The 51,075-nt window shown below is 42.6% G+C and overlaps 1 protein-coding gene across 1 annotated transcript; it reads left to right on the plus strand.

Moving 5' to 3' along the window:
- Positions 1 to 205: 205 nt before the first annotated feature.
- Positions 206 to 11,419, plus strand: PTGS2 (prostaglandin-endoperoxide synthase 2). The gene is made up of 10 exons (XM_048482519.1): positions 206 to 405; positions 2,160 to 2,276; positions 2,388 to 2,531; positions 3,020 to 3,163; positions 3,965 to 4,146; positions 5,784 to 5,867; positions 8,059 to 8,305; positions 8,612 to 8,898; positions 9,487 to 9,634; positions 10,115 to 11,419. Exons 1-10 carry the CDS (start codon positions 354 to 356, stop codon positions 10,516 to 10,518), a joined length of 1,809 nt encoding a protein of 602 aa, XP_048338476.1. The 5' UTR covers positions 206 to 353; the 3' UTR covers positions 10,519 to 11,419.
- The last annotated feature ends 39,656 nt before the right edge of the window (positions 11,420 to 51,075 follow it).

Raw genomic sequence — 51,075 nt, forward strand, 5'->3', positions numbered from 1 at the left:
AGAAAAGAGATTCAGTAAGGAATCTCTGAAAGCCACCTAATTCGGAAAGATCGTGAAACAATATTGGCGGGAAAGCAGTTGATCTCTCTCCCCATCCCCCGTTTCCTCTAGATTTACGTTGGTGGAAGGCGGATCTGGGCACTTCCGCGGGGCCGGGGTAGAGGTGAGTCACCCGGACCAGGGCTTAAAAGGCGGCGCTCGCCTGGCTCGGACTCCAGAGTCAGGTTGACAGCGAGACGCCGGAGACTGCTGTTGGCGCTTCTCCCGAGCAATTTAGCACTGCGCTTCGGTTTTAAAGCAACAGGCGATTACCCACCAAGCAGATCCTGCGACTTTTGGCCCGCGTGGAGAAAATGAAGGTGCCCTGCGTCGTCCTCTTGGCTCTCTTGGCTGTCAGTCAAGCAGGTGAGTTGCACTGCTACCCCCCTCTCGTCCCCCCCTCTCCTTTTGCTTTCGTCTATAGTCCTCCGCATTTATCAACTTGACTTCATTAGGGACACTTTTCTGAGTGTGTCTGCTGCCTTCTCCGCAATGATCCTTGGGGTTTTTTTTCTCCATGCAAAAAAATTGTTCTCATTTGTAGATAAGAGAGCCTAAAAATTAAGGGATGCACTGAGTTGGAAATTATAACTGGGATGAAATGCCAAAGGACTTGGGGGAAATTCTCCTTTAGGACTCAACAGTATTGCTTTCTTGTCAGAGTTTGGGGGATTTCAGATCTGCATTTGATTTGGGGGTGGGTAATGAAGCAAGGCAGGAATGGGGGACTCCCATCAAGACTAAACCTCAGGGGCTTAAGAGGGCTGGAGAACTCTGGTCTGGAGGTTTAGACTCAATGGCCATAAGAAATGTTATCAAGTCAAGAAAGGGTATCAGTTCAGATCAGGTGCCACACCTGCACTGTGGTTCCAGGCTGCACACTTCTAAGCCCACTAAGGGTGTAACTCTGTTTATGATAGAACTGCTAGATGTGGTTTGTACACATGTAGATGCTGTTGATACATAGGAACTGGTTTAAATGGAGAAAGTTGTGTCACTCCACTTCAAGTGATGGTTGCTTTTTAAAATTCCTTTTCTATTAAATTCCTTGTCTATTAACTGTAATGTTGGGATGCAATTTTTAAATTGTCTTATATTTGAAACATAAGGTGCATATGCCAAATTCGTTGAAAAATGTCTAGGCTCAGAAAGTTACATGCTCAAGGTTAAATGTTGAATTCTTGCTTTTTATGGGTTCTGCCTAGTTAGCATAAAGGTGCATAACTGATAGCTTAGATTGTGGGCGGAAAGGTACTGGCTGGATGTTAGGATTTTTTTTCTTCACAATAAGAGTAGTTTGGGAGTGGAATCAGTACCTAGGGAGGGGGTGAGCTTCTCTCACTGGTTGTCCAAGCTGGACAAACAATTGTCAGGGATGCTTTAGGCTGAACCTGCAGGGGGTTGAACTAGATGACCCTTATGGCCCCTTCCAGCTCTATGATAACAAACTGCTTGAAAGCTGTATTGCATTTCAGGAGAGCCACATTACATTCATTCACACATGCGATAATATTTCAGCCCATACAATGAATCTCAAATGTGCTCCCTAACAGGGCACTGTGACCTGAAGAGCACAATCAAAGTTTCACTTAAATTGGTGGGAATTAGTTTCAAATACATGGGTGTAGAACAGCAGAGAAAAGATGGATTTAACGTGATTATATCTATCTCACTGTCTTTTTTGACCCTGCCCTTCCTCCAAGGAGTTGAGGGCGGTATACCTGGTCCCGTCAACCCCATGAAGCAAATTAGGCAGAGAGAGAGAGAGAGACTAGCCTATGGTCACACCCAGTAAATTGCACGGCAAATGAAGATGTGAACTTGGGTTTCCATAATCCCTGTACTACACAGGTTCTCTGTATAGCAAGGCAATTAACCTACTGGAAGTTTGGATATTGTGGTGTTTTCTGGGCTGTGTGGCCATGGTCTGGTAGTTTTCACTCCTAACATTTTGTCCATGTTAGAAGCAAAAATTACCAGACCACATCCACACAGCCAGTTGGTTCTGGCTATGAGAGTCTTCAACAATACAGGAATTTTTTTTACACTAGTCAGTTGAATGCCCTACCCATATCCAGACATCATTTTTTATAACTCGGTTATCTCAATTTATTTTTCAGCTAATCCTTGCTGTTCAAATCCATGCCAGAACAGAGGAGTGTGCATGACAACAGGATTTGACCAATATGAATGTGACTGTACGCGGACGGGATACTACGGGGAAAACTGTACTCAACGTATGTGTTGTGTGAAATCTCAAGAAATGTATTATCAGGTTCATAAATGCTTCTTTCTCACTTTTTGCACATGTCCCATCTAACTCTTCAATGTACTTTAATTTCATTCAGCGGAATTTTGGACTTGGCTGAGAGTGATGCTGAAACCCACTCCAACAACTGTTCATTACATCCTCACACACTTCAAAGGGGTCTGGGATATAATCAACAGCATCTCATTTCTTCAGGACACCATCATGAGATACGTGCTGATGTGTAAGTCTCCACTACTAGTACTGCTATTTGGTTTGAAGGCAGAGATATATCCAAGTGCCTTGAAGAGCTCTGTGTGTCAGTTATAGTAGTTTATATTGAGGTAGAAGGTTAATATCTCTAAACACTATCTGGTAAATTGGCTGTATTAAGTGATCCTATGAAGGACAAATCCCTAATAGAAACAGAAGCAAAATAAGATTTTGTTCCAACTATTGTCTCATTGATATTCTCTGTGTTTTATGATAAAGATCCAAGTCTAGTGTTAGATCACCTTGGGAGTAAGTTCCATGTTATTTGATGTTACCTACTTCTAATAAGAGTCCTTGGGATGGCAGTGTGGAATGTATGAATACAGTTAATCTACAAGCCATCCTCTTGAAATCAACCTCTGTATCAAGCCATACTAGAAAAGGTTGTTCACTGTGTAGCTACATTAAATAACTTTAGCATTAATTTTAAATTCTTTTTTCTCCCCTTTTTCTTGTTAGCAAGGTCCCATTTAATTGACAGCCCACCAACCTATAATAGCCATTATGTCTACAAAAGCTGGGAAGCATATTCGAATCTTTCCTACTACACAAGAGCTCTCCCTCCAGTACCCCATGACTGTCCGACACCTATGGGTGTGAAAGGTAAGAAGTGAAGTTCGATTGTGTGTGCATGTTTGTGGGTAGAAAGAAGAAAGGATATATTTTCATTCACTTTAAATGTAGTAATATTTACCTAGACAATACAGAAAAGTCAGGTCCATTTGCAGTTGGCAATACTTCTCCACCAGTCAGTTCCTTGAAAATTAAGATAGTTTCAGAGGGTAATCATGTTGCTTTACACTACACCACAGTAGAATATGTATTACCTTCTGTAGTGTAAAGCAACATGATTACTCTAAGTCCAGTTGTATCTTAAAGACCAATAAAAGTTTCAGGTATAAAGAGTCTGTGTCTGATGAAGGAGCTTTGACTTGAGATCTTATTGTCCTGAACTCTTGATGGTCACTAATGTGCTACTGGACTCAGATCTAAGTGTTGAAAATTAAGGTTCATCTACCCTTGGGATTACAGAGTAAGTGGAATTATCAGAAGTGTATTGTGGATTGACCATGGAATAATAGAAAGTAAACATCTCACCTGCATTTTAATGGGAGAAGCTGAAGCTAAGTGATAGAGCATCTGCTTTGCCTTCAAAAGGTTGCATGTTCATTCCCTGGCATCTTAAATTTTAGAAAAGCAGATGACATAAAAGACTGTGAAGAACTGCTGCCAGTCAAAGACCGAAGTTCTCAGTGTAAAACAACATTATCTGTTGTGGGTTTGTTTCTGAAATAGACAGTTAAGATGCAGTATACTTCAAACCAGGGAAAAGAGTTTGTGATACTTTCTTTGTCAAAAAACCAGACATTTGCTATATATATATTTAATTACTTTAAATTCCAGGCAAGAAGGAACTTCCAGATTCACAAATCATCGTTGACAAATTTCTGTTGAGGAGAAAATTTATTCCTGACCCTCAAGGCACAAATACTATGTTCACATTCTTTGCTCAGCATTTCACGCATCAGTATTTCAAGACAGATCACAAGAAAGGACCGGCCTTCACAAAAGCCCTTGGCCATGGGGTAAGATTGAAGAACTGTGACTAGAACTGAACAAACTGTATTGGTCTTTTGTGGTGAGGAGAATAATAAATAAATATTGGGAAAGATACACTGGAAAGCAAGTCTGTCAGAAAACACCAAATATTTTGGACCTGAGCCTATAACCCTTTGAGGGTGCAATTTCATCCCTGGATATGTAAATATAGCGATTTCACTTATTTTCTACTCACTTTATCTTCCCCATTATCTCCAAATAAGGCCTTTTCTGGACTATGTTCCAATAGTGCATTTTGACACATGGGTGGGTGGAGGAGACTTTAATCCACTGTCATATTGGTTGTCAACAAGGGCGCCAGCTTTTGAATGTCACCAGTGGCTTGGCTTTGTCTTGCACCCCCATCTCTAGTAGATAAAGGCTTCAAAAAGTTTTGATTTCAAAACTACAAGAGAGTTGTGGGGTTTTTTTCCTGAGATGGCAGCCTTCCTCATTTTATAACAGCAAAGAGTATAGAGTAGCCTTTAAAAAAAAAAGTACTTGAGAATGTGACATGATGCAGTTGCGATCAGAATGGAGACTGGATACTCTGGAATGCTGAAGCAGAGGCTAATCCTACTGTTTTCAAAATACATGAGGATTTGGTGCTTCATTCTGGCTGGGCACAAATGTTTTAGTTTGGAGATATGGGTATGTTCATCTCACTGATTTCAGGGGTGGGGAGACTTCCCCTGTTTTCCATGGTTTCCCCTTACTTTATTGTTCTGTGTGCTGAATTAAGGAGAATCATTATATTTGCTCCATTTTCTTTGAGTAATGTCTAGTATGTTAAGGAGAGCTCGTGTCGTAGGCCCTTTCCGCACGGGCGATATACAGCGGCCCTGGGACGGCAAAAACGCAGTGCTGTCCTGGCCACCTGAAAGCAGTGTGAAGCCGTCGCTTTTAACCTCGCAAAACAAGCAAGGTTTTTGCAAAGCAGTGTCTTCCCATCGGCATGGTGCGAACCGCACCGCTGGGAAGACACTACTTCCCCTGTCGCCTCCACTCACCGTGATGTCCAGCATCGCCCTAGAGGGCTGCAGGGACCCGCCCACACTGCCCTCTGACCCCTGGAGGTCAGAGGGCAGCATGGGCGGGTCCCTGTAGCCCTCCAGGGCGACGCTGGACATGACGGTGAGTGGAGGGGGCTGACTGAGAGGCAGCTCCATGCGGAGCTGCCTGTCCAGCTGGGAGGGAGGGGGAGTGGTCCCCAAGCCTCCACCGGCATAAATTATAAATTATCCCGGTGGAGGCTCGTTTCCGCCCGTGTGCGGAAAGGACCATAGAGTGGTTCAAGTGTCGAGTGAGCTCTGGTAAACCCAAGTTCAAATCCCCACTTGCGCGTGGTAGTTTTCTGGGTGTCCTTGGGCCAGTCACACACACTCAGCCTCAACACTGGCAAGTCTTTGGATGGAAGTCCTCCAAGGAATACCAGGATGTGACATGGCAAACCATCTCTGAACTTCTCTTGTCTTAAAAATACCACCAAAGGTCACCATAAATCAGGTGTGACTTATTAAGAGATCTTCAACATGTTTTTCAAAAGCTTCTCCTGATCTCATGGGTTTGATGGGTTTCATCAAATAGTAATTTAATTCTCATATTCCTATTCGTATTTGAACAGGTTGACCTGAGTCACATCTATGGAGAGACTTTGGACAGACAGCTAAAACTGAGATTGCTCAAGGATGGAAAGCTGAAATATCAGGTTGGTGTTTTGAGAGGGAAGGGGAAGAATTGTCTTGCTAACATAATTGTTTTGCCAACATAATTCTGTGGGCAGAGTCTATCTAGCTTCTGTGTCGCACATGGCACCCAATTGGTACTGAATAACTACAGTTTGAAAGTGAACATGGAATTGCACGGGGAGCCATAGTTTGAAAATCCCACCTCACCCCCTAGATCCCTCTTTTCAGAATTCTGTAAGTGAATGGCATCCATAACAGATTGATTTTTCCTTGCTCACCACCCTTTCCCCCCTTAACCCTCATTTGCTTCCAGTATTGCATCCTTTGTGCAGCCTGCTCAGCCTTCATCAAGCTGGGTTGTTTTTGGTTTTGGTTGTTTTTAAAGTATTCCTCCTGCACTTTCTGAAATTCCCAAGTAGATAGTCTTTAACTTTTAGGGCCCAATTAAGACATGATGAAGCCGGAAGCTACATCATTTAGGAAGCCACATGGCATTATACCAAAAATGGTACCATATATACTCGTGTATAAGTCGACCCGCATATAAGTCAAGACATCTAATTTTACCACAAAAAACTGGGGTACTTATTGACTAGCATATAAGTCGAGGGTGGAAAATGCAGCAGCTACTGGTAAATTTTAAAAATAAAAATAGAAGAAGAGTTTGGATTTATATCCCCCCTTTCTCTCCTGCAGGAGACTCAAAGGGGCTTACAATCTCCTTGCCCTTTCCCCCCCTCACAACAAACACCCTGTGAGGTAGGTGGGGCTGAGAGAGCTCCGAGAAGCTGTGACTAGCCCAAGGTCACCCAGCTGGCATGTGTGGGAGTGTACAGGCTAATCTGAATTCCCCAGATAAGCCCCCACAGCTCAGGTGGCAGAGCTGGGAATCAAACCCAGTTCCTCCAGATTAGATGCACGAGCTCTTAACCTCCTACACCACTGCTGCTCCTAAATACAAATAGATACCAATAAAATTACATTAATTGAGGCATCAGTAGGTTAAATGTTTTTGAATATTTATTTCAAAGAAAAACAGTAAACTAGCTCTGTAAGTCCTGATTCTCCCTTTAAATCCACTCAGAAAGGGGGGGGGGTGATTTAAAGGGAGAATCTGAGGGAAATTTGAGGGTGCCTGTCAGGGGAGAAATGTTTATGTTAGCAGTACCAACATTTCAGAGTATCTTTAGGAGACCCTCCTGATGATACCACCCAGGTTTGGTGAAGTTTGGTTCAGGGGGTCCAAAGTTATGGACCCTCAAAAGGGAAGCCCCATCTACTATTAGCTTCCATTGGAAACAATGGGGGACGGGAGCACCCATTTTGGGGATCCATAACTTTGGACCCCCCTGAACCAAACATCACCAAACCTGGCTGGTATCAGCAAGAGATTATCCTGATGATACCACCCAGGTTTAGTAAAGTTTGGTTCAAGGGGTCCAAAGTTATGGACCCCCAAAATGGAGCTCCCATTGGAAACAATGGGGGATGGGAGCACCCCCTTTGTGGGTCCATAATTTTGGACCCCCCTGAACCAAACTTCACCAAACCTGGGTGGTATCATCAGGAGTGTCACTGATGATACCCTGAAATTTTGGTGCCCGGGCAGTGGTGGCGAACCTTTGGCACTCCAGATGTTATGGACTACAATTCCCATCAGCCCCTGCCATCCCATGCTGGCAGGGGCTGATGGGAATTGTAGTCCATAACATCTGGAGTGCCAAAGTTTCACCACCAGGGCGCTAGCCTAAAAACTGCGCCCCCTGGTGGCTGACAAAATAAAAACCCTAAAATATTTTTTAAAATACACCTCACTCGTGTATAAGTTGAGGGGAGCTTTTTCAGCACAAAAAATGTGCTGAAAAATTCAACTTATATGCAAGTATATACGGTAATTTAGTAAATTTTAGTAATCTTTATAGGTTTCTCAATATCTATGACCCTAAGGTATAACTTATTTATCTGACTCTGCCTACTTGGTCTCTGGATGGCCTGGTTTTGCAGCTTTCCCCTTTAACACAGAGGATCCAGGTGGCTTGTGATTAGGTGTTATGATTAAATAGCAGAAAACACATTTAGGTCACATTTGCACATTAATGTCAAAGTCCAACATAAATTTAAATGCACTTAAGTTTGAACTAGGATTCTGTATGGCAGAAGTTTTGCATATGCTGTAGCCAGTGACTCTAACTGGTTCTTTTAAAACCATAGATGATCGATGGAGAGATGTACCCACCTACTGTGAAAGAAACCCAGGCAGAAATGATATATCCACCACACATTCCTGAGCACCTGCAATTTTCTGTAGGTCAGGAGGTCTTCGGTTTGGTTCCAGGATTGATGATGTATGCCACATTATGGCTCCGGGAACACAACCGGGTCTGTGACATACTTAAAAAAGAGCATCCTGAATGGGAGGATGAACAGCTCTTCCAAACTGCGAGGCTTATCTTGACAGGTAATTTTACATTCATTCTGAAGTATAATGTATGTCTAGAAACTGCTACTGTGGAGAATAGGTCTTTTCATGGTGACTAGACACACAAATGAAGTGGAAATCTCCATGTGCAGGAGCATTGTATCTCAGCCCCAGCAGAAACTGGCTGTTTATGACTTTTTTGATATGATCCAGCATGCCTAAAATGCCTCTAGTAATGGGTTTAGCCCACCTATGTGCACTAATTTGATCTGCAGATAGCAGAGTTAAACATTGCGTGTCGTTTAGAAAGCAAAACTGAGATCTCTTTTTTAAAAACAAAAATAGGAGAGACCATCAAGATAGTGATTGAAGACTATGTGCAGCATTTAAGCGGCTACCACTTCAAGCTGAAGTTTGACCCAGAACTGCTCTTCAACCAACGATTCCAGTATCAAAACAGAATAGCTGCTGAGTTCAACACTCTTTACCACTGGCACCCCCTTCTGCCTGACACTTTTCAAATCCAGGACCAAGAATACACTTACCAACAGTTTGTCTATAACAACTCCATCATGTTGGAGCATGGCCTTTCTAAGATGGTGACCTCTTTCTCCAAACAAAGGGCTGGAAGGGTAAGCGTTCTCTCCCTCAACATTTTGACTTGCTTGAGCCGGCTATCATGTTGTTTTTCTTGAAGGGACTTGCACAACTGTCCTTATGTAAGTCACTCCTACATCTGGCAATGTTGTAAAATAAGAAGAAAAAATCGTCATTTCAGAATGTGGAACCATGCTTTATTTTAAGTACAGCTGCTTCATGAAACCTTGATTCACCTCAGACTGTCAGTCATATCCTGGTTTCTCCCAAGAAATGCAGGTTTCATTGCTGTTTTTCTTTTACCAGCCTTCCCTGTTGTTCTTCCCTGTTATTCTTTTACTTGCTTCCAGCCTGAATTCTATTGAGCGTAGCACCAGGAAGTAAAACAGGATTAAGCTAGGATATCTGTGTATGTCATGCAAAACCTTAGTTAAGATCGTTCCACGTCCCATAGTTAATGGACCATGTTTGCACATTAACATAGTCATAATTTGTTTAATGAAACTATGGTTTCTTTGGGACCAATGCAGCAATGGCTATATTAAATGAGATGTGTGAACACAAGCTGAAAGACATTCCGTTTTGTTTTTCATGCTACTCCATTTGTTATCCTTTGTAAACAGGTGGCTGGAGGTAGGAACGTTCCTGCTGCTGTACAGAAAGTAGCTAAAGCCTCCATTGATCAAAGCAGGCAGATGAGATACCAGTCCTTGAATGCATACCGGAAACACTTTCTGTTGAAACCTTTTAAGTCATTCGAAGAACTCACAGGTAAGACTCTTATACAGATACTTTTCTCCACAATGGGGACCTAAACTAGCTTCCATTGTTCTTTCCTTCTCCATTTTATCCATATCACTGTGAGGTAGGTCAGGCTGAGTGTGTGACAGGCCCAAGGTCACCTCAGAAGTTTTCATGGCAGAGTGGGGAGTTGTGTGTGAGCCTCCCAGATCCTAGTCTGACACTCTTAGCCACTTCACCACTCTGGTTCTCAATAAGAAGCCATGGTTAAATGGCATTAATAAAACACATGGCATAAATTCCCTGGTTTGACCTCAGTCATAATACACTGCAGTACGTTAGGTGATCCAGTGCTCTAATTCTGCATAGGGCAGCTCGTGATCACAGCATATAATGGTTTCACCAAGAATGTATTTGAGGGCAATGGTAGCAAACGATCTAGGCATCTCTTGGAGATTCCAGTTTCTTGGAGATTCTGGGTTCTTACAGTTCACCTATTGTTTACTGCAGGAGAGAAAGAAATGGCTGCAGAACTTGAAGAACTTTATGGAGATATCGACTCAATGGAGCTTTATCCAGCACTTCTTGTTGAAAAACCTCGTCCAGGGGCCATCTTTGGTGAGACCATGATAGAAATCGGGGCACCATTTTCTTTGAAAGGCCTCATGGGTAATGTCATCTGCTCACCTGAATACTGGAAGCCAAGCACTTTTGGGGGCAAAGTCGGCTTTGACATAGTTAACACAGCATCCCTCCAAAATCTTGTCTGCAACAATGTGAAGGGCTGCCCTTTCACCGCCTTTCATGTCATCAATTCAGAAACTGCAGCAACAACTAACTTCAGCACTTCCAGTGCTGGAATAGAAGATATCAACCCTGCGGTATTATTGAAAGAGCAGTATGCTGAGCTATAGAGAACATCTGGTTGTTTTATTTATTTATTTATATAATTATCTAAATTATTCTATTTATATTTAAGATGCTATGGAGATATACATATAAATATATATAAATGTATATATATATATATAATGCCTTGAAGTCTAAGCCAGGATGTCAGACTGAAAGGGAGTTTTGCTTTAGGATTTGCAAGACAGGATCCCTTGTGTCTTAAACAATACTTTCTGTACCAGAAAGATGTATTCCAAAATGGATCAAGGCATCAGAACTGCTACTTGAAAACTTGATAAAATGATATATTTTTCTTAAACTTGACAAGAAACTTAGCAATGTGGGTGCTAACTTGGCACTTCTCAACCCAATCCCTGTTAAGAAATCAATACTCGTGAAAGTGGTCTGTCAGTGTTATTTGGGGAATTACCCCATATCAAATTAATTAAAAAGAATAGGCATGATTCCATCAAAATAACACACTTAGAAGAACTAAACTACTAAACTATCCCCTTGGACTCAATCAGAAGTATAAGTGCTTAATGCTTATTTGATCAAGATTTGTATATTCTGATTGGTACAAAATTGTGAAATATTTGACTCTCACAGGTGCTTTCTGCACAGCAGTAATAGAACTTCCTGCAGATTTTTTAAAAAGATCCGTTTTGGAATTTTATGTTCCCACAGCACAGAGATCAGAAGTGTTGCCAGACAAAACGGTTCTTTTTTTCCCACCTGCTGGTCAACAGAGCTCTGGTCAGTTTCAGAGTTGCATTTGCCATTTTGTGTGCTACTGCAGATTCTCCTGCCTCCACTTTTTGGTGAAGGTTTTCCATGGAGCTCACCTGCACACAATTTTCATATAAAAAGTAGATTAATAAAGTTTGTTTGGCACGTGTCATTTTTCCTGCTTTGTTTTGAGGGGTGTGCCTGTGAAGCTATGATGACACACATATGCACATATTGCAGCTTCTCTAATTATGATGTCATAGCTTCACAGACATGACTCTCAAAACGAAAAGGAAAAACGACACGTATGTGGGATCACTAGGTAAAACAAACTTTATTCAACTCCTTTTTACATGGAAATCATGTACAAAAGAGCAGCAACCAGAGGAAACCTCCATGGGAAACCTTCACAGACAATCTGCTGCAGCATTCAAAATGGGGGGAGAAAATGAGAGTAAGACTTTGGGGGGGGGGGGGAGAAATAAAGTGTTTCCTGCTTGCTTTTGTTCACTCAACAGGCAGGAAACGTCTTCAACCTGGGTTGGGAGGAAAGATTACTTGTTCAGTGATTTTTGAAAAACCCGGGTTGAGAGAAATAAAACGTTCTGAAAACACTTTGGGGGAGAGAGCTGTGCAAACCTCTTCTCCAAAATGTTTTTAAAATCATCCTCAAAACCTTTTATTTCTGCTGTGCAGAAATGACCACTACCTTTCAGGTGGCACTACAATTATGTTGTGCTTTAAAAGGGACATATCTATATTCTGACTTATGGCGGTTCCCTTTCCCCTATTTTTTAAAAAATTCATTGTTTGGATATCCAACCCACTGAAACCTTTTCCTGTACAAAACCTATTGAAAGGGAATGGTGGTCACCTTGTCAAATCTGAATGCTTTTCAGTGAACATGTCCCTGTAGTTCTTTTTCCCTGTAGAAAGTTGGCTTGGCAAGCCCAGCTGGATCATGGATGATTGCAGCTACCCTTTTAAAAATTATTTTAGAGCTGTATACCAGGTTTTGAGATTATATAGCTCTAAATATTTTTGTTCAAAAAATAACTTGGGAGAAAAGCAAAGATTTGGCAAGCCATCAGATGGTGGAAACTTTTATTTTTAAAAAAAAACACTGGCAACATTCTGCCCCACCTGCTGTAGGTAGTATATTTGCCTAGTTCAGTGAGACGTCTAACGTGCACCATCATTGCATGGAGACTGCAAAAGACTGCTGCAGAATAATAGTACAATAACTGTGTAACACTGTACCACAATCCATTTTATTCACTTTACCAGTCCCTGGACAGCTTAAGCAAGGGTAGACTGGGAGGGGAAAAGGCCTAGCCCAGTCCCCAGGAGAGAGATCAAAGCTGCCTGCCTACTCAGCAGGCCAGACACAGCTTCTCCTTTTCTGGGTGAGACTGGAGCTAGGTGGGTACTGCCCTTTTGCTCCTGGGCATCTGAGGTTACGTTGCCAGGCTGTCCCTGAGCTGACACTTTTGCAGACTGCAAACAGGAAAGGGCAAGCAAGTTCACTTCTTCCTCTTGCACTTTTTGCAGAACGTGCCAATTGGGAACTTGTGTGGTGAGATGTGCAAGTTCTAGCTGCTATTATGCAACTGAGGCCTAAAACAGTTGCTGAACTGAGTGTGATTGACAATCTAGAGTAGCGCAGTAGATGCCAGAATCTCTTAATGCAGCACTTTATGCACAGAAATATCATTTCAATTTAAAGAAACACTACATTTTGTTAACACTGTAGTAGGAATGTAGTTCTGTTAATATTGTAGTCAAAATGTAGGTCACAGGGTCCTTTTTTCAAGTGTTTAACTTGACCAACGTAAATGTTTTCCTACCTTGTAGATGGAACACTTTTTTATATACTTCCAAGTATATGAAGACAAAAATGTATTGGACCAATTACAATACTGCAAGTTCCATATCTTTGTTTCCTAAAGCTAACTGCTGCTGATATTTTGTTGCAAAGATTCTCTGACTTGGAATGAGATGGCTGATAAAGGAGATAGGGATCAAGGGCACAGTCTGCTGGGTCAGTCTCTTGAGCAAGCCCCATGATTTTGTTGCTGGTACCTTGCTCAACAAGCCCCATTCCTAGGGAATTGCATAAAGAGAACTTCACTATTCATTGTGGTCAAAGACTACAAGATGAGGGCTTCCCCTCTGTTCTGAGCTATGTCTGTGGCTTCAAGAACACAAGCCTATAATGCTCTGGAGACAAGCATTTAACCCAAAAACATCATGAATGTGGGAGGCCCCAGTAGAACCTCTTACAGATATTGAAGATGGCTTGAATTTACCTCCAATTTCTAATCCCCTTCTCTTAAGGAATCTGATTTTGGCATGAAATTGGAGTTCTGTTTTGTGTTTCCAAAGAAGAACCCCAGTTTTCAAGTCCTTAAAATCCTATCTTTGGTGGATTCTATACCTCCTCTTTTAGCTTTTACAGTTTTGAATGTGAAAAGGTCTTTCTGTTTCTCTGAGCTTACTTCTATCATAAAGATTCAGAGCTGTAAATAAGCATTTTGAAATGTCTCAAGGGCCACATATCCAGTTGCATCTCTTCAGGGCATTCTTCAAATATATATGTTTACGCATGTTTCGATATCCCGCATTGTCCAGAACCCAGTCTTCTAGATCACCCATGCCTGGAACTTTCAGAGCAGGAACACTAAATATTGGTGGACTAAAGGAACAAATGCTTCTGTAAGCTGCACTTCTAAACTTCATGCCATTTCCTACAAGAACAGCTATAAAGTTGGTAATCACCTGACTCTTCTAGAACTCTTCCACCGTTTCTCCATCACGAATGGAGCTTCACAATCCATCTTGATCCTAAAGTAACAATTGAGGCAACCCTTGGAATCTGATTTTATCAAACCATTTCTTTGAAACTTTGCAAATCTGTCTCCATGATCCCCTTGCGGCCAAGTTCATTGTTCTTTAGACTTAGGACTTATTGCTTCTTGTACTTCAGAAATATTTAAACCTATTCTTTTCTCCAGGGCTTCTCTTCTAGTCAGCTTTTCCTTATATGAATGTTTGTAGCTAGATTTTGACTGTGTGTCCTTTTTTATAAAAAATATTTTTGTACAGTATTTAGTATTTAGTTGTAAAAACTATTTAAATGCCATATTTTTAGTAATAATAATGGTAATGTGCCAATCTAGTGATTCACACCTTCTTCTGTACTATGTTCCATATACCTGTCCCCAGTGGTCTCATAATATTTTTGTTTTGAAGTAACAACATGGAATATTTTCTTTGTTGCATTAACTGGCTAGCCATGGTTGCTTCAGATGTGTTTTCTCTCTATTGTATACTTTTATTTATTAATATATTAAAATAATTGATTGTTGCAGGGTTTTTATATCATGATGTGTTCTACAGTATGATTGTTTCAAAATAAATTATTTGAAGATAAGCTTATTTTGTGAGCTGGATTTTTCTGAACGTTAACATCTAGCATTCACCAGAGGATGGAACAGAAAGCACCATATCGTTATCTGAACCCTGTTTTCCTGAACCTAAAGCAACTAATAATTCATAACAAATACAATCCATGACTATCAATCTTTTTAAAATGCCATAAAACTACAGCCAAGTCACTACAGAAACAATAAAGCATCCAGCAGTTCCAAGACCTTCTAGTGCAAAAATGTCCTCAGAATGTTCTAGAAGGCCTGAGAAGATGGTATTAATCTCGCCTTGTTCTACAACTTGGCAGTGGCATCAAAGAAGACTCTCTTACAAGTCCCTGCCAGAGTTACCATAGATAGTGCAGGTTCCTACAAAATGGCAAAGCCTGGAGAAGGATTTGTTCCCCAGTTATGTACCAAGCAAGAGACTCAAAGTACTTTGTTTGGGAATCTCTAGAAAGCAGGTGTTTGGAATGGTTCTGAGATGATATTGGTGGGAAAGCAGTTGATTCTCCCCCGCCCCCAGTTTCCTCTTGATTTACCTTAGTGGAAGGCAGAGCTGGAAATATACTCACTAAGAAATGATTGCCCATTGACAATACATGATTGACAATACATGATACAATACAATACACGCCCATACAAAATGCATGATTCTTCATAGGAAACAATAGAAAACACAATTACCTAATGAGAATAATAGAAGGCACAATTGCCCATAGGATATAATGGAAAGCATGACTGCAGATAGGGAACAACGGAAAGCACACTTTCCTATAGGAAATAATGGAAGGCACAATTGCCCATAGAGAATATTAGAAGGCACAATTGGTCATAGGAAATAAAGGGAAGCATGATTGCCCATAGGGAATAATGGAATCCACACTTGCCCACAGGGAATAACAGAAAGCACAATTGCCCACAGAGAATAATTGAAGGCATGTTTGTATCAGCAGAGTAGAGCATAGCTACCCATAGTAGACAAGGAGGTCTAGTAGTCCAACTGCATACACTCAGCAGTCTCCCACCTTCTTAGAATAAGACACACTTCACAAGTTGTTCCTTCCACAGGAAGGTTTTACTTGATGCGGGGCATTCTGAGGGTGGGGAATTCCTGGGCGGGGCTGTGACAAGGACGCAGCCGCTGCGCCAGTCCTTGGGTGGGAAACGAATGCACGCAGGCGCAGGCTGCCATGCACGCCGGCAGTGGCGTTCCTGCCTAGGGACAGGGGGTACCCTATGTCCCTGGGCGCCCCCCATTTGGTCACGTGGGGGGCCCCAACATTTCAGGGTCGTTTGTGTGTTTTTACATTTTTTAAGTGTTTTTTCACGTTCCAGCGTGCAGGGGGCGCATTTTTAAAGCTAGCGGCACCAAAATTTCAGGACACCACCCAGAGACTGTCCTGATGATACTACCCAAATTTGGTGATGTTTGGTTCAGAGGCAGCAAAGTTATGGACCCCCAGAGGGGGGCCCCGATCCCCATTGTTTTCAATGGGAGCTAACCTGAGATGAGGGCTGCCCATTTGAGGGACCATAACTTTGGTCCCCCTGAACATAACTCCACCAAACATGGGTGGCATCATAAGAATAGTTAACAGATGATACCCTGAAATTTTGGTATCACTAGCTTTAAAAATACACCCCTTCCAGGCACCCCAAGAAATTTGCCCAAGATTCTTCGTTTTGCAGTGACTTTGCCCCATTGTAACCAATGGGGAATTTCTGAGTGTGTAGGCAGGCTGCACATTTTTGAAGATAGAGGCACTAGACTTTCAGGGTGGCTCCAGGAGGGCCTCCTGGTAATAGCATCCAGATTTGGAGACCTTTGCTTCTGGGGGTTCAATTTTATGGGCCCTCAAAAGGCTTATTTTGTTTCCCTGCTCCTGCACATGAAAGCCTGTGGGCTGAGTTCTCTCAGAACTCTCTCAACTCCCCCTCCCCACTCCAGAAGCAAAGTTCACCAAGCTTGGATGCTATTACACAAGGCCTCTTGGAGCCACCTTGAAAGTCTGGTGCCTCTAGCTTCAAAAATGTGCAGCCAGCACTTACACACTCAGACATTCCCCAGAATCTGCCAGGCTCTTCAGCAAGTTCTGTGGTGGGAAAAATTACTTTTCCCACCATAGACTTCAATGGGGCTTTCTGTTATGCCCAGGTTTCAACAGGAGGCACTGTGGTAGGAATCTTGCTCTGGGTGGGGGCATTTCCTGTAGCTGCTGGTGTGAGTCTCCCTAAAGGAACCAGCCAAATTTGCTAAAATGTGTGTGGAAGAGGAAAATGCTGTGGGCACTGAGCTGAAGGTGAATCTGATGCCCACAGCATTCGGTCATCACAGGCAAACTTTAGCAAAGTTGGCTGGTTCCTTTCAGGAGACTCACACCAGCAGCCCTGCAGGAAATAAGTGCCCCCACCCAGAGAAAGACCACTACCACAGTACTGGGCATAACAGAAAGCCCCATTGAAGTCTATGGTGGGAAAAATAATTTTTCCCACCAAGAACTTGCTGAAAAGCCTGGCAGATTCTGGGGAATTTCTGAGTGTGTAAGCAGTGACCACACATTTTTTAAGATAGAGGCACCAGACTTTCAAGGTGGCTCCAAGAGGCCTTGAGTAAAAGCATCCAAGCTTGGTGAGCTTTGCTTTTGGGGGTGGGTGGGGGTGCTGAGAAGTTCTGAGAGAACTCAGCCAGCAGGCTTCATGTGCAGGAGCAGGGAAACAAAATAAGCCTTTTGGGGGCCCATAAAATTGGATCCTCAGAAGCAAAGGTCTCTAAGCCTGGATGCTATTACCAGGAGGGCTTCCTGGAGCCACCTTGAAAGTCTGGTGCCTCTATCTTCAAAAATGTGCAGCCTGCCTCAGAAATTCCTCATTAGCTACAAAGGAGCAAAGTCACTGCAAAACAAAGAATCTTGGGCAAATTTTAAAGCTAGTGACACCAAATTTTCAGGGTATCATCTGTTAACTATTCTTTTGATGCCACCCAAGTTTGGTAAAGTTAGGTTCAGAAGGACCAAAGTTATGGTCCCTCAAATGGGTAGCCCCCATCTCAGGTTAGCTCCCATTGAAAATAATGGGGATGGGGCACCCCCTTTGGGGGTCCATAACTTTGCTGCCCCTGAACCAAACATCGCCAAACTCGGGTGGTATTATCAGGGCAGTCTCTGGATGATGCTTTAAAAATGCGCTCCCTGCAAGTCGAAAAAACACCAAAAATACCCCCCAAAAGCCCAAATACCTTGCATTCGCATTTGTTCATATTTGGGCAGGACATAATTGGACAATTTTTGTCCAAATTTGCCCAGATTCCAGCCGAATCTGCTATTTGTTTCATCTGAATCTCCAACCCTCAAAAGTGAAGCTGTTTCAAGGTGGGGGAGAATCCACCCCCAAACAGCATCACTTTCAATTTTGTTTTAACCGGGGACCCCAGATTTTCCCTTTAAGGTAGATTTAAAAGAAGAATCTGAGCTCCCTAGTTTAAACACCATTGAAAGTGATACTGTTTGGTGGTGGATTCCACTGGAGGTGTTTTGTGAGAGATGATGCTGACATTTGTTTGGTAAATGTTTTGCTGGGGGTGATTTGTGAGAGATTTACATGCTTAATACCCACTTGCACTGGCTTGGAGTTGTTTCTCAGGCTAGCAACCTACCTCATAGGGTTGTTGTGATTAGGAAATTAGGAAAAGAGTTGGTGGGGAGAGAGCCATGTATGTTTTGATGGGAGCGGGAGGTGTTTTGTGAGCTGGTACAAAAAAATCATTGTTTGGTCATGGTGGGGGAGGGTGGCCGCCCATACGCCGGGCCGGGGGGGGGCGCCAAACTTAGGTTTTGTCCCCGGGCACCAGTTTGCCTAGGTATGCCCCTGCACGCCGGTGCACCTCCTGCTAGACTGCTTCAAGTTCTGCGCATTACTGCTGAGAGGAGGGGTGTAACTAAGGCAAAAATCACGTGGCAAAATCACCAATTAGTATCCCCCTCTCAGCACACACAAATAATTTGTAACCTATTCTCGGGAACCTGTAAGAACCTGCTGGATCTCACCTCTGGTTAAGAGGTGACATGATAGCCATGTTTAGATATTTGACGGGATGTCATGTTGGTGAGGGAGCAAGCTTGTTTTCTGCTGCTCCAGAGACAAGGACCAGGAGTTAGATTCAAGGTGAAGGGAAAGAGATTCCACCTAAACTTCCTAACAGTAAGGGCTGTTCAACAGTGGAATACACTACATTGGGGTGTGGTGGAGTCTCCTTCTTTCAAGGTTTTAAAGAGTGGCTGAATGGCCATCTGTCAGGAGTGCCTTGATTATGTATTCCTGCATTGCAGGAGATTGGACTTGATGGCACTTGGGGTCTCTTCCAACTCTATGATTCTATGAAAGTATAATTGTCTATAGGGAATAATGCAAAGTATGATTGCCCATACAGAATGATGGAAAGCCTGCTTGCCCATAGAAAATTATGGAAAGCATAATTGAGCATACAGAATGATGCAAATAATTGAAGGCATGCATGCCAATAGAAAGGATGATTGCCCTTAGAGAATAATGGAAGTCATGCTTGCCCATAGGAAATAATGGAAATCACAATTGTCCATAGGGAATAGTGGAAAACACCCATAGGTAATAACAAAACCCATGCTTGCCCACAGAGAATAATTGAACCCATGCTTGCTGACAGTAAATAGTGGAAGACATGCTTGTCCATAGAAAATGGAAGGCACAGTTGCCAACAGAAAATAATGGAAATCATGCTTGCCCACAAAAAACCATACTTGCCCACTGAAAGCACAATTGTCCATGGAGAATAATGGAACCCACCCTTGTTCATAGGAAATAATGAAACTCACGCTTGCCTGTAAAGAATAAAGGAAAGCAGCTTACCCGTACAGAATAATTGAACTCATGCTTGCTCATAGGGAATAATGGAAAACACAATTGTACTTAAAGAATAATGGAAGGCACAATTGTACAAAAGGAAAAATGGAAACCATTCTTGCCCATAGGGAATAACAGAAAGCATGATTGCTCCTAAGGAATAATGGAAAGCAGAGGGTCTTCCTACCCTTCCAGTACCTTGCCACTGACATATTCCATGGTGTTATGGGTGAGATCCTCAAGGTCTCCCAGTCTTCTGTCTGTCAGTGCCTCCACTGGTTCTTAGATGCCATACTGGCCAACATCCATACCCATGTGCAGTTCCCCACCGAGGAGTAGCAGCTGGCATGGATGAGGGACAGGTTCCAGTTCATCATGGGCTTCCTCAACATTGGGGCACCATGGGCTGCATGCACATCACTCTGACAGCACCATATGAGGAGGCCTGAATCTACCAGAACCACCATCACTATTACAGCATCAGTGTCCAGGCTGCCTACAGCCTGGACACTGCCTCTTTGTGGATCTCCTTGTCAAGTACCCTGGGAGTGCCCATGATGCTTAGCCATTTGTTGCACCTGACCTCAAGTGACTGCTCCAGCAGTGATCAGTCAGCAAGGGGTGGCTACTGGGTGAGTGCCAGGAGGTGGGGAGAGGGGTGGTAGAGATTCCCATTCCCCCCTGCCTAACCATCACCTCTCCACAAGTAACCCTGGCTGCCCCCTCCTGCCCTCACCTGCTGAGCCTGTAACATCAAGAAGACCTGGAGGATCTATCCATCTACAATTTAACCCACATTGAGTTACATTAACCCACATTGAGTGCACATTTGGCCAGCTGAAGATGCAGTTCTATTGCCTCCACCACACAGGTAGCTTTCGGGCCATGCAGCCTGAACCTGTGGTCAAGCTCTTCACTGTCTGTGTAATGCTGCACAATATTGTGTTTTGCCAGTCCCTTCCATCCATGGAGACAGAATGCTGGGAGGGGCCATGGGTTCCTGGTCAGGATGCCAACGAGGGTCTTGAAATGCCACCTGGGAGCCAGAACTTGGAGGGCCATGTCACATGGGTGAGGGCATCACACTGGAGGGTTCACCTGACTGGACATCGCCAGAGAGCAGGTGCAGGAAGATTAAATGGTGCCCCCCCCCATCCACAGCCTTCCCGGAGAAGGCCCTATGCCTGGCTGCCCCTTTTCCCTCTGGAAGGCTCTGCTTTTGACCAAGTAAGGGTTATCCCTGGATGGAGGGGTGGGCAGCAGTTTCTTCTGAACTTGCAAATAAAACCATGATGATGGGGAGAGAAGAGTGGCCCACCAACCCATTTGGGAAATCAGGGAGGGGAGCCTGCCTTGGCATTGGGCACTGAAACTGCCTTTCTGATCAGATTGCTGTCCTAGTGCCCATGCAAGCCCCACTGAACCTCTCACCAGCAGTGAGAATTCTAAGCAAAGGGAATGTTGAACCCAGAGACGGGGGTCACCCTATGGAGTAGGGACCTTGACCGCAGACACCACCCCTACCTAGAGTGGTCACCAAGTGCCAGCACTTAGGGAGTGGCACTGGTTTTTCCTGTGTTGTGCCATGAAATTTGTCCAACTCCCCCCACCTGCATGTCCCCCGTTGCAATGCCTCACCCCTCTGTTCTAAGTCATAGACAGTATGTAAATTCTGCTAGTGTTTATGAGGCTTGAGGTGCCTGATATGGGCTTGCTGCCAGTGATCAGTTAGTCGACACCCTGACCAGGTTTGACAGTCACTTCCACATTCTGGACGCATAGATTGGGGCAAAACTGGGGCAAATCCAGGGCCAAGCCAAGACCCAGAGACACGATTACATGCCCCTTGGATCTGTCATTCTGTTGTTGTTGTTGTTTATTGTACTGGGTGGGGCACTGGAGGTAGGGTCCCTGGCTGTGCAGCTGAGCTTAGAGTGCCAACTCCAGCAATTCCCAGTTCCTTCAAACATCCAGAGGAACACAAATACCCAATTAGAGACTCTGGGGATGGGCCAGTCCCATCCCGACTCACACTGGACAGTTGTTATGGCAAAAAGGTCCTTGAGTTGGAGACATGGGGATGGCAATTTGGGAATGCTGGCTGCTGCCCACTGGAGTCACATAGGACCTAGCAGAGGGTTGGCAGTGCTGGAGAGTGGGCATCTCAAGGGCATCACCTGTGCAGACCTCTAGACCTCTCCCCAGGGGCAGCCCCAACACCAAATTTTGAAAAGATGGCAAGACCCTTTTGAGCAGCAGCAAGTCTCCCTTGCTGACCTGCCTTTGGGCCACAGTGGTCACTTATGCAGAGATCTTTGCCACTTAGTGGGGAAGGACATTCATAGGGGGGATGGGTGGGCCATTCCTTTGGCCCCAGACCTCTCCACAGGGCAGACTACTAGACAGTGTTCTTTGTGGCCCAATGCAGATTAGATGGATGTGCCCCAGCCAAGGTGTGGATTCTGCATTGGATAGTCTCTGGTGGCAGACCCCTCCCTAGGCTCCTCCCCACTCCACCCCACTCCCAACAGCCCTGCGTTCCCAGGAGTCTGCATGCTGCTGTCTTTGCTTGACATCCCTGGCCACTCCCCTGCGCCCTTTCTTGCTTTCCTTCCTTGAGAGACCCCTCCCCATGTCCCACCCCTCTTGGGACCTTCAAAGAGGCCTGGTGGCTGATCCATAAGTACCCTGTTCCCATTCAACTCACACCCATACCACACGCACCCTGGTGTTCCAGTTACGCTAGCTTATGTTGAGGAGGAAGGTTAATGTCTCCAAACATCATCTGGTAAACTGGCTGTATTAAGTGATCCTATGAAGGACAAAACAATAACAGAAAGAGAAGCAAATTAAGATTTTGTTCCAACTATTGTCTCATTAATATTCTCTGTGTTTTAATGATAAAGATCCCATATCTATCTGACCACAGCCACACAGCCCGGAAAGCCCACAACAACCAGCACAAATGTTATGTTCACATTCACATTTCACACACCAGTATTTCAAGAAGGATCACCACAAAGGACCGGCCTTCTCAAAAGCCCTTGGCCATGGAGTAAGACTGGAGAACTGTGATTAGAACTGAACAAACTATATCAGCCTTTTGTGGTGAGAATAATAAATAAATATTGGGAAAGACACACTGCACAAGAAGTTTGTCAGAAAACACAGCATTTTGGACCTGAGCCTGTAACCCTTTGAGTCCTTGTTCATGCAGGATAGAGAAGGGGGTGCAGTTTAATCCCTGGATATGTAGTGATTTAGATTATTTTCTACTCACTTGAAGAAATTTAGATGTAATAAACCCTGAATTATCTTCTCCATTATCTCCAAATAAGGCTTTTTCTGAACTGTGTTCCTATAGTGCATTTTAAGATATAGATGGGTGGGGTGGAGGAGACTTTAATCCACCGTCACACTGGTTGTCAATAAGAGCTCCAGCTTTTGAATGTCACCAGTGGCTTGGCTTTGTCTTCCGCTCCCATCTCTAGTAGATAAAGCCTTCAAGTAGTTTTGATTTCAAAACTACAAGAGAGTTTTTTTCCTGAGGTCGTAACCTTCCTTATTTTCCAACAGCAAAGAGTATAGAGAATAGAGTAGCTTTTAAAAAAAATGTAGTTGAGAATTTGATATGGTAAAGTAGAGATCAAAATAGAGACTGGATACTCTGGAATGCTCAAGCAGAAGCTAATCCTACTCATTTCAAAGTACACACGGATTTGGTGCTTAATTCTGACTGTGCCAAATTTTTTATTTAGGAGATATGGGTATGTTCATCCCACTGGCTTCAGGGGTGGGGAGACCTTCTCCTGTTTTCCATGCTTACACCCTACTCCAATGTTATGTGTGCTACTATGGAACATCAGGTGGAGATGACTGAATTAAGGAGAATTATTATATTTGCTCCATTTTCTTTGGGTAACATCTAGTGTATTAAGGACAGCTGGGGTGGGATAATGGTTAAAGTGTTGGACTAAGACCTGGTAAATCCAAGGGGAAATCCCCAGTGGTGGGATCCAAAAATTTTAGTAACAGGTTCCCATGGTGGTGGGATTCAAACTGTGGCGTAGCGCCAATGGGGCTGGGCGGGGCATGACAGGGGCGTGGCCAGGTATTCCTGGGTGGGGCATTGCTGGGTGGGGCTGTGGCAAGGACGCAACCGCTGCGCTGGCCCTTGGGCGGGAAACGAATGCACGCAGGCGCAGGCTGCCATGCACGCCGGTGCACCTCCTGCTAGACTGCTTCAAGTTCTGCGCGCTACTGCTGAGAGGAGGGGTGTAACTAAGGCAAAAATCACATGGCAAAATCACCAATTAGTAATCCCCTCTTGGCACACACAAATAATTAGTAACCTACTCTCGGGAACCTGTGAGAACCTGCTGGATCCCACCTCTGGAAATCCCTACTTGCACCATAAAAATTTGCTGAGTGACCTTGAGCCTGTCTTACACACTCAGCCTCGACACTGGCAAGTCTTTGGATGGGGGACCTCCAAGGAATACCAGGGACATGACATGGCAAACCACCTGTGAAGCTGGTATGATGTCATGGTTGATGGAGCCAGGCTAGAACCAGAAACACCTGGGTTCAAATTTCTGTTCAGCCATAAAGCTCACTGGTGACCTTGGGCCACTTTCTCTGAACCTAACATAGTTCATTAAGTATGCTACCCTGAGCATTTTGACAGAAGGGCGGAATAAATATATAATAGATAAATTGGAGAAATATCTGGACTAATAACACTGTAAATATACTGGAAAGTATGGGGGTCTCTCTCTCTTCAGAGAAAGGCCCAGGTGTTTGCACAAACGTTGCTTGAGAAAAGAGGCTGCCAGGGAGTTATCTCTCAACTGGAATCAACCAGATAGTCTCATTCAATTCTTTAGGGGGACAAAAATCACTCTCTTAGGCTGGTTCCGCATGGACCAAAAACAGCAGTATGAAAATGGTGTGAAAATGGTGTAAAAGGGTTTAAAACGGTGTAAAAGGGTTTATACTGTTTTCACACCAGTTTCACACCACTGTTTTTGGCCCATGCAGAATCAGCCTTAGAGAAATGCAGCAAAACTAAAAAGGATACAGGGGAAAGTAAAACTATTTCACTGAAAAGCTCAGAAACATCAGTATGCTTAGTGAACTTTGCCTCTTGCCTTGAAAACCCCACCAAGGGTCACCATAATCAGGCGTGACTTGTTAAGAGATCTTCAACATGTTTTTAAATGGCATCATCTAAATCTACTGATCTCATGGGCTGGATTTGGTAGGTTTCATCAAATAATAATTTAATTCTCTTATTCCTATTAGTATTTGAACAGGCTGACCTGAGTCACATCTATGGAGAGACTTTGGACAGACAGCAGAAACTGAGATTGCTCAAGGATGGAAAATTGAAATATCAAGTTGCTGTTTTCAAGGGAAGGGGCAGGATCGTTATGCTAACATATAACTTGGCACATCCATGAATACCAGAATCTTCTCTGGGCAGAGCCTACCTAGCTTCTGTGTAGCACATGGCACCCAATTGGTATTGAATAATTACAATCTGACAGTAAACATGGAATTGCAAGGGGAGGCACAGTTTGAAAATCCCACCTCATCGCACCAAATCCCTGTCTTTGGGATTCTGTAAGCTTATGGCATCCTTAAGAAATTGATTTTTTTTCTTTGCTCACCACCCCTCTTACTTTCAGATAGCTCTATATATCAACATTAAAAAGAAAACTTTTAAAGAAAAGTCTTGAATATGGCATCTTTGCCCAAACTTGCTTTTAATTTATACATTCTAGCTGCATACATGCTGATTACCAATACTAGATTGTGTATACAATGTTCTTGTTGATGTCTTACAACTTGAACTAGTTGAAACCATCCTTCAGTAAAACTTACTTCTAAATAATTTTAAAATCAAGTGAGTTTTTAAAATACAATGAATTCTCTTTGATTCTTCATTATCCTTGGATTGGATCTAGTCAGATTTTTCACGCACTCTCACCCAATTCTTCTCATTACTACAACCCCCATCACAAAGGGCTCTTGTCCCATGCTCCAATGTCTCACCTAACACATCTTACCTAACGTGTCTCACAAGGGGGGGCAGACAAAGATAGGTTGGCTGCTGTGGAAAGGAAAGAAGGAAGTAAGAAAAGGGAAGAGACTATGGAGGTGTTAAGGAAAGGGGAAGAAGACATAGTGGGAAGGGAGAAAATGAGATGTTCCCCACAAGTCCTTGCAGATCCCCCACTTCAGAGTAGAGTCTGGGAGACCCGGGTTTGAATGTCTGTCTTCTTGTGAAAGCTCACTGGGTGATTTTAGGTTAGTCACATACTTTCAACCTAAACTACCTCACTGGGTTATTGGGAGGATAAAGGGGGAAATGATGTAACCTGCTTTGGTCCTTACTGTGAATGGGGGCTTTCAGGAAATGGAAAGAAGATATCGTGGGAGAGGGGAAATGAGACTCATTCTGTACATCCTTGTGGATTCCCACTTATATTTACTTGATAACCTTAAGTGGAGTATGTATAGTTGAGTGATTTATTTTTTCTCATTTATAGAAGAGCTACAGTTTTATTAGCTGCATTATTTGTCTTAATTAATCATGACTAACAGATAACAACTCTCCTTTTTGTTGCTAAACATAATTAACTAGTGTTGACAATAAAGGAAAATGGGGTTCTTAATGACACAGTAGAACTGAAAAGAAACCAACTGGGGTCTATCTAGTTACAAAAGTGTTGGACTTTCTAAAGAGTTGCCTATTCAAAGAAAGAACACCTCCACTTTTGAGCAGTTTTTTCCCCATGCTGTACAGTGTCATCCTAAGGAGAGTTACACCCTTTTAAACCCATTGACTTTAACATGCTTGGACGGGTGTGACCCTGCTAGGATGTCACTATTATTCACTTAATTGTGTCTGCCCTGAGGGGTAGGCATACTACTGTCTAGGAAACAATAACATCCAAGATGCATTGTTATTTCAGAATTTCCAATAGCGCATCAGAAATTAAGTGATTAGACAAACACGAAACCCAATGAAAACAGCTCATCTGAAGACTTTTAGATGTTTGGTGTGGATACTCAGTAGACCATCTTCTTGGCATGCAGAAGGTCCCAGGTTCAATCTCTGGTATCTCCAGTGAAACGTTTGTGTACCAGGTGATGTGAAAAACCTTAGCCTGAGTCTCTGGAAAGCCACTGCCAGACTGAGAAGACAATACTGACCTTGATGGCCAATGATCTAATTCAGTTTAAGTTAGATTTATATGTTCAGGTAGGGAGGCAGGAAAACTTTGTTCATGAGAAGAATGCATCTTGTGGTCCTCTGAATTTTGACCCATGAGAAGATAACTTCACTATAACCTCACTGTCTCAGGGAAAGATGAGAGTGCACTCTGCTTTCTGTAGTGGAAGATACTGTAGTGGAAGATACAGTTTCCACTGCTGAAAATAGTTCAGATTCTCTTTAGCCTTGGAGAATCTTATTTAAGTGCCAATTTTGTCAAAACCATTATAGCCTGCACTGTTAAACACAGACCTTTGAAAAAAGAGCATTTATATTACCTTTGATGGCTATTAGCAAGACTTGACTTATTATAAAGCTGCACCTGCCATGTTGTTTCCCATTCCTGCCTTGGGAAACAAAATGGCAGGTGCAACTTTACATAAAGGCAAGACTTGCTAATAGCTGACTGGGACAATATAAATTCTCTTTTTTCAATTGGAAGGGTCAGAGAGAGCAGTCACTAGGATCCCACAGAGCATTTAACCACAAGGAAGGTCCAAGAAGATGTGGTGGTTTAATACACACATCTCCTGACATCTTTCTCTGAGAGAGACTATAGTGAGTGTGACGGATTAGGCTTTTACATGGTTAAAATGAAAAGGTGCAGTTCAGCCAGAGCAGGAGCACCAAGTGTTAACCACAACACCACTTGATTGGCTGGCTGAAATGCAGTAGCCAGGATCCACAGATGGGGTGTGCTGGCTCATATAAAAGCAGGAAAAGCCTGTCAGAAAGAGAGGATTGAGAGATTTTGAATAGATCAGAGAGACCTGAAAGCAGCTTGTGAGCTTGTGTGACACACAGACTGCATCAGTCCTCAGATTCAGACAGGGGAGATCATGTCTAAAGGCAGAGAGAGCCAGAGACACAGGGAGAATGGCTAGGCCCAGTATTCTCAAAGAGGTCCCAGACTGAGAGGAAAGAGCCTTGTTTCACTAGAGGCTGGCTGAAGGAGCAGTCTGGTCAGGCGGGGGCAGGGGTGGGGAAAGGAGGAGGGGTGTGGTGGGCCTCCTCCTCTTTCTCTCCACTCCTTGCTTCCCCCTCCTCGTCCCACCTGGCAAGCTCTCCTTTACAGCCTGACCTCCGTCCCTCCCTTACAACCTGGCTCTTAAAGGAAAAGATGAGAAGGAGAAGGAGACAGACTGCATCAGTCCTCAGATTCAGACAGGGGAGATCATGTCTAAAGGCAGAGAGAGCCAGAGACACAGGGAGAATGGCTAGGCCCAGTATTCTCAAAGAGGTCCCAGACTGAGAGGAAAGAGCCTTGTTTCACTAGAGGCTGGCTGAAGGAGCAGTCTGGTCAGGCGGGGGCAGGGGTGGGGAAAGGAGGAGGGGTGTGGTGGGCCTCCTCCTCTTTCTCTCCACTCCTTGCTTCCCCCTCCTCGTCCCACCTGGCAAGCTCTCCTTTACAGCCTGACCTCCGTCCCTCCCTTACAACCTGGCTCTTAAAGGAAAAGATGAGAAGGAAAAGGAAAAGGAAAAGGAAAAGGAGGAGGAGGAGAAGGAGAGTTGGATTTATATCTCCCCTTTCTCTCCTGTAGGAGATTCAAAGGGGTTTGCAATCTCCTTTCCCTTCTCTCTTCACAACAAACACCCTGTGAGGTATGGGGCTGAGAGAGCTCCGAAGAACTATGACGAGCCCAAGGTCACCCAGCTGGCGTGTGTTGGAGTGCACAGGCTAATCTGGTTTCCCAGATAAGCCTCCACAGGTCAAGTGGCAGAATGGGGAATCAAACCCGGTTCTCCAAACCCGGTGCACCTGCTCTTAACCACTATACCACTGCTGCTGTCCTCTTAAAGGTCCTTTGAAAGGGAAAGGCCCTCTTAAGAGGAAGAGGGCAGGTCCTTTCCCTTTAAGAGCCTGGGTTTTAAGGGAGGGGCAGAGGCTAGGCTGGGGGATAATAACCGGTTCTGCAAACTAGACAAAAAATTACCTACCGGTTCTAGCAAACCTGTGTGAATTGGTTGAATCCCACCACTGGACAGGAGATAAAATGATGTTACTATTTTTTATATGAGTTGAACTCCAAGCCTATGGGGCAGAAAGCAACAGGCACATTTTTCTAATGAGTCAATGGGAAAGAGGTGCTATTTTTTCTATTGAATCCTTGACACAGTTTTCCTCAGGTCATTGTTAGCATTTATGTTCACCGAAGGTTATTTTTGTGAGATCTATCTAGTATCTTTTTACCCTATCCTTCAAGGAGCTCAAAGTGTCAAATACTGTTCTCCTATCCTCCTTTTATTTTCACAAAACCCTGTGTGGTAGGTGAGGCTGTGAGAGTGCCTGATCCAAAGTCAACCAGCAAGTTTTATGGAAGAGTGGGGATTCGAACACTGATATCCTAGCCTGCCACTCTAGCCCAGAGGTTTGCAACTTGTGGTTGTACAGCAGTGATTCTCAGTAACTTGAGACACACATGTGGCTCTTTGACATGTCAGCAGTGGCTCTTTTGGACAGCATTCCCCAATATCAAACCTGCCATTGTTTTAAGAAAATAGGTAATTCCCTTGCATGGTGGGGATAGTGGCTGATACGTGGTTTCTACCTAAAAAATCACCACTGGAAATACCTAAGGTGATAAAGTGCTAGCAACAAGGATGGAAGGATCCTTTCAGTGAGTACTACCACTTTATATGCCATTAAAGGTTAAAATGAAAATGAGTACTACCACTCTAGAGCCGAGTATATCTTTGTACTGTATCAAACAGGGCTTAAAAAAAAGAAAATCATATATTTATGGGATGCTAAATTAGCCAGTATGTGAAAGGAGTGGCAAGCAGTGTTTTTTATAGGACTCCCACAGATGTTTTACATAAAGGGAAATGATAGAGGTGCCAGTAATCCAACTGTGAGCTATGGCATATTTAAGTCAGTGCACTAAAACAATTGTGCATGGTGGCTTCTTTATGTACCCTGCTTGTTAGCTAACATCTGAGGGTTGAGGAATTTGGTTCTGAGTCACCAGTCATTGTATAGCTGACCTCATGTGCAAACACTGTGGGAGCCAGGGGCATATAAATAATTCTGAGATGAAGGATCAGATTAAAGTCATTTTTCACTTTTTTAAAATAGCTGGTTCTAGGAAACCCGCTTTTTCCTGTTAGTAGTAGAGGGGAAAAGGTGCCACATTGCATGCACATTCAACGAAATGTGGAAAATACAATAAAATAAAGAAAATGAATGGATGTTAAAATTTATTAGTCAACAGAACAGGTCTGAACAAAGAGGGAGGGCACACCTCTTAGAAGTCCAAAAGGAGATACGCCTGGTTACAAGAAGGGAAAAACACATCAAACATCAGTACAGGGAAACAAACAAAACACCATCAAAGTAGGCTGGATGGATATTTTGTTATTCAAATAAGGAAACATTGAAAGAGGCCATAGCTTAATAGTGGAGTATATGCCTTGCATGCAGAAGTTTTACTTCCTACATCTCCTGTTCTAAGAGGATCTCTCTCAAGCAGAAGTCTTTCACAGTTGTTTTATTTGACACCTTGGAAGACTACTGCCAGTCAGTACTCAGCTAGGTGAACCAATGGCCTAACTAAGTATAAAGGATTCATGTGGTCAAATGGGTTTATCATAGTAATCATATAGCATGATAGGGTAATGGACAGTCAAAGGACACAAGCAGGTGAATACTGTTGATTCATGAAGTAATGTTGTCCCTGAAGGGTAATCTAGATATGGTTGATTTCTCTGTTTTGCATGTTAATAGTTCATCTTCATAGGTATTCTGTATGTCCCCTCATTGGAACTGTGTAGTAATGCACTGCTGACCCAGCAGCACCGTGGTAGAACGTTGGGACGCCTGGACTCTCACTGTGGCCTTGCTTGGTCGCATCTCACACTCCCCCCACTCTCATCCCCCCTATGAGTCCACGGGAGATTGCATGAACATGTCTGAAGCTCAGTCACTGGGCTAGGGACAATGGTCTTGCCCTCTAGGTGAGAGATTAGGCTCAGACAGCTTTACACCTCCTCTCCTCAAGATCGTAGCCAGGTGAGATCATGCATCAAGCTATGATGATCTCCAGGTCTCCCGGTCTCCACGGCTCATCTCCCTACCCACCTCCTTTACACGCCCACAATGAAACCCTAATAAAAGGTGCCAGAGACCAGCACAGGGCAGAGTTGTCAGGATCACGAAATCCCGCGCTTCCTGTTGCTGACGCTCTCCACCAGATGAAACCTCCTCCGTGTCTCGCCTATTCCTTAGCGACGACCCTGCGGGGATGACTACAGAACTGCATTTGCGTAGGCCTGCCACAGAAAGATTTCCAAGCTTTCTTTTCTGCTCTGCAACTCTGAAGAGCACTCTCTCCCTCTCCCCATACCTCTAGGAGGAAAAGGCCAAATGTTTGTGTAATGGGAAGGGGAGGAGCGCTCTTCCCTCAGTTCTCCTATGCCACAGCCAGACAAAACGTAGTAAAGACTTAACAACAACAATACCATTGCAGTGCAGTGACACATAGCAGCCCATGGGAGGGTAGGAGAGAGTGTTGTGTGTCTGCACAGAAACCCACTCTATGAACTACAGTTACACAAATAAGTGCAACACTGTATTTCATCTTCATGGGTATTCTGTGCAGCCTCACATTGGGAGACCCGCAAGCTCAAGTACCTTGCTCTTACGGAATGTGTGTGAATGTCCTGCATAGATTAAGTGTGTGCAGGACTCCTCTGCTGCACAGAATGGCTTGTGGAAGAATACATACAGAATAATATCCTGTCCCATGTGGAACATTGAGACTACTTTTGGCAGGTATTCCAGGCTGGGACACAGCACCACCTTTTCCTGGTGGAATTTGGTAAAGAATGGATAGCACTGAAGTGCTCTAAGGTCCCCCACCCTCTTTGCCAAAGCGAGGGCATTGAGGAAAGCTGTCTGATACAACAGGAACAAGAAGTCACATGAGGCCATCAGTCCAAAGGGATGTCCCATTACCCCATAAGGACCAGAATCAGATTCCACTGAGGAACTGGTCTTTTGACTGGAGGGTGCAGGTTCTGGAGTCCCTTCAGGAATCACTTACAGAGATGATGAGCAATAGGGAGAAAGAGTCCACACCAATATGGAAGGCTGAAATTGCAGAAAGATGAACTTTACCTTTTAGGTGAAGGAGGTAGTCAAATACCGAACTCAACTCACAGGGACAATGTTTTTTCCACTGTGCCCACATAACAGATCTATCCCATTTCTAGCCACGGGTTTTCCTAGTTGTCTCCTTCCTGGAGGGCAACAGCACTTCCTTGATCCTGCCAGGCCACTTGCCTAAGGCTGCAGCAGCCAGGCTATTAGGTGGAGTGTCTGAATCTTCAGTCTTGTGAAGGGGGAGGCAGCAGGGTGGCTGTGAAGATGGGAAGAGTTCTTGAGAAGTGGCCAGCTAGTGCCCACATTGCTAAGTTTCTTGTCAAGTTTAAGAAAAACATATTGTTTTTCATCAAGCTTTCAAGTAGCAGTTTTAATGCCTTGATCCTTTTTGGAATTCATCTTTCTGGTACAGAAGGTATTGTTTAAGACACAAGAGATCCTGTCTTGCAAATCATACAGCAAAACTCCTTTTAAGTCTGACACCCTGGCTTAGACTTCAAGGCATAATATATATATTATACATTTTTATGTTTACATGTATATCTCCATGGCATTTTAAATACAAATAGAATAATTTAGGTAATTATATAACTAAATAAATAAAACAACCCGATGTTCTCTATAGCTCAACATGCTGTTCTTTCAATAACACCGCAGGGTTGATATTTTCTATTCCAGGGCTGGAAGTGCTAAGTTAGTTGTTGCTGCTGTTTCTGAGTTTATTCTCAAACCAACAAAAAATTGCACCAACTAGCTTACTAGCTTCTGTCTAAAATGACATGACTTCTCAAGTCATAGAAGGTAGGACCTATCACATTCCCTCTAAAATGGGAAATCAGTATCAAAATAACTTATGGTTTAATATATATGGGAAATCCAAATAATGAATTCGAAAACACTTGTAATATAATATACAGAAACAATGTATGTAACTCCAACTCAACAAAATATCAACAAACAGTCAGATGGAAAAGTGTTTAATCTATAATATATAGTCTTAAAACAATAGTGTTAAGGAACAAAACGAAAAACAACACACTTCAAATATGCAGAAATGCTTCTTTGCACTTTCTTTAAGAAATACTATTCACCAATAACCCACACTTTAAGACTACAATTTTGTTCCTTTGCAAGTACACTTCTCAATTAGTGCATAAATATACATTCCAAACACTTTTAATATAATATCAATGGTCATTTATGCTCAAGGTGCTTGCTGTGTGGTGGAGGCAAATGTCCATCACGGCAAGATTTATTGTATGGACGTATTTCCTCCAGCCCCACTTTCCACAGCAAGCAAATCCACTTATAGCATGATTTTAATTTTGCTTCACTGCCAGAGTGGGACAGATTTGCCAGTGGGCACAGCTTTGCCCCAGACCTCTTCCTTCTGCCTGCAGCCAGCCTGCCTAGGCCCTTTCCCCACTTACCTTAAGCCCCACGCTACTCTCCTCAAGTAGCGTGGGGTCCCGGACACTCCCCACTACAGGGGCAGCGACAGCACAGCCGCCCCGACGCTGCCACTCTGGCGCCCCCTCAGCGCATGGCATCCCTGGCGCTCCTCAAAACGGCGCCTTTTGATGACCCCGCGCTCTGGGGCCCCCCCGGGTGCGCGCCAGAGATGCCGCGTGCTGAGAGCAGCACGCAGCAAAGGGTGGTCAAAGGTAAGTGGGGAAAGGGCCCTAGTCTTACCCCCCACTCCCTCGTGCTGCCATGCACTCTTCTCCCTCACCCTCCTCCCTGTTGCTGATTACTTTTCACTTCTTGTCCTGCCATATCATTTCTACTGCCCATGGCCTCCTTACTCCTGCATATATTTAGATCAAAAAAAAACCCTAAATAACCATATTGATAGATCAATAAATCAATACTAACACTAAAAATATGTAAAAATAATAAGACCAATTGATTAGTCCAAACACCTAATTTGTCCTCCATATGATCAACAAACTGGGATGTCTCCACCTTCATAGTTTTATACATAAACAATCAGTGCTTCCAGACCACACTGGGAAAAGCCTGTCGGTCTTGACACCTGGGTTTACAGCACATGGGGAGATAGACAATCGTGAACCTGGGGACCTTGGCAAATGGCAGCTCACACTGTCCGTTTGTAGTTTTGCAGTTTGCATGTCACTATTACCCCCCTCCTTCCCGCCATCAAAGATAATCAACATTCAGGCACAGTGTACAGATGCCACATTCAAGACTTTAACAGTTCTCCTTTTTATGTTGATATATCAATCTATTGATAGGTTGATATATCCATCTACGGATAAGATTAAAGATAAAAATTAAAGCACACATTAAAGAACCCACAAAACCATTATATGCTGTGATCAAGAGCTGTTCTACACAGAATTTGAGCACTGGATCACCTAACCTGTTGCCATGTATTATAGGATTGAGGCTGAACTAGGGAATTTATGCCACGTGTTTTATTAAAGCCATTTAGCCACGGCTTCTTATTGAGAACTGGAGTGGTATAGTGGCTAAGAGTGTCTGACTTGGATCTGGGAGGTTCAAACTCAACCCCCCACTCTGCTTTGGAAACTTTCAAGGTGATGTTGGATCTGTCATGCACTCAGCCTAACCTAACTCACAGGAGTATGGTAAGGATAAAATGAAGAGGGACAGACTAATGGAAGCCAGCTTGAACCCCCACTGTGGAGAAAAGCATGTGTATAAAAGGCAGGAGTTTAAAAAAATTAAGAGTACCTGTGAGTTCTTTAAATAACTTAAAAGGCTTCAGCAGAAAGTGTTACTGGAATGCATTCAAGGATTGGTATCTCATCTGCTTGCGTTGATCAATGGAGCCTTTAGCTACTTTCTGTACAGCAGCAGGAACGTGCCTACCGCCAGCCACCTGTTTACAAAGGATAATAAATGGAGTAGCATGAAGAACAGAATGGAATGTCTTTCAGCTTGGGTTCACACACCCCATTTAATATAGCCATTACTGCACTGGTCCCAAAGAAACCGTAGTTTAATTAAACAAATTATGACCATATTAACATTTACCAATATAATGGTGGACAAATGGCTCATATCCAAGCAGTTGTTAAAGCTGCTAAGAAAAGCGCTGCAGTCATACTTAGATTTTTCCTTACTAAAGGTGGGAACTTCATACCAGCAGCAACTAGACTATTTATGGCCAAGTGTTTATCACAGTTGATCTATGGAGCCCAACTGGGCCCCTATAAAAATATTGCCAGGCTGGAACGAGTATAATCAAGCTTTGAAAGAGCTCTTTTCAATGCACTTAAGTGCACAGCAAATGCAGTGCTTTGTGCAGAGGCTGGCATTCATGAGGTGGAGAGCAGAAGGGACATAATTTATTACTAGAGGGACATAATATTATTGGAGTGACATAATTTATTACTGGCTGAAAATCCACCTACAATCAAGTGGTCTAATAACAAAACTTGTAGCAGATATGTACCAATCTTCTTGGTATACGAAAGTTATCCAAAAATTATATATGATTGTAGTAGAATTTTGTGTTGTACACCGCCCAGAGTCCCTCAGGGATAGGGCGGTATAAAAAATTAAATAATAACATACATACATACATACATACATACATACATACATACATACATACATACATACATACATACATACATACATAAATTGTGCAGGCCCACTAGCACTAATTTTTGTCTTGGGAAAAAGCTGGCCATCAATTCCCTGGAAATACTAGCAAGGAGTTGGGGGGGGGGAGAGAGAGAGAGACCAGAAGGAGCAGAAAACATTGGGGTTTGCCCACTCTCAGGTACCACAGGGCTTCCAGGATATGCTGCTGCACATCAGCAATGAAAACTCTGCCATGAAGGAAATGTACCCTTGCTGTGCTATAGAGCACCAGTACATAGTTGGCCACACTTATCTCAAAACATACATCATTAAAACAAATTAAAAACAGAGTCAGTATAGAACAAAGACAAAAAAGCTATCTTATATTTGACCTCAGACCAGGGATTCCCCTATGGATTAACCACCAGGGGTCTCCCTCGCATGTTCCTCATTGGCCATAAGCTTGCATTGGTGTCCTTTCAATCACAGTAGCACCAATCTATAGGCCTGAGACCACTGTGCCCTGAGTCCTTATTGCTGTTCCCCCATGACAATAAGGTCTCCTTGGAGCTGGTCTGGATTTTCCAGGTCAGTGTTGCTCCTGTCCACCCTTTATGGAGCTTCTGTTACACTGGTATTCTAGCTGCCTTCTCCTTGTTTCATAGCCTTGTCTGCCATTTCCCCCAACTGTGATTCCCCTCTTGCCTCAGTACTGTCACCAGCACCTTGAACTGCTTCTCCCAACAACCACTCTGAACTCCTTCAACCTTGTCAATCCCATGTCTGATTGCACAGCTACTGTGGCTGTGTCCAGTCCCTTGTCACCATGCCCTTCCTTCCTGAGCCTCATCTCTGCTTCTTTCGTTCTCTTGTTAAGCCCTGTAGTCATCTGCCTTGTTGCTGCCATCTAGCTGGCATCAGAATGTCACTTCTGGCCTGGTCATGTTCACTTCCAACTGGGCTGCCAGAGGCTACCAGATGCCGGCCAGGTTTGTGGGGTCAGGCTGCCTGCCACAACAGCAATTAAGACATTGGTCAGCAAGGAGGGTCTACTAGAGGAATGCCAGATGAAACAAAACCAGTCTTCACACACTGGCAGAAGAGGGCAACAGACAGCGACAGATGAATCTCCATTAAGAGAGACTTTCAGAGCTTTGGTGCCATGATTAAGAAAGCCCTGTCCTGGGCTGCTGCCTGCCTAAACCCAGAATGTGGAGACACCCAAAACAGAGCCTCCAAAGATCACTGTAATGGTCAGGCAGCTTCATAAAAGAGTAGATGTTCTGGTCCTTGCATCTTCCCACTGCAAATTTACAGTTTATACTAAGTCAGCCTTCAGTTCTTTCTGCTTGTTTTTTCAAATACAAGAGCCGAAACACTGGGTGGACTCAAAGGAATTAGGGACGAAAAGATTATTACATCATGCAGTTCATCCTCCCACATGGGCATGATGGTACTGGCCCATATAATGGTGGTGGTTTGTTCAGCCAAGTCGTACAGTGACTCAAGGAAAGGGATTTCTGCTATTACCTTTGGAATACCTTTTTTTTACAACTGTCTAACAGGTTCATTCATTAGTCCTTTTATGTGGCTATTAAATGTTATGAATGATGCTGAATCACCCTAATCCCTCATATCCCAAGGGCTCCTTGAAAAATGCCACTGTAGTATGGCAGCTTCTTCCCAATGTTGCCACCACAATAGCTGAAAACCAGAACATGGCAATCACGTAGACCCTCCCTCACAGTCTTCCATATATGTTAATCACATGGAATCCATTTAATTGACTTGAATTTTGTTTTCCAAACTGGAGAATCCACCCTCCGGGAGAATTCCCGGATCCACCTTACTTACCTTTGCTTGGCGTCTTTTGGGCTTTCTATTGGGGTCTGCAGGGTTGCTTAAAGCCCAACAATGTTGCCAATGCTGGCTGCAGTCTTCTTTTCTCCTTCCCTGGTACCCCCCTCCCGCAGAGCTTTTCATCCCAAGGATGCAAAGGATGCTAGAGGAACTAGGTACAGGCACATTGTGTCTCTATCTTGAAAAATGAGCTCCCTGCCTATACTCCCAGAAATTCCCCATTGGCTACAGTGGAGCGAAAGCCAAGTCAGTTCAATAGGAGAATCTGGGGAATTTCTGGGGGTGTTGGGTATCTGTAGCGGGTGCATTTTTCAAGATGGAGGCACCAAACTTTCAGAATAGCTTTGGGAGACCTTCCTGATAATAACAGGTTTGGTAAAGTTTAGTTCAGGGGGAGTGCTATGGGTCATCAAAGGGATAGTCCCCTTCTCCCATTAGAAACCTTTAGAAACAATTGGAAGTGGGGCACCTCATTGGGGGGGGGCATAAAATTGGACTCCCTGAACCAAACTTCACCAAAATTGGATGGTCCTATCAGAAGAGTCTTCCAAAGTCAACCTGAAAATTTGGTGCCACTACCTTAACAATGCAAACAATGCACCCCCTACAGGTGTAAAACTGAAAAAACAAAAAAGTCCCCATATTCTTAAATAGACCCGAATTTGTTTGGGGGGAGGGGGTGATAAACTTGAATATTTTTGGGTTTCCCAAATCAGATAATCCAATTTTGGGGTTTCCCAATAATTTGGAAGCCTGGAAAACCCAAATCTGAATTTTACTGATTTTTGTTTGTTTTTTGCTCGCGCCTAATTGGAACTATTTAAACAGTGTTTAAAAATGCATACTGCTGGGGTTACTTAGGGCTGAAAGGAACAATTACAAAATATAAACACTAAGAGTTTCCCATTGATATATAAAAAGATTAACAAATATACCTTATTTCAGAGCAGGTGTTTTGCTTACACATCATCCATCTAGGCTTTATTCCCACCTTCACCCAAGGTATGGGAGTGCCCTCTTGTTCCTTTAATTATAAATGTGAGTTAATTTCTCAAGGCACATTTCTGCTCACAGCATTAATTACATTTTGTTTACTTTCTGTTTTTTCCTAGCTACCATTCCAAGAATCATCGTATTTTATCAGTTTACTGCTCTGCATCCTGTGATTTTCTCTGATTCTCAGTAATTCTCTTACAGCTTGGGGTGAATAAATGAACATATAGTTAGGCTGAGGAAGTTTACCACCACTTTGTTACTTTCTACCTCACTTTTCTCCCTAGTGCCAAACCCAAAGCAACTCACATCAGTCTCCTTTTCTCCATTTTGTCTTCGCAGCAACATTGTGAAGATTACTCTGAGAGTGGCCCTTTCCACACAAATCTCCTAAAACATTTGTAAAATGTTTGTAAAATGTTTTCAATCCCACCCCCATCTGTTCGCACTCACTCCTTTGAAACGATTCTTGGTTGCTATTACATGATTTTTCCTTTTTGTTTAGTTGAATCGATGCTTCAATGCTTCGCAGCCTCATGCTGTAGTCTTTACTCCCTTGTATAGTTGATGTTTCAAAGATTGACCCCCCCATAAAATAACAAGCCAAGAAATGCTGCAAATAAACAAGTGAGGGGGAACTGAGTGAGCTAAAAAATGGTGCAGAGGAGGAAGACCAGGAAAGTAGAGAAGCGTGGAAAATACAGTCAATAGACCACACAGCAATTGAAGACATTTTCCAAACATTTCAGCCAGAGAATGGTCCATTCTGCACAGCACAAATAAGATGTCGGGGGGCCATTTTAAAATAAGAGGCAACTTTTTCTTTGTCTGGACAGCACAAACAAGACGTCCTATGGACGTCTTTAAAAAGCTGCTTCTCATTTTTTTGTTCGGACAGCTCAGGCATCAGAGGAGAAAAGAGGCTTTCCCCCACCTGACCATTAAGCTTGCTGATCAATTTCCTCCTCAGCTTGCTCCTGACATTTGGGTGCTGCTGAAGGGATTCTCCCTGCCTCCATTTGTTGAAAGTTGCCCCAAGATGTTTGCTCTGCAGGCTCCAATCCTGGGCACCTTTTCAACTCGAAAAGTACATAATTGTACTCAGCTCGTTTTGTTGCTTCTGGCAATATATAGTTTTTCCATTTAAAAATTTTTTTGATGATGTTTCTGCAAAATAACGCAGACATGAATAAGAGAATCTTAGCTGTTCGGAGAATTGGTGTACTGCCCATTAAGAAGCATTGGGTAAACCTGTCCTCAGCAGTCCCAATGCTTTTCAATGGGTAGTAGACCAGTCCTCTGAGCAGCTAAGATTCTTATGGCAAGTCTGTATTGCTTCACAGACACCTCATCAAAAAGAAAAAAATAGGAAAACTATATATTTCTGGAATCGGAAGGATGAGTACAACTACATACTTTTCAGGCTGAAAAGGTACCCAGGATCGGAGCCAGCAGAGCAAACTCCTGGGGCAACTGTCAGCAAATGGAGGCAGGGAAAATCCATTCAGCAGCACCCAAAATGCACAAGCTGAGAAGGAAAGTGACCAGAAAGCTTACACATCAGGCAGGAAAAATAAGATGCCTCCTGAGCTCCTAACAGCCAGGCAGGAGATGTTTTGCAGATGACTTGAGGGGGGAAAGTTCACTTTTTAGCATATTCAAAATGAGACAGCTTGGGCAGAAATAAGACGTCCTGAGGACATCTTCTGGGGCAGGGAGGGGGGAGAGAACTGTTCCTCTCCACACTGCCCTTTTTAACGTCTTATTTGTGCTGTGCAGAACTGACCAATCATTTTAAAATGGCATTCCTTTACAATGTTGTGAGACTGGAAATAAAATGTTTTGAGGTAAAAAAATAATGCAGAACAGTATGGAGGACATTTTTATGTACTACCTCAAAACGTTTTAAATGAATTGTGTGGGAAAGCCCATTGTGTGGCTTGGCCAACATTATCCAACGAGCTTCCATGGCAAAATGGGGATTTGAACCTGTTGGCTCTTCCCAATTCAAGCCCAACACTTGAACCCAGCCTCACATTCAAATGCTCCACCTCTTCTCTACCCTTTACTCAGAGGTGGGATGCAGCCTATTCGCACCTATTCGGTAGAACCGGTTACTAAAATTTTCTCAGTTCAGAGAACCAGTTATTAATGATTAACTCCACTAGGGACAAAGGGGTAATCTCTGTCCCTAGGTACAACAAATCTTGTCAAGTGGGGGATGCAAAATCTCCCCCCAGGGCCCCCTGCCCTCCATGGCACCAGAGTTGGAATGTTAGAGTATGCTGCCATCTCTGGGATTCAAACTTTACTGGGCTCCAAAGCGAACCATCTTTTCACTTTCCTTTCTTTACAGTACCAGTAACAGTGATGCCTAGTTTAGTCCATCAGTATAGATCATCTTAGAGGGGAGCAACACTGTTTAGGATTACACAACTACTGTAAGAATCAAGGGGAGATTAACCAAATCATGAACTGTTTTAGACTTGCATTTTACTTTGCACAGACTGCTGTGCTTGCCATCTTCCCCTTTAGTCACAAGCTTTTCTTCCACTTCATCTGGAAGTGCTTCATTCAGCAAGTTCAACTCAACAGCTAGTAAATGCTGAGTTTGCTCTACCCAACCTATTGTCTCTTTTATGACAATCTCTTTTTATTGTTGAGATGGTGGCTCATTTAACTTTTGCTTAAACATTTCCTAATTACCTGTGAGATGCATATTGGATGAACAGAAGTGAATATGTAAAGCTCCTTTACATTTACCAAAAGGCTAGCTCAGTTCTACTCTAATGGTGTTAATTTAAAATCTCAGGGCTCCAAAAATGGCAACCCTGTGTCAAGTTGCTTCCCTATAATGCGTAGTAAGCTCATTGCAATTCATAATGTCATTACACTATGTATATTCCCTACCTGCATTCTACATGATTACCCACTCCTGGTAAGAGCAAGGAAATCTACAGTGACATCAGAACTTGAAGTAAGACCAGACTTGCATTACTGGTGACTCATCAAGGTGAACTCAGTTCACCCACCTACCAGGCACTCAACTACTTTCTGCTTTTGCAGTGTCAAGCAGGCAATGAAAACAGGAGGTTTCAGTCCCTAATAGCATCACACACAGTTGCTAGAAAATATTTTGATTGCAGACTTATATAAGATGCTGGAATGGGGAAGGGGAGGGAGTCAGCATGTCACTTCTGCCTCTTTTTAAATATAACATTTCATTTCCACAACATCCTCCTAACCAAAGTAACAACCTTGTAAATCCATTAAAACCACTCAGCTTAGAATGGTATAATTCTGTTTGCACTGCGAGTCTCTTGCATCAAAAACAATGTATGTTCTGGCACCTTCAAGGATGTGAGACATGGTACAACAATTTTTGGAGCACAAAAACTTTTCTGAAATCAAAGTGAGTCCACAGTTTAGTTCTCAAGGCTGCTCAGTTCTGACTAGACTGCACTGGATTCCTCTTTTATGTTTCTTTCATAGGATATCACATTTGTTTTTCTGATGCATACTTTGAAAGAATAGGGTTTCTTGGTGTGATCAATTTATTCTTCCTTCTTTAACTAGATTTACTTTCTATTACTTTCTATTTGACCAAGCCTTTTCCTAGAACTAAGGGACGTGTAACTAGACAACATTCCATGGGCACTAGTGCAGAGCTGAAACAAATAGGAAAGCAATTTCTCTGCTCAAAATGCCAATGGAACATAAACATTAACAGCAACCTCAAGTACTCTGGGGCCATTTGGCACCAGTGTGTGAGAGAGTTTGCAGGGGATTCTCTAACACTTGGACACTGCCAATTCAACATCTCTATCAATATCCCAACCTGTGTGGATGTTGTAGTATGAAGCTAGTCTTCTGACATTCAAGGTACAATGTCTTTCACATTCTGTAAGAAACAGCACTTGGACACCTAAAAAGGGTGTTCCAAGTGACATAAAAAGGACCATCAGGTGCATATAGTTCAGTGACCTTGGGTATGATCACACAATGAATGGAAGACTGGGCCACAGTACAATGCTGGGGGAGAACAGGGAATGAAAAATATTTCAAATCTGGAGTTACCAGAAATGGTGGGAGGCTCTCCCTTTTAGAGTGGGAAATTAGTCAGAGAAGACTCTTGGTTTAGCAAAAGGTCGAGCAAGCTCAGGATCTTTGTTTCCCATGTATATACAGATCAGCTTTTGCGAGAAATTCTGCTGGAGAGCAAGTAAAGTTTAACAAGTTTATATAGGGATAATGGGGGTACACAAGCACACAATAATCAAAGCAGCAGAACACACACACAATCATAGGATATAAGCAGTGTTGAGGGGATAGGTTGAGAATAGCAGAGGAATTGGAGGAATTCTTAGAGATGATTCTGTACTAGTATCTGTGAAGTTTCTGGGTCCATGAAGCAGAGTCCAGCGACCTGCACTGGGCTCCAAGAAGGCTGATTAGAAAGCAGGTGGCATGTAGTAGCAACTGAACCTTAAGGCAGGCTCAGAAGTATTGGACAAAACAGTGTGGCCAGACCAGCAGTCCAGACACACTGAACACTGAGTGTTGGGTGAGGGCTTATTTGATAGGGGAGATCAGGCCCTCAAACCATGCTAAGAGAGCTTAATCTTCCAGGACAAAGAGGAGTCCTGACTTTCTGGGGTAAGACAAGAGCAGACATCAACCTTAGGTTTTGGATTGTTAATCTAATAGGTTGAGTCATTAGCTTGATAGGTCAAGGTTGGCTGCCTGCCTGCTTACCAGCCTCCTTCTTCCCTGGCTGCAGGCTCTTGGTCATCATATATACTCAAGTATAAGCCGAGGAGAGGCTTTTTCAGCATTAAAAATGTGCTGAAAAAGTCGGCTTATATACTTGAGTATATGTGGTATATTGCTTCGGTCCTTTATCTCTAATCCCAGATTTTGGAGGGAGCTGAGAACAGGACTTTGACAGTAGGTATATATGAGTGGGTGACCTGTATGACCCAGCCTAGCCTTACCTCATCAGATCTGAGAAGCTAAGCATGGCTGGCCTTGGTTAGTACTTGGATGGGAGACCACCATAGAATGCCATGCTCATTATGTTTATTAATAAAGCCATTAATTAAAACTACAAATATAATAATAATAATAATAATAATAATAATATTTAATACTTCAAAATCTCTGAATAAGAATTCTACTCTGTATAAAAAAAATCCATAATATAAAACTTGATATAGAAAGAAAAGTGTGAAGGAAAAGTATTTAAATTTCTAAGAGCACTTTTCCATTGGAATTTCTGCTTGACTACCTGACGACACACTTCACACAAATATACACAAAATTTTGAAACTTCTATACAGGCCTGGGGTTTATCATCAGACAAAAACATTTTGACCTGTTCATATCTGTCTGGAATTAAATCTAATAGTGAACTTGAATTGAGTGGCTTCATAGAATGGACAGTGGAAAAATATATATTCCACTGATTCCACTTATTTTAGTTCACATCGGCATAAGGTCTCTGATCTAGGGATTTTTCTGTACCTCCCCTCCAGTACCGTTGTTGATAGAGCAGAACATCTCTTTAAGTTAAATGCTGTTCTGTAATTACTAATGTCTAGAAGTGAAAGATAAGCAACTGCTGTGAGGATGTATCTTTTATTTGCTGGGGACAAAAAAGGCTGGGGAGTTATCAAGATTGGATTGTATCTTAATATCTTCCACTCTCTGCTTTAAGGCTCGTTTTGCCTGGTCTCTGCCTAGCCTGAGTAATTTGTGTCAAGAGAAGCCTAGACTTGCCATTTTATTCCTAAGGCCAGGGGAAACACTCTATGGCAAACTGCATCTGTTAGTCCTGTCCTCTGGGTTGCCATAAGTTGGTTGTGTCTTGATGAAGAGAGCCAGCATGATGTAGCGCTTAAGAGCAGTGGAATGTCTGGAGAAATGGGTTTGATAATTATATTTTTCTTTTTTTGTTCATTTGTTCATTGTTTGTTATTAAGGTTGGGAAAGTATTATAGGTAAAAAAATGCATTTTCTTTTTTTTCTTGAAATGTAAATTGGAAAGAGCGGAGTTTAAACTACTCTTTTAGATTAAGGATTTTGGATCTCTGTGAGTTTTCTTTCAAGGGGAATAGACAAAGTAGTTAAAGGAATCTGAAGAGTAAGTAGAAAGTATTGTGGGAGGGAAATATGGGAAGGAGGGAGGCAAAATAGTGGGGCAACTGTATTTGGTGATGGTTTAATGGGGGGGTTGAGGAAGATAGACAATTAGATATGTTTGTAATATGTTAACAATTGTAAACAGTTTTTTGTTTCTCTCCTTATGTTATCATTTAAAATCAATCAATATAATTATATAGAGAGATAGAGAGATAGAGAGATAGAGATAGAGAGATAGAGAGATAGAGAGATAGAGATATAGAGATATATATAGATATATATATAGATATAAAATAAATAATACACTACCTTTTGGTATATCACTTTTTAAATACTGTAAACAATCATTATTTGAATCCAGAGGCAGAGCGAAAGGGAACTGCACCTGGGGCGCACATGCCCTGTGCCCCTGCCACAGCACTGTCCACCCTGCTTCGGAACACCCCAACCCCAGAACGCCCCTGCCATGCCCCTGCCACATTGTGCCCCACCTGGCCCCATTGGTGCTACGCCACTGTTTGAATCCCACCACCATCGGAACCTGTTGTTAAATTTTTTGAATCCCACCACTGGTTATAGTCAGTGGTGGAATTCAGCAGATTTGCAACATTTTGGCAGAACCAGTTGTTAAAATGGTGCTTGTAAACAATCAGTTGTTAAATTATTTGAATCCCATCACTGGTTATAGTTACCTGATCTTGGAGAGGAGTGGTCCGATAACTTTGGGGCAATCACTCTATATATAGCCTACCTCACATGGTTGCTGCAAGAATAGATTAGAGAAGGGTAGAATGTTGTACACCAGTTTGGGTCCCCCTTGACATTGAAGAAAAGGGGTGAGATGAAAATGGAATAAATAAATGGCAGGAGAGAGGTGAGCACATAACACAGATCAACAAAGCTGCTGCCCTCATGTTTCCTCAGCAAATAACAGCTTACCATAAGATTAAATTCAGCTGGGGTGCTTTCTACTATTTTACTTCCACAAAGTTTCTTTGCCCTTATTAAATTGTATGATTAAGTTGTATGAATAACTTATATGTAATACTTTCCCTAGTATGGGAACATTGCCCCTTGGAGAAAGGAGACTCTACCATTTTTGGAATTTGGCTAATGAACTAGATGTAGAAAGGAGAAAGAGAATTACTCCACTGTGGATCTCTTTCTCTTTTTTTTCCTTTTGCAATCTAGCCACTTATAAAAATGAGTCAGTCAGTGTGGAACTCCTTCATTGGTATTTCCTTAAAGTTTAGCTGGTGTTTATAATGAATGGGAAGAATGTATAATCTCTGGAAAAAAGGAATGAGGGCTCAAACACGCACATACTAAAAGAAAACAAAATCTTAAATAACAATAAAAGTTTACAAAGAACACTAGTTAATCCTCAGTTTTACACAGTTATTAAATAACACTACCAGCTGATGCCTAGCAAACCACTAAGGGTATATATGCATTTGTAAACTGTTTAGCATCTGATATAATGTATTTTAGATGCACTGTTAGATATTATTGCTAGACAGCTTGAATCATCAATTTGAGAAAGCATTAATTTGTTTTTCATGATTGAAAAACAATACATCATAAATAATACTTTGGGAATTAATGTTTTGAAAGGGAGTTAAAGAATTATTTGTTAGTGATTCGTAGGCCTTTGACTGTGCCATTTCAGGAATAGACATGGATTAAGGTATATCTTGACCTCCCAAGACCTGTAAGGCCTTCAGTCTAAGCCAACCTTTATATCAAAAGGATGGAAACCGTACCACTCTTGGTGCAAGACAAAGGGGAGGAGGAGTGATCCAAGCCCTTGGAAATTTCTAGAAGCTTTCTAGTCTGTTCTTTGCAGCCAGCCATGCGGGATTGCACTGAAGACATAACAGTGAATTTACTCTTCTTCATCATCTCTCAGCATCACATCTGGTTCAGTCCTATCCCCCTAGACCAGTGATGGCGAACCTATGGCACGGGTGCCAGAGGTGGCACTCAGAGCCCTCTCTGTGGGCACGCATGCACAGAGTTTGTCATGTGGGGGGGGCTTGCTTCTGAGTAAACCTTCCTAGGGTCATGATTCACCCATTTGAAGCGTTGCACGGTCAAAGCCACAAGTGCATATTTGACATACATATAAGAGAAAACGCACGTCTCATAGTGGTTGGTTGAATGACTTTATAAAAGTTTTGCACGGACCATAGGACTTGAGCTCCCAGTTTTTTTCTTTAAATAGCAAGTGCAGATCAAAAGAGTCATTGTGCTGTAGCAGTTAGAGCAGTGTTTTCCAATCTTTTCGACATCATGGTACCCTTGACCTCACTCTTCATATCTCACGGTACCCCTGCCATCCTCCCCCCACCTTCCCTTCCCAGTTCCCCTGCTTGCCACCCCCCACCTTTCCCTTCAAGGGTGAAGGGAAGCACAGGGGGTGGGGGAAAGTGGCTGCTGACCTTGCAGCAGGACCTGCCCCCTGGGCCAGCTCCATATCCTTGCTGGTCCTGGCAGGGGACACCACAAAAATGAGGGGGGCTAGTAGCATTGCCACGGTACCCCTGGGACATGCTCATGGCACCCCAGGGTACCACGGAACCCTGGTTGGGAATCGCTGGGTTAGAGTGTTGGATTCAGATCTAAGACCGACATTTAAATCCCCACTTTGCTTTTGATTTAGCCAGTCACCAACCTAATCTACCTCAAAGGGTTCTTGTTGTGAGGACAAAATGTAGGAAGAAAGAGTGATGTTGTAAGTTTTTTAGGGGGAGGAGTATGGGAAAGCAGCTTAAAAATATCTTAAGTAAATAAGTACCTGCCAATATTTAACTTAGTATTATTTTCGCTAACATTTTTGAAGTTTTGTAGTGCTTGTGACTTATCAGTTAAGATTGGTATTATGTTGATCTTTCATTATGAAACCTCAAGGAATGAGCAAGAATTAGTAATGTTACTGGATACTTGATTTGCTTGCGATAATGTGGCAAAGGAGGTTTCCTGCTTTGGGGCTGCTTGTTGCAAGTGTAACATGAATAAACATGACTCAAAGCCTAATCTTCAGATAGCCTGGCCTGAGGGCATCATCGCTCCAGAGGAATCTGCTCATGACATTTTCCAGGGATGGTCTGAGTGATTCTCAGTTCCCCAGGCAAAAGTCCAGAATGGGCCCACGATTCACTGCTGCCCTCATTGCCCACTTATTAGGGTGAAGCAAGAAATGGCTGTCACCCCATGCACAGTGGCTGGGAGCCGCTGCCCAAAAACAGTTACTCAAGCCCTGGCTGTTGCAAACAGGTGGCCCAAGACCCAGACGAGGCTGGACCAAATGACAGCAGTGGAAGCCTACTCTTCTTCTACTTCCCCACATTCTATTGTGGGCAGGACCATGGGTTCTTGAAGCACCCCAGCACAAGTCCCATGGTAGCTGCCCCTGTTGTTCATCAGCTGAAGACTGCCTCGATCAGTTTCTAGACTCTCTAGCATGTTGTATGCACAGAGCTAATAGCTTAGATATAAATATAAATGATTATATTTTACATTTTATATTAAAATCTTTTGTAGATCCTTACAAATAGAGAATTTCATTCTGCAAAGAAAACATAGGGGCGGATGCCATCCGTGTGTTTATTGTTCCAAAACAATATAAAGAACATTATTCAAGAGATTGATCCACAAATATAATACTTCATAAGGGTTGTTTGCAACTTGTTCGTTGGATAAAACATAGAATTCTCCAAACTATATATAATGAAGGATTGCAAAGATAGATTCACATTTCCAGTAAACTGCGATCAGTATTTATGAAGCATTCAACATGCTTAACACTATTTTCTATTTGATCTCTTGTACCACAAAGTAGAATTACTTTTGAGTTCTGAGGTCCAATTATTTTGAGTCCAATTATTTCATGCACTAGTTTCAGTACACACATACATACATAGATCTAATTTTTTAAAAAAATTAATTCTGTCTGATCTGGACCAATAATTCTTAAAATGACTTTGTTGCTAGTCCTGACCCTAGCTGATTCTCCCCTAAATAGATGCATTTTTTTTCCGAAATAAAATTTCTAAATATATGGTGGTGTCCACTGTGTGATTAGCCTGAAGATATGCAACCATAACAACACACGCTTCCCACCATGGATGAATCTTGGACAAAAATCTGGGAGTGTGTGTGTGTTGTCAAGGACAGGGGAAAAATGTTAGCTACTTTGATCTTCATTGGTAAGAAAGGTAATGTGTAAATGAAGTAAATAAATAAAAGACAGATAGTGACATCTGAAATTGTAAGTAAAGTTTGGTCAGATTTATTTAGAGAACTACATCTAGAGATCAAGAAAATATCAACTATTTTTATAAACTTATACATCATACAATATTTTAAAATCACATTTCAATTCGCATCACAGGTAATAAAATGCGTAGCAGATGTTTTGATCCACAATAAGAACTGCTTACCTGGTCGCAACCTTGCCAATGCATGCAGACTCCATGACTCCAGCTCCAAACCTAAATTCAAGATTCAAAGATTCCTATCAAGCAGCTGGCTTTCGGTGTCCTGGAGTCAGTGTCAAGTCTATTTGCCTGTCTAATGACATTTATGAATCTACCATAATTAAATGCTAACATTCTAATTATGTAATGCACTCATTATTTTGATATTTCATGCACTTAAATATACATTGTTATCTAATGAAAGCATTGAAGGGTGTAACGGAGGACACCTCCCCAAGACCATGTTTGGCCCAGAACGACATTTTAAGAGAAAACTTTAAGAGAAAACAATATCCAAATGTTCTACTGTTGGTATCTTACTGCACAAAAGTTAGCAAGAATGTACAAAGAACACTCACCTATATGTTGGAAGTATGATATAGAAATAGGTTCTTATAATCATATGTGGTGGACTTGTAAAAATTTTTTGAAAAGTTTGGTTAAGAATTCATTCTCAAATACAAAAAATTATCAAAATTAATTTTACTTTAAATGTGGAAACTACCTTTTAAGTCCAGTAATGTCAGATGTATCCTTCTCAGTCAAATTCCAATGCCTATTTTTCTACTTAGCATCAGCGGCAAGAATGTTATTGGCCTCCAAATGGAGAACTCCGGCAATCCCTTCGGTTGAAGAATGGGTCCACAAAGTGCAAGAACTGAGCATAATTGACCAGATATCGCACCACTATAACTTGAAAAGCAAAGATGTCAATATGGTTGATCCTCAAATAACAAAATGGGCAGAATTGGAATGTATACATTAAATGTAGATATAATCTTTGAATTTACCCTGAATGACTAAAGGGTTTTTTTTTTCTTTTCCCTTAAGTTCTCTTTGCTAATTTAGTTAAAATTACTAATGATATTTAAATGCTGAGAGTTCCTGAAAATCTTGTTTGTCAGTATGTGAAGACTAGCATATGGAAATGTACTGGTTAGTTGGGGGGAAGTCCTCAATATATGACATGTATTTATTTTATTCACTATATATTGTGACTATAGTGAATATATATTTAACTCACTTTTAAAATTTTCTCCTTTTCTTTTTCTCTACGCCATTCTATCTTCCACTTTTCTAATTCTCCACTATTTTCTATCTTTGTTTAAAAGTGTTAATTGTTGAAACTATATTGCATAACTGAATAAATAATTTTTAAAAAAAGTTTTCTCAGTGAATGGTCACTGGGTGGCTATGACCTCCAGGTATGTTTGAGCCCTGCCACTTCTCAATTAACCACTGAGTTTATGGCAGAGACTAGAATGGGTCAATGAGAACAGGATCTCTCATCCCACAGGTATGTTCAGGTCCCCAAGCCTCTCACCCTCCATCTCAGCTCCTCTAAAAATGTTGCTGGAAACTTTTCCACAGAAACATAACAGAGCTACCTGATTGTGGTGGGTTTTCCAGGCTCTGAGCTACCTGAGTTTGCATCAAGCCAAATGCCTGTCAGTACAGACTTCATTCATTAAAACTACTCATGCATTGAATTCTGCAAGTGTGAATATATGTGTATCAGGGAAACGATCATTCCTGGCTATCAATGTGTAACTTTGAGACATACAGACGTCATGCTGTGGAATTTAAACAGCTGCTGTGAAAGACTAATGCCTTCCTCAATAAAGAGTACAAAAGCTCCATGTTTCTTTTTTACTACTATTGAAAATGTCATCAACCCCCACCCCCGCTATTGTTCCATAAATATTCTGTGTTGATTCTGCTGATAAATGGGCACAAGAGCATAGCCTTTTCAGAATTCAATGTTAATGTTTGGTTTTCCCTTAATTGTCATGGATATTGCTGCAAAATAGTTGTACAATATAGTCCTTAACAGGAACAACCCCCTTCAATTGACTTTATTTATTTTATTTATACCCTGCCTTTATCCCCAATGGCCATCCAAAGTCACTACATCAGGCTTGACTCCTTGATTTTATCCTCACAAAACCCCTGAGTATTGTCAAAGGCTTTCACAGCCAGATTCAACTGGTTGTTGTGGGTTTTCTGGGCTTGTGGCTGTGGTCTGGTGGATCTTGTTTCTAACATTTTGCCTGCATCTCTGGCAGGCACCTCTGAAGATGCCAGCCACAGATGCAGGCGAAACGTTAGGAACA

This window comes from Sphaerodactylus townsendi, unplaced genomic scaffold, assembly GCF_021028975.2.
Source record: "Sphaerodactylus townsendi isolate TG3544 unplaced genomic scaffold, MPM_Stown_v2.3 scaffold_18, whole genome shotgun sequence".
In the NCBI taxonomy this organism is placed as follows: Eukaryota; Metazoa; Chordata; class Lepidosauria; order Squamata; family Sphaerodactylidae; genus Sphaerodactylus; species Sphaerodactylus townsendi.

What these genes read in the sequence shown, in the direction of transcription:
- PTGS2 (XM_048482519.1), top strand. Translation starts at nt 354, where the DNA reads ATGAAGGTGCCCTGCGTCGTCCTCTTGGCTCTCTTGGCTGTCAGTCAA. An exon ending in CTTGGCTGTCAGTCAAGCAG is followed by an intron (nt 406 to 2,159) that starts GTGAGTTGCACT and finishes TTTATTTTTCAG; the next exon opens with CTAATCCTTGCTGTTCAAAT. An exon ending in CAAAAGCCCTTGGCCATGGG is followed by an intron (nt 4,147 to 5,783) that starts GTAAGATTGAAG and finishes GTATTTGAACAG; the next exon opens with GTTGACCTGAGTCACATCTA.